General features: G+C 34.0%; 8 protein-coding genes across 9 annotated transcripts; 6 read left to right on the forward strand and 2 right to left on the reverse strand.

The window, feature by feature from the left end:
• Window positions 1–3,727: 3,727 nt before the first annotated feature.
• On the forward strand, window positions 3,728–8,031 carry LOC133315047 (rhodanese-like/PpiC domain-containing protein 12, chloroplastic). The gene is made up of 8 exons (XM_061516593.1): window positions 3,728–3,979; window positions 4,111–4,233; window positions 4,325–4,416; window positions 4,808–4,908; window positions 5,094–5,204; window positions 6,168–6,276; window positions 7,212–7,262; window positions 7,785–8,031. Exons 1-8 carry the CDS (start codon window positions 3,763–3,765, stop codon window positions 7,863–7,865), a joined length of 885 nt encoding a protein of 294 aa, XP_061372577.1. The 5' UTR covers window positions 3,728–3,762; the 3' UTR covers window positions 7,866–8,031.
• Window positions 8,032–11,951: 3,920 nt separating this feature from the next.
• Window positions 11,952–14,671, forward strand: LOC133315040 (calcium-dependent protein kinase 17). Its single transcript, XM_061516585.1, has 8 exons — window positions 11,952–12,633; window positions 13,008–13,151; window positions 13,290–13,442; window positions 13,556–13,671; window positions 13,850–14,017; window positions 14,123–14,250; window positions 14,363–14,462; window positions 14,576–14,671. The coding sequence occupies exons 1-8, from the start codon at window positions 11,952–11,954 to the stop codon at window positions 14,669–14,671; spliced, it is 1,587 nt and encodes a 528-aa protein (XP_061372569.1).
• A 600-nt stretch (window positions 14,672–15,271) lies between these two features.
• Window positions 15,272–16,066, reverse strand: LOC133315050 (splicing factor 3B subunit 6-like protein). Its single transcript, XM_061516595.1, has one exon. The coding sequence runs from the start codon at window positions 15,959–15,961 to the stop codon at window positions 15,587–15,589; it is 375 nt and encodes a 124-aa protein (XP_061372579.1). The 5' UTR covers window positions 15,962–16,066; the 3' UTR covers window positions 15,272–15,586.
• A 2,991-nt stretch (window positions 16,067–19,057) lies between these two features.
• On the forward strand, window positions 19,058–19,489 carry LOC133315034 (uncharacterized). Its single transcript, XM_061516579.1, has 2 exons — window positions 19,058–19,321; window positions 19,442–19,489. Exons 1-2 carry the CDS (start codon window positions 19,058–19,060, stop codon window positions 19,487–19,489), a joined length of 312 nt encoding a protein of 103 aa, XP_061372563.1.
• A 167-nt stretch (window positions 19,490–19,656) lies between these two features.
• Window positions 19,657–27,196, reverse strand: LOC133315035 (dihydropyrimidinase). Its single transcript, XM_061516580.1, has 13 exons — window positions 26,942–27,196; window positions 26,549–26,713; window positions 26,221–26,272; window positions 25,332–25,601; window positions 25,003–25,214; window positions 24,671–24,791; window positions 23,092–23,179; window positions 22,917–22,995; window positions 21,838–21,925; window positions 21,698–21,738; window positions 21,479–21,531; window positions 21,164–21,320; window positions 19,657–20,083 (listed from the first exon to the last, which is right to left on the reverse strand). Exons 1-13 carry the CDS (start codon window positions 27,035–27,037, stop codon window positions 19,892–19,894), a joined length of 1,614 nt encoding a protein of 537 aa, XP_061372564.1. The 5' UTR covers window positions 27,038–27,196; the 3' UTR covers window positions 19,657–19,891.
• Window positions 27,197–29,332: 2,136 nt separating this feature from the next.
• LOC133315037 (uncharacterized) lies at window positions 29,333–34,832 on the forward strand. 2 transcript variants are annotated; one of them, XM_061516582.1, is made up of 9 exons: window positions 29,333–29,572; window positions 29,664–29,755; window positions 29,851–29,922; window positions 30,017–30,123; window positions 30,264–30,319; window positions 31,309–31,483; window positions 32,687–32,770; window positions 33,294–33,584; window positions 33,712–34,832. In XM_061516582.1, exons 1-9 carry the CDS (start codon window positions 29,393–29,395, stop codon window positions 34,650–34,652), a joined length of 1,998 nt encoding a protein of 665 aa, XP_061372566.1. In that variant the 5' UTR covers window positions 29,333–29,392; the 3' UTR covers window positions 34,653–34,832. The 2 variants fall into 2 exon arrangements, with proteins under 2 accessions (XP_061372566.1, XP_061372567.1); XM_061516583.1 differs by having other exon boundaries at window positions 30,017–30,090.
• A 6,206-nt stretch (window positions 34,833–41,038) lies between these two features.
• On the forward strand, window positions 41,039–42,155 carry LOC133315052 (heat stress transcription factor B-4b-like). Its single transcript, XM_061516597.1, has 2 exons — window positions 41,039–41,290; window positions 41,616–42,155. Exons 1-2 carry the CDS (start codon window positions 41,039–41,041, stop codon window positions 42,153–42,155), a joined length of 792 nt encoding a protein of 263 aa, XP_061372581.1.
• Window positions 42,156–50,687: 8,532 nt separating this feature from the next.
• Window positions 50,688–55,337, forward strand: LOC133315036 (F-box protein At2g32560-like). The gene is made up of 5 exons (XM_061516581.1): window positions 50,688–52,188; window positions 52,330–52,409; window positions 52,591–52,769; window positions 53,074–53,148; window positions 54,843–55,337. Exons 1-5 carry the CDS (start codon window positions 51,508–51,510, stop codon window positions 55,028–55,030), a joined length of 1,203 nt encoding a protein of 400 aa, XP_061372565.1. The 5' UTR covers window positions 50,688–51,507; the 3' UTR covers window positions 55,031–55,337.
• The last annotated feature ends 62 nt before the right edge of the window (window positions 55,338–55,399 follow it).

Genomic DNA, 55,399 nt, shown 5'->3' on the forward strand with positions numbered 1-55,399 from the left:
AACATGATGGGAACATCAAATAGTTCATTTCATAACCATAATATTACATAAGCTACAAATGTAAAATAGGAAGACCGAAGTCAATTACATTACAACATACACTAGAAACGTAAAATAGAAACATAAACCCTAAATCTAATCCTCATCCTCCTCGGATGCCGTCTCCTCGTCATCCTCATCTGACACATCAGCCCCCTGCCCTGCAACATCCTCAATCTGCTGTCCTCGTCCAAGCTCTAGACGAGCAAGCCTATCTTCAACACCCTTGAACCGTCCCTGTATATGTCTAAATCTTTCATTTCCCTTCTGCATGTGACTCTTCCTCCATTTTTTGTGTTTCAGCGCCATTTTTCCTATTTTCTTCAGCGTGGCGTTTATGCCTTTCATGACATCACGTAATAAAAACCCACCCTCAGGCTCAGCTATCTCCTGCTGGTCACCCTCATCATCATCGTCATCATCATCCTCCACCTCGGGGTCAACCATGTCTACAACTGGAGCAACATCAGGAACCTCAACATCAGCCGCACCTGTGAACTGCCACACTCATGTTTGGGGGTTCTTTGTCATCTTGCACTGCTCCAGTAGACGTTTTCCAAACTTATGATTATACCCTGTGGTCTTCTTCAAGGTCACATTACCCATAGGAACATCAAAATGCTCCAATATCCTCTGAACAAGACAAGCAAATGGAAGTGCACCCTTGTTGTGTTTGGCCTTATACATCATCCAACACACGTAGTGCCTCCAGTTCACCGAAGTACCATGTCGGATAGCCCACATGATGGGAATGTCATGCTCCAACACCCTGGAATGATTGAACGCTCGCGGAAACAAAATGTGGGTGATGACATAGTGTAGTATGCGAGACTCCACAGTAAGCAACCCCACCGTATAGGCAATGTGTTGCCCACGGACTCTCTTCTGCTCCTGCACGGCATCACCGCGTGTATATCCTGGAAGTATGGTCCCGCTGTCTGCGTCATATTCCACAGTCTGCGCAGAATCAAAGTCATACCTCAGTAACTCCAACCATACCGGAGCCGTCATGATGATGTCCACCCCGCAGACCCTAGACCTCAGCTCACCGTGATGGTAGCTGAGATTATGGTAGAAGGCCCGTACATGCAGCTCAAAATATGAACACGACAGTTCAGCCAAGGTCCTAAGATGTGATTCCTCCAACCACCTCACAATGTTAAAACCTTCTTGTTCAAAAAAGGCTGTATCAAGTGATTTGGCCCCACAAATCGGTCGGTTAACAAAGTCACGGACAAAAGATTCATGAACCACCGGGTCATTCTCGAACAAGTATCCGAATGGGAGGTCCACAGCAGCGGGGTCTTCCTCTTGTGGCCTTGACGAAGACGGATGGTCTTGTCGTAGCTTTTGTTGTCTCTCATTTCCAGTGCTAGACGATCTTCTACGGCCAGCCATGAGAACAACTGTACCTACAATGCAAGTGGAAACAAAAATCAATGAACAATAACAATATCAAAAAATTTAAAATTCAATATAAAAAACAAAACCTAATCCTAAAATAAAACAGAAATCAGAAACCCAATCCCTAACCCTAAAACAGAAACAGAAACCCTAACCCTAACCCTAACCCTACCCTACACCCTAAAACAAAACACAAAAACCCATTCCTAACCCTAAACACTACAACCCAACCAAAACAGCAACGTAAACCCTAACCCTGACCCTAACCCTAACCCTAACCCTAACATAACCCTAACCCTACGCCTAAGGCACCACATCAACCCTAACCCTCACCCTCACAACACACTTAACACCCTACCCCTAACCTAAATCCACAAAACCGCAAACATAAATCAAATGCATGAAGAAAACCAAAATAAAAACTAAACTTAAAACCAAATGCAAGTCAGAATACGTTACCTAAATGTCGATTTCGCAAGTGTGAACCAAGGAAGCTTCAATCGCACCTTCAAGGGTTGAGATTCAGACTTGGTTGGAGAGAGGGGACGGAATGCAGCCTTTTAGTCGATTGGGGTTTGAAAATAACCCCCTTTGCGAAATGGGGTTTTTTTTTCTAAAAAACCTGATCTGCGACATTTAGTCGACTAAATAATGTGCTTAGTCGACTAAAAGTGCAAACAATTTAGTCGATTAAGATGAGTTGTTAGTCGACTAAAATTCGCGTTTCATAATTTCTGAGTTTAGCCCATTTAGTCGATTAAAAGTGCAACATAATCGACTAAATGGGGGCAGGATGGTGGATAGTTCTGGGGGAGGGGCAAATTGGTTATTAATTATTTAATTAGGGGCAAAAGGGTCAAAAACCCGATTTAGTTTAGTTAGGTTAATCCCTATTTATAGTTGAAGTTTTCCTTTTCAAGTTAAGCTTATGATATTGGCTTTGTTGTAAATAATTGAATTTATTTTTTTTAAAATTTGTTTCCTTACTAAATTTATATTCCTTTTTCCTTGTAGAATTTGTTTCCTTTGCTTCATGTAATTATTTGTTTTCTTTTCTTCTTAAGATTATTTGTTTCCTTTTCTTCTTACGATTTCTTTCCTTTTCTTCTTGTAATTATATTTCTTCTTCTTCTTAAGATTAAGATTATTTGCTTCCTTTTCTTCTTAGGATTTCTTTTCTTTTAGTTTTGTTACGGGGGTTATCACTTCTCATGTGACAGCAATTTTGCTCTTCTTCTGTTGCTGAAACAAAATTGTGTGGGTCCCATTTTATTACAAAGAAAAAAATATATTAAATAACATTGAACATTTCACGATGGGTCAGCTGCAAAAAACCTTCTGCTATTGTCGCAGAAGAAGTATATTTCTGTTTATTATGTGCTCATAATATTCTATCCTGATTATATTATACACAGTTCAACATACAATTCTTTTTTTTTTTTTTTTTGTCAAAATAGGATATTGCTGACTCATTTTTATATTTTTGTATTTAATATTATAATGCATATAAAAATATATACTATTATTATTTTTCCTCGATATTACATTATCATTGATGGGAATTAATTCTTTCATGTGATATGGATTGTCCGTAGACAAATAATCGGTTATGGAGTGCATTAAGATAAAGAAAGAAGAAATAATAATCAACCGAAGGGGAAAGTGTAAACTGTAAAGTTTGAATAAAGCATTTAATTTTTTTTAATAAAACTATTTACTCAATCTATATAGCATAAAAATAATTTAAATATCTTTATAATCAATTTTATTTTGGTAGATTATGCCAAACTTGATTAAATTAAAAATAAAAGATGCTCCTTAACTTATATATTTTCTTTACTTAAAAAGACAAAGAAAAAGTAAAGAGTGTTCATATTTAGGTGGTGTTTGGTTTGGAGCTTTTCAAGATATATCTATGTTTATCAAGTATGGCTTTTAGAAATACCATGTTTGTTTCAACATATTTTCACCAAAAACCCATCTATCCAATTTGTATGGATTTACGAGAAACATAGATATCTGCACTGTTTAGAAACCCAGTTTGAAGGTGAGATTTTTTGAAACGGTTATCTCACTTTTGATGCACTGTTGATTTCATAAAAGTTACCTAATTTTTCCAGTAAAGTTTTTCCCCACCAAACAACTTTTTTTTACATTTTTCTACCTATCTCACTTTCTAATCATTTTTCTATCTATTACATTTCACTTGCTATTCCAAAAAATTTTCCTCAACCAAACGCCCCTCTGAGGTTTGTTTTTATCTGAGTTGAGTTGAGTTGAGTAGTGTTGTGTTGTGAGTTTGAGAAGTGAATTGAGGCAATGGCAATGTTGAGAGTATGTCAGTTACGAATGGGAGTGTCCATTCCAAAACCCTATTCACCTTCAATCTTGTTCTCCTTCACCTCTCTTTCAACTTCTCACTCTCATTCCAGCACGAGTTTCACACACTCTCACTCTCACCCCAGAACCTTCCATTTTCACTCACCTTCTCTTCCTCTTTCTCCCTTCACTTTCTTCAACCCTCCCAAAGCAACAGGTACTCTTTTTCTCCAAACCCCACTATGTTTCTGTTGTTTTTTTATGCTCCCACTCCCAGGTTATTTCATTTCTTTGTAATTCAATGAAGAGTTTAAAAATAAATAAATAAATAAAAATCTTATTTTTCAGCTTCATATACCACTGGGAGTAGTGCTGAAGGTGGTAGGCAAAGGGAAATTATGGTGCAGCATTTGTTGGTTAAAGAAGATGATCAGAAACTGCTATTGGATCTTCAACAGAGAATCTCTGCTGGTTAGCACTTTAAGATTGTAAAACCCCAAATTATTTGTTTATACCAATGATTGACTTGAGTTCTTTTCTCATATCAATGTTTTGTGTTCAGGTGAAGATTTGAGTGATCTTGCTGTGGAATATTCAATTTGCCCATCCAAGGAAGAAGGAGGGATGCTTGGTTGGGTGAGAAAGGGACAAATGGTAAACTGTTTAGATGAAACCTTGTTTTTAGGGTTTCTTGAGTATTTATACTATGTCTTTGCATAATTTGCTACTTTTTGTGCTTCTTTTGGGAGGGGGTTACAGTTGGTATGCATCACTGCCTTATGTAAGTGAAACTGTCTTTCTCTGTTAGAGGAGGGGATAGAATTACTATAGATTTTCTTTGGGTAGGTGAGGAAGGGGAAAATTATATATTGTTTTTTTTTTTTTTCTAGCATTTTCCTTAACTGATGATAATTCTGCCATATGATTCTGTTGAGGGAAACAGATGATGAGTTAGAGATCTAGTTATATAAGTGAATTATTTTTTTCAGTACAGTTTGCTGCAATTATGTGATTGAACATATGTCTGATGATGACAATTGGATAGGTTCCTGAATTTGAGGAGGCTGCGTTTAGTGCACCTTTAAACAAAGTTGTAAGGTGCAAAACAAATTTTGGATGGCACCTGCTGCAGGTTTTATCTGAGAGGTATTACTTAATAAAATATGTTCAGTTTCAATGAAAATTATTGAATTGGTTTTTGATAGAGCCTAATGGCATTGTTTGGTCCAATTAGCCAACGCCACCTAGTGGAATAAGGCTTGGTAATTGTTGTTGTTGTTAGTTTCAATGAATGTTCTTATTCCTTGTAAATTTGGTCCTTTAACTGTCAGGGAAGAATCAATACTTCAAGATATTCAACCTGATGAGCTGCATGTGAAAATTCAAGATCCCAACTTTTTGGAGGAGGCACAGTTAATTGATGTTCGAGAACCTGGAGAAGTGTATGCGCTTATTTCCATCAACTTTAATTAGTTTCTGAAATCATTGAAAAGCATTCTTGATTCTTGTATGATTGCATTTGGTTAAATATTTGTAAGTAGGCCAAATGAGTGATTTTAAGTTGATAAGGCAATAATCTTAAACAAAAGAGAAAATATGATCTATAGTTCAATTAAAAGTTTTGAGATTATTTGATAGGATTAGGAGCTGAATTAACAGTAATAGAAATAAAAAAAAATCACTCCCCGTTAAACCCGACTAGCGAGTGTGGGATGGAGGGAATCCTTGTACGCAGACTTACCCATTGCAAAGAGGCTGTTTCCTGGATTCGAACCCATGATCTTTCACTCATGAAGGAACAGTTTTACCACTGCTCCGGTTCGTCCTCGAATTAACAGTAATAGAAATGGAAGGGAAAAACTATGAGCAAGATCCAAGTACAGTGCATGAACTGAGACGTAAAAACAAGTAAGAAAATATGACAGAAAAGGAGGAGGATATCAGAGAAGTAAAAAATGCTCTATCTTCCCTATGGCTTCAGCCACCCCCTGATTACCCAAATGATTCCTCCCTCCCTCTTTTTAAGTCCCTGATGTTCCCAGACCCTCTTCTCCATTGTCCTGCTGCTACCTGCCCATTCTGTTAGATTCCTCCCTTTCCCTCCTAACAGACTTCCTCAAACACAATTCTATTCCTGCCCCAACCTTCCCTACCTCGCGTTTTTCTTTGGTTTAGAGGCCCAGCAGCATTTCAACATTACTGCTCTTTTGACATCTTAACAGAAAACATGGTGGATCTACTTTTATTTGATTGAATGGGGTTTTCATTTAGTAGCTCTTACACTTTATGCTTCTATTTTTCTTTTGTTCTTTAGTTTCTTGAAGGTTCCTTCCATCTGGATTTTGTTTACTTTATTAGCTGATTTTAGTTTTTCTAGCTTTAAATGATACTCTCATCATACACAGGGCCAAAGCATCTTTGCCAGGATTTAAGGTTCTTCCCCTCCAACAATTTGGAAGCTGGGGGCCTGAAATAACTACCAAATTCGACCCTCAAAAGGATACATATGTTATTGTAAGTACAGTTGTTCTTCCAAAAGATTTCAATTTTATTAGAAGGTATCTGGGAAACTAGGGGTGTGTTTGAAAGTGTTCTAGTTTTTTTGTTTTCCAAAAACTGTTTTAAATATGAATTTTAAAAACTGATTTTGAGAGTAAAAAAACAAAAAAACTTGTTTGAGTGTAGTTAAATTAAAGTTATAAAGAAGTTGTAATTATTTACAAAAATGCCATTAATGAACTTTTAGAATTACAAAAATGCCATCATAAAGTAATTGTTTTGGTCCTAATTTTACGAAATTGCCATTAATGAATTCTGGTATTTACGATTTTGCCACCGCCTAAATGCAAAAAACAGAAAACAGCGCTGGAGAACATCAGAAGGATGTTTTGGTTTTCTGGTTTTTAAAACTTAAAAAGAGTCATTGTTTTGGGAAGCATTTTTCAGAACACCCATTACCAAACAAGTTTTTTTATTTTTTTGTTTTTAAAAACAAAAAACTGTTTTACAAAATAGTTATCAATCAGGCCCTAGACCTCTGATTTCTAATTTCTTACTGTTCTCGAAAATCTAAATTATATTTATAGTTCTTGTCTGGAAGATCTGTTCATGTTTCTACTTTCTATTGCCTTCTCCTGCTCCTCCCTTTATTAGTTTGAAGTTGTAAGTTGATGAAAATGGAAACTTAAATTCTTTGAATACGTTCCTGCATTAGCTGTCCAAGTTTGAATTCCTAGAGGCCTTTCTTTTCAGATGTTTAAGAAAGCGCTAATTTTTTATTCTAAATTCATTTATCTTTCATCAGAATTTGTAATTTGACCTTTAGTACTTTACTAGGATTGGCTGCTTAGTTATCCTGTTGCTGTAATGCACAATATGATTCAATTTGGATCTGGTTTTGCAATCCTATTTTTTTAGTGCATATTCAATAACTCGACTGCTGAATGCAGTGTCATCATGGCGTGCGGTCATTACAGGTTGCCAAGTGGTTGCAGTCACAGGTAAAATAATTTTTCTTATTATCTGGCTTTAAAGTGTAATTGCGTGTATGAGTGTTTTGCTTCCTGATTTATTTACTTACTGATGTCATGGTATAACTCCCAAGCCATGCAGACAATTGTTGCTATATTGTAAGATTTTTAAGCATGTAATATTTGTCTGTTGCTTATAAGATAGAGACTGATATAGACTATAGACAGCTAATGGAATAAAAAGTTTTCACTTTATCAAAGGGCAATTTCATGATAATTTTTTATACCTATTGTTCATCAAAGATCTCCTAAACAAAGTTGCACATGTTCGTTTCTGGTAGTTGATATGACCCATTTAGGGATTAATTCTCATTTTCACAAGTTGCAGTGAGATAGTGGTCATTGTTTGTAGGATGATAATAATTATTTGAAAGCCACTTGTATAATTGTTTTCTATATGATTTCCCCATTTCCCCCCTCCCCTTTCATTTTCGTATAAATTTTAGAAAACTAGGAAGGAATTGTTGACTTTGCTTTGTGTCTTTGTTTCAGGGTTTTAGGAAAGTATACAATATTTCTGGGGGTATCCATGCCTATGCTGTGCAGGTTGATCCATCAGTCCCAATATACTGATTTACATAATTCTGCCATAATAAAGTCCTTTATTTTCCCCCTCCCTCCATGCAAGCAATTTTCCATGTTTGTACATTAGACCAAAATTTTGTGTGATGCCCGTGTCACCTATAGGAATTGGGATTCTCTTTACTGAACAAACAGTAGAGAAGGAAATAAGAAATCTCTATCGCATTTTGCTTCTTGTTTATGCATTCGTTAATTCTCCTCCTTCAACATGCAGCCAATCAATTACAGCTTTTTCCTATTTATTATTAGAAACTTTGTGTAAAGATTTGATATTAAAGCTAGGGGATGCAAACCAGTAAATGTGAAAACATGAAGGGTTATATTTTAGAAAGATTAACCAGTAACATACGCCATAGCTTTAGGGCTAAGATTCAGCAAATTATATAAGATTTGACGTGAAGAACATAATCGAATGTTTTCATTCTGCTAATAGAGATGACAAAATGAGTGAACTAGTTCAATATGCCAAAAACGGGTGGGGTGGGTTGATTCACTGTTGGATGGTGGGTTGAAAATATTAGCCTATTCTATTTTGAAATGGGTTGCTGGATTGATCTGTCAACGCATCAAAAATTTATTGGATACATAGATTGGCTCGCTGACCCGTCAAAATAAAAAAATATATCATTTCTTTAGTTAATATTATAACAACTTCAACTCTAGTTCATTTCAACACTAAGAATAGTTATGGGACTCTGAAAAATGTCAAGTAAGAAGTGTGGCCTGCAAGTGCGAGAAGAAAATGACATTATCAATGCAAATGGGCACACAATTAGAACTTTATATAAAATGTTAAAAAAGTAACTTTTTGCACATAAATATAGTCTACAATAGAGGGGAATAAAATTGATCACAATAAAAGCATCTCAATTAGAATGTATTGAACCACTGTAATACAATCGAATCGAGACCAGAAGTTGATATGCGGCAGTATAAATTATCAGGTAAAATGTTAAGAGCACAATAAATGAAAATGAAAATTTGGCTTTATTGAAGAAGCCTGACCTCAAATGACTTTACTGAGTAAAGTCTTTACTCGACCTCTTGCACAGAGTGTTATTTTTCAAATAATTCTTCTGATTATCTTTATTCAAATATTTCAAGGTTTAAATAGATAATACATGACAATCTTAGAAATAACTATCCACTAGCACTAGATAAACTCCACTAATAACTATAACCTATCGTTTAGGAAAGTTGAAATAGAAATAACTACCCACTACTTGAATAACTCAACAATTCAGAAAATAATAAAATAAAAATAAAAAACCGTAACATTCCCTTCCCCTAAAAATAACTCTTGTCCTCAAGAGTATATTATCATCAAGTAATTGAATCATCTTCAATATCCGCTTCTCCTTCACTTTCGTCCATCACCGCCTCGTCGTCGCTCTCTTTTGTCACTGCTTGGATGGTGAACAATTGTTTGTAGCGATGACCTGGAGTGAATGCATCATTACATCGAACGAGACTCGAACGGGTGGAGGAGGCGCCACAGCCGAAAGATGCAGCACCGCTGGTGGAAGTGGATAAAGGTGAACCCTTGGTGTTGCTGACTTTTATCCGTCGCACATTCTGAGCAGGAAAGATGATCTTTTGATCGCGGGCCTCGTATAGTTTTTCCAGCCCAATAGTAGATGAGAGGGTGTTGGGCCTGTTAGGCGCCAAAACATCCAACTGGTTGGAGAATTGATTGAACATCTCCTTGAATTGTTCCGACAAAGATTGGACCGCGTCTTCCTATTTCTGAATATGCCTGAGCTTTGATACCAATTGTTACCACAATAAATAAAAATGAGAATTTGGCTTTATTGAGGAAGCCTGACCTTAAATGGCTTTACTGAGGAAACCCGACCTCTTGCACATAGTGCTATTTTTCAAATAATTCTTCTGATTTTCTTTATTCAAGTACTTCAAGGTTTAAATAGATAATACATGACAACCTTAGAAATAACTACCCACTAGCACTAGATAGACTCCACTAGTAACTATAACCTATCATTTAGGAAAGTTGAAATAGAAATAACTACCCACTACTTGAACAACCCAACTGTTATGGACCAGAATGAGGCCTATGGTCAGTAAGGCCCATGATCAGCACAGGCCCACATGTAAGCATTATAAATAGGAGCTAAACGCCACAGGTATGACCTAATCTCTTTTTACTTAGTTACGCAGCCTAGATAGTACACACACACACCTTTCCCAGGGCTAAGGCCATCAGATAGTGTGTGATCTGCTGTCCTCAAGATACCTAACTCATAGGTATCCAGAGAAGACACCTGAATCATAGATCAATCATCCAATCCTAATTGGACACATCTGCCTAGGGCAGAACACCAACAATTCAGAAAATAATAAAATAAAAATAAAAAACCGTACCATTTAATGTTACGATCTCATTTGAAAGGTATGGGACTTGGAGTCCCACAATAGTTGTATGGACAATTAATGTGAGATTTATAAGATCTTGGGCATTCTCACCCTTTGAGTTAGTTTTTGGGGTGGTGCACCTCAAGGTTCTTACCATAACAAAAAAATACTAGAGAAGATAAGAGTAGAGAAGTCTCACGACTACTACTTTGCTTTCGAATTCAAATGGAAAAGTTGGAAAAAGTAACCTCATACTACGTAATATATTATTTATGATTTAAAATTAAAAAATAATTCTTAACATGTGGGTTGACCAGCCTCGCCCCTAGCCCGTTTTAACCCGCCTATAGGCGGGACAGATTGAATCGGGTTGATGGGTTGATATGTATAACCAAACTTGTTCCATTTTGGTGGGTTGATGAGTTGATCCATTAGGTTCAACTCATTTTGTCATCTCTAATTATTATGATAAGTTTCACTTAAATATTTTTAAAGTAGCTAAAATTAAAACTAATCGGAGTAGTATTATTTTATGTACCCTCAACCGAGTTCACTTGTTTTATGTAAACATGTGCGCCATTTGAACAAGTTTATTTTTTAAAAAACAATTTATGCCTTCCTTATTTTAGGATTTTTTTAAAAGGTAAAATTATTTTACATTTAAATATAATACGTGAAAAATATTTTTAATTAAATATATTTAAATATTAAAATTAAGAAATTTTTATGTATAAAATTATAAAAAATGAGTAAAAGCAAATCATAGAAACAAGATTTAGTAATGGCAAATAAGTGTGGTAATAGTGATGGTAGCGATTATAGTAGTGGTGACAGCTATAGTGGTGAAAGTGATGATGATGGTGGTAACGACAATGGTGTTGGAGGAGATGGTAGTGGGGCAAATATGAATTTTGAAAAATATATTTGATTTTTAACTTCTCAAAGTTAAAAAATTTAGATTAAAAAAAGGTTTTATTAATATCATGTTAAAAGAGATAAGTTATCTCATGTTATAGAGACAAACTTGTGACTTCCACCACCTGAAAAAAAAAAAAAAGTGGCATAGTTATCGAAGGGTGTGTAGGAGAGAAAACTTATCTCATGTAACATGAGAATAGTTTTTCCCTTAAAAAAATTGCAGGTTTTTCATTTATGTTGTTATTTTTTTTTTTAAAGTAGATATCTAAACGGACAGTTTATTAAGATTACTGCTCGAGACATGTTTAGACTTGACACTTTTTTGTTACGAAAAGAAAACTATATATGCATATGATGTTAGTAACGACTTCCATCTCTCTTAACTCCCAACTCATTTGTTGAAACAAGATCCTTAATTTGACCTTAATAACAGACCAAAATTCCATTTTTATTTTCCTTGTCCGAGAATTGCTCCTCACCCTTGTCTGAAATAAACCTTATCAATACCACCTAAGAGACACGCCAAAGTCTGTTTCCCTCCTACAATCTATCACTGTCAATACCTTCAATCAACTATCATTTTTAACTAACACCCTTTAATTTTCTCCCTTAGTTTTTTTAGATTTTTTTTTTTTTCAACCAATAACTCTTTTTCTTCATTCTAGTTTCTGTCCTAACATTATACAACCCTCAAACCCCCAATTAATATTCTGATATCCATCCACATTCACCACCTTTTGCCATTCCCACATCCTTTTTTTTCTGAGTTTTCTTCTCCCTTCCACCATGGGCAACTGTTGCTCAGGTGGCTCTGATGATGAACCTGCCCCCAAGGGAGAAACCAACCAGCAGCAAGATGCAGCAGTTGCAGATTCTGGCAACACCCCATCACAACCACCACCATCATCATCATCCAAACCATCACCTCCTCCTTCTAAGCAATCAAAACCAGCACCAATTGGTCCTGTCCTTGGAAGGCCAATGGAGGATGTGAAAGCCACTTACACAATGGGGAAGGAGCTAGGGAGAGGACAATTTGGTGTGACCCATTTGTGCACACACAAGGCCACTGGTAAACAATTTGCATGCAAAACCATAGCCAAGAGAAAGCTTGTGAACAAGGAGGACATAGAGGATGTTAGGAGGGAGGTTCAAATCATGCACCACCTCACGGGGCAACCTAATATTGTGGAACTCGTTGGTGCCCATGAGGATAAGCATTCTGTTCATTTGGTCATGGAGTTGTGTGCAGGTGGTGAGCTTTTCGACCGTATCATTGCCAAGGGCCATTACACTGAGCGTGCTGCAGCTTCCTTGATGAGAACCATTGTTCAGATCGTTCATACTTGTCATTCCTTGGGTGTCATTCATAGGGATCTTAAGCCTGAGAATTTCCTTTTGTTGAACAAGGATGAGAATGCACCCCTCAAGGCCACCGATTTCGGCTTATCAGTTTTTTACAAGCAAGGTTCTAATTCTAACTCACCTCTCTTCTGTTTTTCTTTATTCATTATCAGGTTTTATTCAAGGGAATATAGTTTCTCATGTTGCATGTCACAATTTATCTCATGCAACACATAAAAAAACAGTGAGACCTACCAAGGAGAAAAGAGAAAAAAGAAAACAAATGAGTTTCATCCATGAGATAAATTATCTCATGCAACATGAGAAAATATATTTCCTTTATTTAATTATAAGGAGAGTTAATTTGCATGAGAATGCACCCCTAAAAAATATCAATATGCTCGATAGGAATAGTTTTAGTATGATAACATAATCAACAAATATAAATGAAGAATATTTTAACAGGGAATTTATGCTCTCTCTTTTTTTTTTGGACAGGAGAGATGTTTAAAGACATTGTTGGTAGTGCGTATTATATTGCACCTGAGGTCTTGAAGAGGAAATATGGGCCCGAAGCAGACATTTGGAGTATCGGTGTCATGCTATACATTCTTTTATCCGGCGTTCCTCCATTTTGGGCAGGTTTATATACCCCCCCCCATCCAAAAATAAAAAAATAAATTCCTAGTTTGCATAGCTTAATTAGAATAAATAGCATTCCTCCCAAATTGATGGTATGTCTACATAAGTTGAAACTGAAACCAAGGTTTGGTTTGACAGAATCCGAAAATGGGATATTCAATGCCATCCTAAGAGGCCACATTGACTTTACAAGCGATCCATGGCCGTCCATTTCGCCTGCTGCAAAAGATCTTGTAAGGAAAATGTTGAATTCGGATCCCAAGCAGAGGTTGACAGCCTACCAAGTTCTGAGTGAGTTATATTCATTGACATCCTTTCTATGAACTTTACAAATTAATTTTACTTTAGCCCCCACAGATTGGTTCAATGCAATTCTAACAAAGCACTTCTCTTGCCAAAAACAGATCATCCATGGATCAAGGAGGATGGAGAGGCGCCAGATAAACCTCTTGACAATGCAGTGCTGAATAGGCTCAAACAGTTCAGAGCAATGAACCAATTCAAGAGAGTTGCTCTAAGGGTAATGATGCTATTTTGGCTTAATTAAAGAGACTCACGAGTCTTTTTGGAGTAAAAATTCTATCAGGATTCTTACTAACTATTAATTTTTTTTTAGCCAGCATTTTTCTGTTCCTCTCTACATGACGATTGAAATTGTATAAATTAAGCAAAATGATGCTAAAATTTGCTAATGGCAGGTCATTGCCGGCTGCTTATCAGAGGAAGAAATCATGGGATTGAAGCAGATGTTCAAAGGGATGGACACTGACAACAGTGGAACCATCACAATTGAAGAGCTCAAGCAAGGGCTTTCAAAGCAAGGGACTAAGCTGACAGAACAAGAAGTTAAGCATTTAATGGAAGCTGTAAGTTACCTCTCCTGCATTTTTTTAATTACTACTACTTCCCAAATGTAGCTTCTCTACTACGATTACTTACACGGTTTTCTTTTTTTCTTCTGCAAATTACAGGCAGATGCTGATGGCAATGGAACCATTGATTACGACGAGTTCATCGCAGCAACAATGCACATGAACCGAATGAACAGAGAAGAACATGTTTATGCTGCCTTCCAATACTTTGATAAAGATAACAGCGGGTAATGAAAAATAAAATAAAATCAATTAGATTGAATAAATATTAGCCACTCCTTCGGAAACTAATTGGTGTTAAAGTGAAGGTTCTAATCTCATTGCTTTGCCATAAATCAGGTACATTACCATTGAAGAACTAGAGCAAGCTCTCCACGAGTATAACATGCATGATGGCAGGGACATCAAGGAAATCATTTCAGAAGTTGATGCAGATAATGTAAGTCCTGTACCAAACGAATTAAATTTATTGCACATACATACATGGTTAGTATACTGCAGATTTGAGTCTTGATTTAGAAAATTTATGAGAAAACTTGCATGATTGCGCAGGATGGCCGGATTAACTATGATGAGTTTGCTGCAATGATGACCAAAGGAAACCCAGAAGCTCATACCAAGAAGAGGCGTGATTCAACCTTGTATTAATGGGGGACTATGTAAAGACATTTAACAGGCATGATCATCATCATCATCATCATCACCATCTCTTTGTTTTTACCGTTGCAGATGCTGATGAGTGAAAGATCAAGAACTGTCATGCATGGTAGCTGTTTGGTTGGGACTAGGGAGGGAGGGGATGTAAGGGAGGAATGGGTCAAGGTTGATACAAACAAAATAGGAGAAGAAAAAGAACTTAAACTAACTTGTGAGAAAAGTGAAGATTACTAGGTGTTTGGTTTGTTGGTTGGTTTTGTTTTTTTTTTCTTTTCTACTTTTCTTTCCTGTGAAAATCTTGTATTGTAATTGCTGCTCACTTAGGAGTCAAATTAAAAGGGTGTTTATTTATGATGTATAAATATGTGCATTGTTCAGTTTATATCTTTCTTTTTCTTCAGATTATCCCCGATAATTCCATAAATTCTCAATGGACTAATCCGAAATTTGAGAAAAAAACTTTCCCCACGCTCACTTAGGAGTCAAAAATTAAAAGGGTGTTTATTCAACCCCACCTTCCCGATCAACCATCATTTGGTGTTTTGAAGTTTATATCTTTGAACACGCTTCTCATCACATGTACCTTCGGAGTTTAATTAACAGTAAACACTAAAATATTATATAAGCTTTCTACTCTTGGATTCACCTGTGACAATTTCTAGGGCTAGATGTATTAACATACAAAAATTTGCAATTAGAATTTCATTTGATAAGTTTCATCTGAATCATATCGTTGGGTACAATCATCAATAGTACCTTAAGCATCTATAGTTACTTGAATAAACGATACAATCAACCAAAGCACACAGCATAGATACAAAGAGCCAATTTTTATCGAAAACCCTAACATAACAAAGAGTCACAGGGGAAGAAGAACCCTAGAAACGAGAATCAAATTGAAAGTTGCTATTTATCTTTGGTGGAGACGCCGTACTTCTCCTGCATGCGAGCGATCTCGTCCTCCTTCTTCTTCTGATCGAACTTCTTGCTCATCTTGGCCTGCTGGTAATACAGCACGATCAGGTAACGGTTCGCCACGTTGAACCCGGAGAGGTGGTCCACGGCGGTCTTCGCGTCGTAGATATCCTCGTACACCACGAAGGCGGTTCCGCGCGTGTCCTTGTTGGTTCCGATGCGGATCTGCCGGATCGCACCGTACTTTCCGAATATGTCGTACATCTCCTCGCTGGTTATGTTGAACGGAAGGTTCCGCACGTACAGCACTCGGTTCACTTCCGGCGGCAACCGCGTGTTCCCCTTCCGGAGGCTGATCGTTGCCATCACTCACCGCTGTGCTGTTTGGATAGACAGAAAGTGAAGGAAAATTCACCAATAATCTAATCTGAGTATCAATTTAAAATCGAGTGACAAGTCCTTTTAGGTCAGTTCTTGAGTTGGGCTCGGGTTTATAAAGACAGTGATTTACTTGATTCATCCCATCTGAGTTAAAAGATTTTAAAAGATTACGATTTACTTGATTCTCCAAATTGGATTAGGATTTTAAATTATTTTTTTTGATAAATAATTATATAGATTTTAAAAAATTATTTAAAATTAGAAGGATTTTAAAGACTTTTTAAAAAAATTTATTTTACAATTAAAATTTTATAAGATTAGATTTTAAAGTATTTTAATAGAATTTATAAAATTTGAAAGGATAATATGAATTTATAAAATTTCAAAAAATCATATGAATTTTTAACAAATATTAAAAATTACAAGAGTCAATAAAAAAAAATAACAAAGAAATGCAATGAAATTGATAAAAAAGGAGTAAAACCTAATATAATTTTCTCAATTAGTAAAACATAATAAATTTTTAACAAACATTTAAAATTACTCAGCAACAACTTTTCACATATCTAAAGTTATACTAGTCCTCCACGGAGTCCACACATTAACATTTTCTCATTCCTGCTCTTGGATTTGACCAATAAGTTGAAAATCATCTTATTCATTTGATATGAAAGCTATGCATATATGATTATAAGACCTAAATTTTTTTAGTTATTAAAATAATTCTAAATTTGCATATTGAACCTAAAATTCATGATAAAATTTCATTTGAAATTTTTTACAATTGATCTTGAAAACCATGGGATTTTTGTTCTACGTGATGAGAGTTTTCTAACAATATATCATATGCATATTTTCACTGAATATTCTACGAAAATTTTGAATCTTAATTTCTGGATTTTATTATATGAAAATTTCTCAAATTTTTTTCAATCAATACGTTGAAACCTTAAATTGCTTTGCGCCTTTTGAAAAATAAGTTTTTAGTTATCTATTGACACAAATATTTTTTGAAATCGTTTCCTATAGTGTAGGAATTTCGTTTATGAATGTATTGTTACGAAATATAGAGTTCATATTATGAAAATTTCAATTTTTCTTTAAATTGATATTGTGTCATTGATGTAGAACAAAAATTGGTTTGAGGAGTTTAGTTCCCTTATTATTTTCTCACTATTTTATGTGTTATTTTTAATACAAAAATCAAACATTTTTGTGCCAAGAAAAACCGCGACCAATAGCGTGAAATACCATTTTTTAAACTTCCAAAATTTCTCAAAAACGGCTAAAAAATATGCTATTTTTGAGATAGTTTATTGTTTCTGGGTTATTTTGTAACAAAAATCGCTCAAAAATATGCTATTTTTGAGTTTTGATGAAGCTCTCATGGCGGAACCTGATTTCGAGTGGGTTAACCTACCAAAGGAAGAAGAAAGTACTGCAATAGAGAAATCTCAAGAAATCCTAGGGGTTAGGATGAGATTGTAAGAGAAGTATCTCATTTATATTTCTTATTAAAAAGTCTCACGAAATCCACACCAATAGAAAATCCATTAAAATCGTTAGATTTTTGAATACCACAAGATTGGTTTTTTATTGTTTAAAATCTTGATTGAATAACAACGGATGTGGACGAACTCTAAAATAATATTTTAAAATTCTAATCGAAAACCACATGACTTTTTTTCAATCTATTAAAATCCTAATTGAATACGAATGAATTTTTTTGTCAAAAAATAATTCATTAAAATCATTTGAAATTCCAATCCAATACACTCCTTTAAACCCAATGCCAATATGCATTATATTCTTATCACTGACCCTTTTCATTACGAGTCATTTGGTTTATAAAGAGAATATAAATAGGATTAAAAATCCTAAGCTACCTATTCATGTGCCAAGCCCAAACTACTAAGAAAATATCAAAAATAAAATAAGTCAAAGGCCCACAATAATACCAGGTCTCTGCGATCCTAGGACGTTATCCCCACACCCTCGCAGGAGCAGCTTTTTCGGATACCTGCCAGCTCATCAGGAGCGGGACCTCGTTTCTCTATTCCGCCAACAAAAGTGTCATCTCATCTAAATGCGAAACATAAGTCCAATCCAACAATATGTGCATTTTAATATAATTTCATTATACTATGATTGTTATCTAGTTATATATTTTTAAATTATTAAAAAAAGTAAGTAAGTAAATATTCTTTTTTAAAGTGAGGATAAAAAAAAAAGTGAGGATATTTCTAAAGTAAATAAGTAAAAATAAATACATTCTTAATTACTAAATTTAAAAATTAAACTATATTTTAAAGCAACCAAAGGTAAAATACTGACATATGCATGGTGCATGCCAGAAATTAGTTTGGGGAGTAAGTTATTTTAAATTTTGTTTCTTGAGAAGTTACATTTTTATTTTTTTTGTTGAGAAGTTACATTTCTTTGGTGCAAAAGCTGTGTGCAAGTATCTTTTCTGGCATTGAATAATATAACCATATGTACCCTAAACTTGGACAATCTTATGTTCTAATATGCACAAGTTCGTAACAGAAGGAAAGCCGTAAGTGGACAACCATATTTTTTTGTCCTACTTTTACTCTTAACACAAGATTTCATATCTACAAATACGTCAATTCCGTTGATTCCTCCTCGAAGCTGGGATATTTTGGATACTTAGCGTAACAAAATGTTCATTTTCAATCAGGCATATATATGTTGAAAAAGTAGCAGTAATGCTTTACAAAAAAAAAAGAAAAAGAAAAGTAGCAGTGATAAACACCTTAATTGGTACAGTAGTCGCAGCTCCAGATTCCAGGGGTCCCTTGCCTCTAATTTAACCATAGAAAGAAAGGAGGTAAAAGGTAAGCAAGCTTAAATCTACATAAAAGACAGAGATGTATTGGAACATTGAAATTGTTGATGTGCATTGTTCAAACTTCAAAGGGGTATTAACAAATACAAGTTCAGGATGAAACTTCCAATTATCCCTCCAAACAAACTTTTCTTTTTGCATGTCCAAGAATGAGCAACAAAGGTTTAGATTAAACATTATTAATATCCAATTTATGCAGAAAAAACCTTGCTATGACGTCCGTGCCTCAATTTGGAGGGTGGGACCAAAAGGCTCCCGGAGCTACTGACTATTCAATGGTGTTCACCCAAGCTCGTGTAAACAAAAAACATCAGAAGACCGACCTAACTGAAATCAAGCATAACAGCCTTGGAAATGAACGGGACTTCGTCAATGCCAAGCATGCTCATCATGCTCACGGTCATCACGGTCATCACGGTCACGGTCATGCCCATGCCCATGTTGATGCTCATGCTCATGAAGATCCTGTAGTCGTGGTGAGACAATTTTCTGCACTTCCTATTTCAGTCGCATAATTATTTCATGTTGGCCTAATGACAGTAGAGTGGAATCAGTCAATACAATTTCTGATTCATTTGTTGTTTATTATCATGCAGGGGAAAAAGAGGATTCTGACCTACATAAATTGCTGCATTAGGCCTTAATATGATAAGAACCAAAGCCATTCCTTTATTTTCAAATCAATGGCATGTTATTAAACGTACGAGGGATCTATGACTTTGTAGAATATGTATATAGACGAGACAGGATCAATGGAAACCTGACCAGCAGCTTCCATAATATAAGTATGCTAAATATTGTACAGTATCTTATTGGAGCTATTGTCTCTTTTTCCCCAATTGCTTTTCATTCAATCTAAGTAATGTACATTACATTAGTGGAAAAGGTAACACGAAATATATATATATAATAATATAATGCGATGCTCTTCGGTACAATATTATACATATTTTTCTTTATTTGAAAGGAAAACTGGATTAACATACTTCTTTGTTTTTTCCCTAGTAAAATGTTGAAATTTTACTAAAGAAGGAACCCAAAAAATTTTAAGTGGTAGATTTGGCTCGCTTTACTGGGGCTTGAAGAGAGCTTAGATAATCGGCATCCTTCTTGTCCATTCCATCAAACAGATAACTAAAAGGTGGCATTTGTATGTATCTCCCAGTACCAGGAGCAACCTTCAGTTGATTATTTTCCCAAACAACTCTTCCTCCTGCTATGGTCACTTCAATTTTTCCCTGCAAAATAAATAAATAAATGAACTTTGAATCTTGATATTACATGAGAATGCTTCAATTATTGAAAAATATACAAAGAAGCACAAGTTGAATGGAGCCATAGGACACCAAGTAAAAGAACACAACATGAACAAATCAAGTGAAAAGTGGTGAGAGACTCAGCCCAGAGAGGGATGAATAGAGAGAGAGAGAAATCCAAAGCCCAGAGATATGCTTTAGGAAAAGAAGTCACAATTAGCCCACTCAAAAGTTATTTGTAGTGCAGTGCATCTGCAATTCCAAAGGCAGTGCTAGTTTTTAAGAATAACTTATTCTTCTCATTGATGGGAATTGTTTCACTCATGTGAGACGATCTTGATTATCCGTAGACATATCAACGGTTATGGAGAGCACATTAGGAAAAAGAAAGAAGAAATAGTAATCATTGATTTGTCTATGGATGACAAAGATTGTCTCACATAACCTCATGTTACCATGAGATGATCCACATTAATAACCCATAGAATAAGACAGAAATTAAAAAGGAATTGGTGTTTGTCCTTTTAAAGGATATTAAATTGTGTCATTTTAAGTGAAAGAAAGAGATACACAATAGAAATCATGGGGGGAAGAAAGCGGGAGATTTTTTTTTTAATTTAGATTTTAAATAAAAAAACTAGTTTTAACTAAAATGACCATCCTTTAAAAGGACTAACATTTTTCCCAATTATAAGGCTGGAAGCCTGGAATGACTTCTAGCAGTCTAATGTTAAGCCACTAACCCTAGTGTTGGGCCAAATGCAAAACCAATGTGCCCTACCAAATTCAGAACTCAATATAATAACATCAATGAAAAGCATTTTAAGTGAATAGGACTATATCTCCAATTCTTATTTTACAATATACCACTTCTATGTAGCTACCTATGAGCATGGAGGCCTTGTAATACCCAAAAATTTGTTCAGGAAAAACAAAAACAAAAAAAAACCCTTAAGTGAAAGTCCATACCAAAACAAGGAGATTCGTGCAAGACTAATTTTGCGCGTTAGCAGTTAATTAACTTCAATCCCTAGATGGACCAGATTATAGTTAAATCAGTACCTTTCCTCTCCTTCCCTCGTAGACATTTGTATCCAGTCTGGAGTGGTGGGACTTTGCAGTTATCTCAAAGCTTGAATTTGGATTGAGGATGATAATATCTGCATCAGATCCTGGAAGAATTGCTCCTTTCCTTGGATATATATTGAAGATTCTAGCACTGAAGTGGTTGTAGAAATAAAAAAACATCATTAATACTTTTTGCATCTTTAGCAACAGCTTTGTCAAATTAAAATAAAAATAATAAAATATTCTGAATTCCCCTTATTGCCGTAAGTACTGGATGCCAATTTTTACTTTGATTAACAGAAAACATACCATTCAGTGCTTGTCAACCGGACATAGTCAGTGACAGAGATTTGGCCAGATTCCTGTGAGATATAAAATCACTCCCCATTAAATCCTGAATAACAAGAGTGGGGCGAGGACAATTCTTATATGCAGTCTTACCCTTGCATAATAGCAAGGAGGCTGTTTCATGGATTTACCCCAACCTAACAAGAAAGGGAGGGCTAAGTGGGAAATTGATTATCTTACCACCATGGTATCCCATACCACATGCATCCTTTCTTCAATACCTAAAGATTTCAGGTTGCAATGCACATTAGTAACGAAACATTTCAAAATCAACCAGAATATATTTAGGCCGCAAATATACAGGACCATCATGTGATTACCATTGACACCGTTAGGAATTTTCCGGAAGTCATCAATTCCACGAGCTTTCTGGGTGGAATTATAGGAACAATGATCGGTTCCTACCAGCTGCAAATTAATAAAAGGTATCTTTTGGTCAAATGAACGATCTAGTAAAGAGAATAAAATTGGGCTCAGGGCATAGACAATTCAGAGATCAGAAATAATCAAAAGTGCTAGGATGCATATATGCCTGAGAGTCTGAGACCATCCAAACTACTTCCTTAAACCAGGGATGGATGGAGGGACGCCAAGCAGGAGCCTTGTTCCCCCAACCATGGTTCCATTTTCTATCATAGACAGTATAATTTTCAAGTAAAGTTAAAATAGCCTCTACAATCACTATTTAAGCTTTGTTAGCTCGTAAAAGGACAACGTGGTGCACTATAGCTCCCGCCACACACACAGTCTAGGGAGGAGTCAGATCAATTGTGTAGGTTTATAGTAGGTAACCTTCCCTGACATTTGAAAGAGGTTGATTACATGATTCAAATCTGTGACCTCGGGTCACATGGTGACAACACCAACTGTTGTGCCAAGACAGCAAGGCTCCCCTTCGTTTTGTTAGCTCATATTGTACAAAAATCAAAATACTAACTGGGTTGATAAGTTTGTATTTTATAGGCCAACAAATTTAGAGCAGAATTTTTATTCTCAAAGAGACACAGATTAGTAAAAAGAGAAAATTAAAAAAAGGAAGCTTCAATATATTCACATCAATGAAATGGAAAAAAGTTTAGTGTAAACCTGGATGTGTATATAGCATATTAAACAATCCAAGGCAAAAGACTAGGAGGAATTAACAACCATGGTACAAAATTATCTTTCATTTCTTTGCTGAAAAACTTGAGATTATTTCAATCATAGATGGAATTTATCATATTAAATAACATTGTGCTCACTTCACTAAACGTATGATATATTTAATACTGGAACTAAGATTTTTTCATTTAAATATCTTATACGATTTTGGACCCTTCAATGGTCAATTCCTGGATTCGTCCCTGCCTCAAACCCTCATCTTTAAAACTGAACCTAAGTCTGACTTATAATGTGAAACCTGCAATACTCCTGTTGAAAGGGCAGCTTGAAGGGCCTTATCATGTCCTCGTCTCCTAATAGGGGGACTCATGACATACCTGAATCATGAGAATGAATATGGCTTACATTCTTAAAACTGAAGACAGCAAAGAATAACAAGTACAAAAAACAATGCAACAAGTGAAGGCACTTGCTTTGCTGCAGTCTCAAAGTCAGGATGCCAAAGCCAAGATTCATCAAGGGCTAACCCAGAGACGATAGGTTCTCCAATTACCCTTTGTCCTGCAGTATGAAAACACACAGGTGACCTCGCTAAATCTATCAGGGAACAGAAAAACTCCAAATGTCACAGTGGAAACACATAAACTTATCCTCTGTTCTGCAGTTTCAAAACGAGGAGAGATCACTACAGCTAAATTATGAATAAAACTTAAAATGTCACACTTGAAACACATGAACCAGAAAAACAAAAAGGATCTTCCATCCAAATCTCTTTTTTATTGTGTTTGGTTTATTGCACTCCAGTTCCGAACATAAGCTAATGTGAACAAGTGTAAAAACTTGAAAGTAAGAATGAAACATGATTGGAAAACTGATGGGCCTTTAATAAAATATCCAAGCCCATTAGTTAGGAATTAGTCATATATAGATGCTAAGGGTGTGATTTCTTTAGGCATGAGTTGAGTATTGGTTTAGTGGGGAAATTGGGGATCTCTTGGGAACTCCGTAGGTATGTTGGCTTTGAGAGGGAGTTGAGGTCTTTTGGGTTTATATTTCTGCTTTTAGTCTTCTTAAGGAGCTTGTCTCCATTTATGATTTCATCAATTTACAGTAAATAAAATCAGGTTCCATCAAAAACTCAATCCATCTTTATGGCCATAAAGAATTTACTTTCCATCATAAAGGATGCTTTGATTCATCATGGAGAGGTGAAAAACGAATATAAATGGGGGCACTGGTCATAGAACAAAACAAGCATGATTGTCATACCTAAATAGTATTCTAAAGAGACTAGAGAGTACTCCACTAATAGCAATTGCTGCAGTAAGTTCAAACTTATATGGTCATCACCTATCCACATTCAGAAGAAAAATAGATATAAAAATAAATATCAAATTCTCATCCTAAATTCTTATATCCTTTCAATTGCATAAGATCTGGGATTAGGCTAGGGAAACTGTTTTATCTTTTTTCAGGGTAGAATGAAAAGAGGGAAAGTACAACTAGGGAGAGGATAAGTAATCCTCTGAATCAGAAAAGTACAGAACAATGAAATAGGAAAGAAAAAATCATCAAGGCAACCCAGTCTTCTCCATATCAGAAATGCAATCTTCCTTGGGAAGCACTTGCCTCTTGTATACATAAATACAGAGGAAAAGGGAACACAAGCAACCTTAAACGGTATCCCCCCAAAATAATCTCATCACAAGCAGCAATTAAGTCTCAGACTCTCAATTAAGTTCAAGTGATTTTAGTTGCCCTGAGTTTCCGCACTTACGGCAGAAAAGATAAAATAGTATAGTACAGCACGAGTGGAATTATAATTGTTCTCAAGTTAACCTATTTTTGGCTGTTATCAATTCAAGAACAAGTCTTCTTTTAGCATATTTTCCCCATAAAATAAGAATGTTGTTATGCAAAAGTATTAGCTTTTCTTCAAAGGATTTCTTATTTTATATGTTGCAATTGTCTACTTCTCTCAACGAATGCATTGTTACTGTGGAACACATTAATGAAAATTAAGAATAAAACTAAAGGATTAAAGTTAAGAACCTGATTTCCGGGCCTTTGCAATTTCTTCCATTGCATCAATGCTCATTACATGAACCACATATAAAGGAGTGTTAATAAAATCTGCTAAGCGAATAGCACGAGCAGTTGCCTCTCCTTCCAACTACACAGGTACACAAGTCAAATAGGGAAATGTTCTATAAATCACACACAGACAGATATTTAGACTTTACAGTAATCACACAATATACGAATACAAAACAAGAAATCAATCCAATTACATACCAACTAAATGTGGTTCATCGAAAAAGATCAAAAACTGAACACAACAAATGTCAAACTAGGGTGGTTACACTTTTTAATTGAGAATTTACCACTGCAGGCCTTGAAAGAGCATGCCCCTCAGGACCAGTTATTCCAAGTTCTATCATTTTTTTTTGCCCTTCATACACAGCATCTCCATTTTCTGCATGGACCATGGCTAAGGCACCAAGGGACTTGCACTTTTTAAATCCTTCCAGAAGAAGCTCATCATTGATCATAAGAGCTCCTTTGTATGCCATGAAAAACTTAAAAGAGTTGATACCTGCAATTAGAAAACATAGAAGTATTACCCCAAATAAATTCCTCAGAACTCATCCAAAGGGTTATTGCTGCATGATCAACCAAATTACCAAAACGCAATAAGTAAAAAAAGTATAACCTTTCTCCTTGACCATGAGCTCCATTTCTCTTGAAACAGTTTCGTCCCATTTGGTAATAGCCATATGGAAACCATAATCCATGCAAGCCTTCTTCGACTTCTTTTCATAGGCTTCAAAACCAGCTGTTAAACTCCCATCAACTGGTATAACAAAGTCAATGTGCATTGTTGTCCCACCAGCTAATGCTGCAGCCTGACCACTGAAGAAGTCATCTATCGATACAAAATCCATAAACCCCATCTCTAGGTGGGTATGAGGATCAATGCCTCCTGCCAGTTAACGAAAAGATGCATTCATAGTCTGTCAGGTAAGATTAAAAAACAAAAAAATGGTTGATGCCAAAGCAGGTTGAAAGAAATTTAACAATGAGTCTCAGTACACCAAACAGGACTAGTCTCACACCCAAATACTGTGAAAATATCCAGGCCAGGACTAGAGGAGACTAAAACAACAACATTGACAGTGGATCAAACAAGAGCAAAGGGCATAAGTAGGAATTCCACCAATCTGGTCACACTACATTAAAAAAAAAAAGAAAAAAAGAAGAAGCTTGGAACTCAACATGATGGAATTTAATATAACTCACTTCCATGCATACAGCAAGTGATATCATCAAGGTGATTTTCCAACTTCCTATGGTGTAGGCGTGTAACAGAATCATCCAGTGCATCAAGTGCCTAATTTAGGACCGAAATTTCGTTTTACACAAGATTTTGCAGTAGATTGAAAAAGACTATATAGATCTGTATCTTCCCATGATCTTTTGTGTATTGATCTTTCACCTATCGCATTCATTATAGCAGGACCTGATTCATCTGTGCAGTTTACGTGTAGATATTAACTAGTGAACTATTTTATAGGTGTTAGATTGAAATTTTAAGGCCCAACCTGGCATGACAAACTTCCCAGTGGCATCTATCACAGTCACATCATCTCCAACCTGCCAGTGGAAATTACACAAGGAACAGATCATACATTAGAAAGCAGAAAGTAACAAAAATTTTAAGGTGTTAAAAAGCACTGCTCTAGAGGCGCCAAAAAGAGCAACCTCACCGAAAAAAGGCAATTAACATGAAATATTATAACGTTAAGTATAAAGCATATATATAAATGCTATCAAAAGCATGTCTACAGCAGCACACATATCATCTTGTAAACAACAGCAGCAAAAACAGAAAACAATGAAGAAAAATGAAAAAATTAATAAAAAAAATACCCTAATATCAGGATTGACAGCAACAATAATACCATCCTCAACATAAACATCAGCAATCTGTTGGTGGTGAGAATTGACGACCGTGCCCCCCTTGATCAACAGCTTCGATGATGGAATTCCAGTTCCACACGTGGAGTCTCCATATCCAATTCCAGCATCACAAAACTGAATCGTTCAAAAACGAAAAAAATGAATTCCAGAAGACAAAGATGAAATAAAAATATCAGTTCAGTAATGATCATCACTAGTTAAATGCTTAAAATAATCGAAAATCTAACTCTAAGAAAACCTAGAACAAGTAAAGCAAATGAATTCAGTGAAAGTCAACTCAAAAAGAGAGAGAGAGAGAGAGAGAGAGAGAGAGAGAGAGAGAGAGAGGGAGAGGGAAGTGACCTGGTTAGACTGAGAAAGTGAAGAGGGAGTGATGATGAAGAAGATGAGAAACAAGATACGAAGGACTTGTGATCTGAACCCCATCACTACACTCATACTCACTCACTATTCAGTTCACCACTGCACTCAAATGCTTCTTCTATCTCTATCTTCTTGCCTATTGTTATATTCCGTTTTTCAAACCAGTCACTGTAACTGAACGGGGACAGGTTGCTACCTCAGCCAACGTGGCTAACTCACTATTCGAGCATAATTATCTGTTTTAGTTAAAATAATTCCGGCATGACTTAGGAAATAGTATTAATTAATGAATATGTACTAACAATTAGTATGAAAATAAAAAGCATTAATTAAATATAATCATAACCCTCTTACTGATATTTATATTTCGTCATCGGAACATATGACTTATTAATGTGCAGAAATGGAAAACAAGAAAATTCAGCTCAAAATTGAATGTGTGAAAGACAACCAGAAAAATGACACTTGGGCATCTCCTCCTCCTGGTTAACCACAAAGATCCTACGTATGAAATAATATATATAGATATTAAAATAAAAAAACTTGAAATTCCCCACAAAAGAAAATTGCGGAAGGGTAACTATCAACAAGCAGGACCACGTCTAAAAGATACATGTAGCGAGAAGATAAGACTGAAAAACACACCACTTATCAAAATTTGGGTGGAAGAACAAATGCATCGAATGAGAGACTGACACAGCCTCTTCGTTATTTTCTACACATCACAGTAAAACAGAAATACGCAGAATAAAGCCACATAATATGAGAAACAAAAAAAAGAAAGAAAGAAAAAAGCCACATGATATGTTGAATAAGGCCAATCTACGAAAGAATTCAACAGAACATACAACTAAACCCGCACTAGGGAAGAGGGACGAACAGAAGGTGTCACCAATTTGATAGTAAATTTTTTATACAAATGTGTAACACCCATACAGAACAAGTGATCAAAGTGCCACTGACAAATTTTTTATACAAATGTTAACAGAATAATATTTTTTATCAGCCACTTGTTGAAATTCATTATGATTGATAGTATATTTTTTTGTCAATATTTTTTTTGAGAATAATAGTTAATTAATAAATGTGACCCAATAATTTTCAATAAATTAAAACTGTTAGATTGACGGAAATTAACGATGATTAAATTAGTCGTAAATGTTGTAAATTTTTTTGGTGGTAAGTATATCATTTCTCTTATTCATATGTCATATAGTTAAATTTTTTCAGAAAAATACCACATGTCATAAAATTATTGACAACGAAGTTCGTTACCAATCATAATAAACTTTGACGCTTCACAATCTAATAAAAAATACTATTTATATAACATTTGATAAAAAATTTGACTTTGCTCGATGTTGCCATAAAATTTTAATTTGTCGAGTTATAACTGAATTTCTACAAAATTCTCTTTTACAAGTATCAATAATCCACCAAAGTAGCATTTTTTTTAAAGGAAAAACACAATTTCATCTAATGCCTGATATTATTAAATTATTTTTATTTTAATAATATTTTTTAATTACTTTTTTTACTATCGTCTTTTGCACCCCCTCCCCCCCGCCCCCCCAAAAAAAAACCCTACCAATATCACTTGAATAAAATAAACAGTCCCTTCTAACTTAATGATATTAAATATTTGTTTGGTTGTTTTTTCCTCTAAACAATTATTAATATCAAAATAAAAGTATATTTTACATATTTATATTTGGATGAATTTTTTTTTAAAAGTTCAATTAAAATATCTTTATTTATTTAAAAAATAAAAAAATATTTATCAAAGATACATTTTCTATCATTTTAAATGAAACTATTTTATTTTGGTAATTCTTTATCTTCTTTTTCCTCTAAAATACTTTTTTTTCTCTCTTTTTTGTTTTGTAGAGAAGAAAAAGAAATTATAAAAAAAATAGTAATTTCACTTAAAATAATATAAAATTACGTATTTTTCAATTAAAATATTACTTTTTATTTTAATTTTTTATAGATATTTATAAGAATGATAAATAGCTTTAATTTGGAAAAAAATCCTTCTAACGATTATATATATATAAAGGGTTCGTTTTTTCTGTAATTACTATAAATAAGTTATCTGCAGTAAGTCAATACGACATCATTTTGAGACAAAAACCAGGGTGTTTTTATAATTTTAATTTATTTTAGGGTTATAATATTCTTTATATTTATAATTTTTTAATATTTCAATACCAAAAAGATGTGGTTTTCAGAATAAATACAGTTGATAATTTATCTCCGTAAACATTTTTCCCATATATAAAAGTCCATCCAATTAGATCACTCTATTGTTTTATGATTTGATTCCTTTTGAATTTTGTTTTACAAAACCAATTTATTTGATACCAAAAGGGAAACACAGCGAAGCCCTAGCTTGGAAGCAATTTGCTGAAGGTAAAACCGACGTTAGCGATGGAGTTGATATTATCAGGGTTCAAAGAAGAGCACAATGTGGAAGAAGAGGATACAAAATCATCATCATCATCAAGTGGACGAAGGTTAGTTCCTTGGTTGAACTGGGATGAATGGATTTTCGTCAAAGACGCTCTCTTCTCTAATTCTCCTCACTCTGTTTCGTCTGCTCTCAACAGAGTAAGTTCTATACTTTCTTCTTTCTCTAATACTACTGCAACTCCTAACTAACCTAACCTAACCTAACCTAGCCGCTATTTTTGTACTTCAGATTTCGGCATGGCGAAGTCGAGGTTCCTTGCCAGTTCTCATCGAAGTCACTGCTTCCATCATCGAAATTCACCACAAAGACCCCTATTTTCGGTAACTCTAATCAAAATTTTGCATCGATATATATTTTATTTATTAGAAAAAAAATTGTTCAAAGCAATTTTTTTTTTTTTTTTAATTCATTGTAGACCAGATCAATCGAATGGCGCATCGCTATCGGAGGAGATGCTCGCTTTGCTGTATTGCATGGCAATCATAAGGTCTCCTCGCCTTTTCTTTATTTATTTTTTCGACTAATTAATTTTTATTTATTTCTCTTGTAAAATTTGATCGTGTTATGTTTTGTTTTTCCAGGCTTGTGAATTGTGTTGTTGAGAAGACACGCAAAAAAGAATTGGTGTCAATAGCTGTGGCAGCTGATGCAATTGGTATTCCACGCATGCTGATTGATGTTCGCCATGGTAAACAAGTCTTCTTCTGTAACTCTTTGTTTATTCTTGTTAATATTGTGCTAATGGGAGGTGAAAGAACTTCAAATACTTTCTTGTTTATTATGTTTATAAAAGCCTTGTTTTGGTCTTACTTAGTGGTGCAATTGCAGAGGGATCACATCGTGAGCTTCCATCACTTAAGGTTGTTCGTAGTGCCTCCATTAAGGTATGGCTCATTTTAACGATCTGTCTTATCAGTCTCTTTACTTCTTGGATTAAATTCTAAGCAAGCGTGTGTGGTCTATGGTTGGGGTTACATTGTTAGCATTTAGGAATTAATGAGACCAAATTTTATTTCCCAAGGTCGGTGTTCTCTAACACAGTTCTTTGAATATATGAAATAAAAATCATGTTTGTTACGGGGAATTGGCGATGGCATAGAAAGACTGCCTACATGCATGTTAGTCCCAAAAATTTATGCTATCTTTCGAACAGAGAGAATTGTTATTTTCTGTGTATAACGACTGTTAAATTACTTTCATATTTTCATTTTTCACCTTCTATATTCATTTCTGTTTTATCTCATGGTTTAGTTATTTAGCATTATGGTGACACAGTTCGAATGACAGCCTGCATCATTAATCATATCATGGGACCCTTGGTAACATCTATTTAGTTTAGACTTTGAAGGACTGTAAGTAAGAAACTAGATAATAGTTTTATCATTTTCAATGTGCCAGCTTAACTATATTGTGTGAGCAAGCAGCATTTTGAACCTAGCTTGTGAAGTTATTACCCTTTACAACATTGCATACAGATTTTCTTAAAAAAATTAAATTTATTTGGGGTTGAAATGGGAGAGTACCTATAGTTCTTAATCTTTAAGCCTTGAACTGTATAATGTTCTTTTATTGGAGTAATGAGACTGATTATGCTTTCACATTTGACAGTAACATACACAGGAATTAGGAGCATTCAAGCAAATGTCTTTTGCTGATCTATGCATAAATACTCAGTATTAATGGAACTTCCGCTTGTTGTCAGCATGAAACTGAAAAGAAAAATGAAAAGCTTCCTTGTTTTCTTTTATGAATTCACCTATTTGGATTTGGAGAGTTTGTTGCCAAGTGCTTAGCATATGAAGTTATTCCCTTCATACTGAGTATGTTTACCCCACTGCCTCAAACTCATTTCATGTTTTGCTAATAATTTCAGGCACTTGATTGGTTAAAATCTTATTATTGGGAGCCTCAGAGCAAAGCAATTCCTTTTCAAGGTGAAGGAAATGCGACAGTCAAAAAAGAAATCAAGTCTAAGATTCGTGAGTTAGCTATCTGCTTGAAAGTCAATGGGAATCCTCAGTCTAGTACTTCACTGCACAAGGGAAAACGTGTGTAAGCTTTGTTCGTTTTCATCTTATTGTTACTTTAATCAATATCTTACTATGGTTTGTTTTTTCTATCTTCTGTTTCATTTATGCACATGGAACTTGTGCTCATTGGAAAATATGTGATTTATTTAATGTTGAAAGCCCAATTTGAAATTATGATGGTTGGAAGTTCTTTGCCCCATTGTTATGGGGGCGGCCTGTATTCTATGTTAAGGTAACATACTATTGGCCTTTTGGCTATAAATTTTTTTCTTGATAAACTAAACTGACTTCCTTCCATCCTGGTCTCCAAAATGCTGACCTAATTCCCCCCGCCAAAAAATAAATAACTAGGGGTGTTCATGCTTCATTATTTTCTCTTTTCTTTTTCAGAATTTGATATGCTTTCTACATAATTGGTGATTAAATTGAACTTTTTGTTTGTTTATCATTCTATACCCACACCACGCTTTGTCCCCCCCCCCCCCCCCCCCCCTTCTCTTCTTTTTTCTATACCAACATATATTTCTATTAGTGGCTTCTTTCAACTTTCCTATCCACCCTCCCTAAGAAGAAGAACGCCATGCTTTCACCCTGAATGTAAGGATGAGTTTTTCTAGTGTGGACTAACACATGTGAAGGCATTTTCTTCTTATTATATTTTTCTTTTTTGGTACAGTTCTTATTATATTTTTCAATTATTAATGTATGTAAAATTAGTGATTTATAGTATCTTATTCAAATAACGTGCAAGTCAGGACAGTCGGGGTTATTTTTTCAGGCGGTCTAAGGGTTTATTTATTTATTATTAACGGAAAATTGTATCTCTTCATGAAACAAATCATATTTTTACTGTTTTCATAATTTTCAAAACTGAAGATTGCAAAGAATCATTATCTTTTTAATTTAAGCCCTCAGTTTCTAATGTATTATACTATTATTTCATTTCTGAGTTCTAACACCTATGGACTTGTGTCCAACATGTGAAGTAGCCAAGTAGGTATCAAATACTTGCCAGTGCACTATAAGTACATAATACATGATACAGGATTTTTTTGCAAGTTATGGAGTTTTTCTGCTGCATAAGTGGCATATTACATTTGTGGCTTCATATGCTCACGGCTGAGTGAAAATATTTGGTCCATATATCAATCTATAAAAAATGATTGTACTTGTCATTGTTTTGACTGCTTTAGAATATTCTGATGTTGAATATTTTTAAAGGGGTCAAGCATGGTGAATTGCTTTTTGGGCGTAATAAGCTTTTGTCTCTTATGATTGGCAAGGGCCAAACATCACGACCAGGAGGTATCATAATCTTCTTAATCGGATAGCTCTTATTTACTTTCTTTGTTCAGTATTCCTTTACATGTTTTTGTCTAAGATAGAGAAAGTATGCAGAGAGTTTGGGGGAAAGGCATCTTCTAAAAGAAGTAAATTGTGTCTAAGACCACTTGTTGGGTGTTTTGTTTTTGTTTTTTGGGGTGGGGTGGGGTGGGGTGGGGAGGGGAGGGGAGGGGAGCGGGGGTTGCATGAAGAACATTTTGCATGGCCATAAATGGTGCCATCGAAATAAATGGTTGAGAAAAAGAAAACCTGGAATATTTTGTAGGCCCACTAGCTTTAGTACATTTATCATAGCTGTTTGAGTACTTGTTTAATCAAACATAACATGAACAAAGTATACTTCAGTAAACCTGTTTCTATCTTTTGATAAATAAAATTGGATAATTTTATTTTATTCTGAAAACTAAGTGAAGCTGATGTAATTTGTTAGTGTCTTCCATTATGTTCAGGGTATTCATGGGCTAATAACTCGCGATATTTTCAGGATCTAAGAAACAGATTACAAAGATCTTGAAATCTGTTCTTCGGTTATATTCATCATACTCCTCAGAGATAGTATCTGTGTTGTTGGAGTATTTGTTGAAAGCTTTAAGTTCCTTAGAGTTAGAGGAGAATGCAGATGATGCTTATGTTGGTATAACCATGCAGAATGCTTTGGCTGATTGGAAGAATGTCATACTCAAATTGTGGAATAAGGAGCCAGAATTACTTCTGAACCTTCTTAAAGAAGTTCTCGATATGATTGAGAGTCAGGAAGATATGAAGTGTGAAGAAGGTAGGTAGTAATTGAGTTTTAAGATTCTTTTGTCCTTCATTTTGGTTTAGGAATATTTTTCTGATAGCACATGCTTTTTAGTTTCTTCTTTATTGTTGTTCTTATACTGTTTTTTTTTTTTTGGTAGATAATCCATGTGTTGGGATTTCACACTTGAGGGCAGAGTCACGCAGAACTGATTATCTTTCTTCTTTGTTTACATGGCTTGTTGGAATTCTCAGCAAAGTTCCCTCTGCAGCAGCAAATATGCCAAAGAGAGTTTTGCTTGAATTTCTTCGTAAATGTCTTCTAATATCACAACTTTGCAACAAGCAGCTCATGGAGTCAGCCCTTCATCTTGCAAAACTGATGGATGACAGTTCCTTGTTGGAGAGAGTTAAAAAGCTCTCTCTTGTTGGTTTGTCCAATTTTGACATTGCAGATGATGGAAGCTCTTCATTATTAACTTCAAAGAGTATTTTACAATATGAGGAATCCATACATGCAGCAGCTAAAAAGCTGGAGTTAGTTAAACAACAGATAATGAAAAATAAAAAACCAACGGCAATGGATTGTGAGACTAAAAGATCACAGGCATGGACTTTGGCAAAATCATGGAACCCATGTCCCATTGGCATGTTGCCCCGAGCTGTTGGTTCGACTGGTTGTCTTCCCGTTCTTGACAATATTGATAATGGAAATGGTTCATCTGGTTGTCTTCCTGTTCTTGACAATATTGATAATGAAAACCATTCAACTGGTTGTCTTCCTGCTCTTGACAATATTGACAACGAAAATGGTTCATCTGGTTGTCTTCCTATTCTTGACAATATTGATAATGAAAAACAGAATCAACTATCAGAAAGGAAAGAGAATGGGAAATTGATCCAACATGGTGCCAAGAGAGATGCCACTTTAGACCTTCCGCTACTTGATAACACAACTGTTAAGAAGATGAGGGAGACCAAAGAAGTTGGCGAATTAAACCATGTATTGCCAATGGATGGGGAGATAGGATGCCTCATTGCAGGCGGAGTTAGGAACAGAGTTATGAAGGAAGATCTGCTAGCCATGCGTCGTGTTTGGTAGGCCAAATTTTTTTTCGGGAATGTTAGGTTTAATTTTACTGATGTTATGTTTGGTTGATTATAAAATATTGATGAGAATTTGAACCGAAATGATAAAATTATCCATCATTTTGAATATTGAATCTCTTTTTAGTCATCAAATGTTCATTTTACTGTGGCATTTTTGTCTCAAAATGTTGTTATGCGTTTTCCGAAAAAATAATACCATGGGTGGGATGATATTATTTTTAGGGAATATAGTTAAAAATAAAATTATGGAAAAAAAAGTATCCTGAGATTAATTTTACTTTTATTTATAACAAATATGAGGAAAAAAATTTCCACCCCATTTTCTTAGCATTTTAACCAAAAAACTTATACCAAACATTTCCTTAGAGCATTCACTGAAACTTTGGTTTAGAAGGGCTGCAGTATGAATCTTTTTTTTTTCCCTTTCAATTTATAAAAAGAAAAATAAATATGCAATTACACGAACATAAAACAATTCTATAGTTTAATTACCCGTGTTACATTTCATGTAGTCGGAATTAGCACATGCTACTTATTTTTAATCCTTACTCCTTTTTCATTTGTGCTGACTGCGTCGACCAATGCTGTATCAGTGGTAGAGGAAAGTCCAGCAGGGGCGACCTGAGAACACATGATCTGAGTAGAAAGAGGCACATATAAGCATTGCATATATGCATGCTTGTTATATTCTGAACCTCAGCAAGCTTCGTGTGGTCTCAGGACGACCCTGTAGAACCCCTCTACCTCCATATCTTTTGGAATGTCTTTGCCTAAATTGTAACATTGAACTTTCAATCATGTTTTTGTCAATGTAATGTACTGATTTTACACAACTTGATTCAATTGATATATAGCCTCAAATTTGGTACTCGTAGGCTTGGATGTAGTACACCAAGTACTTGTCACAGAAATGAAGGAATCTGTCTGTTCCTTGAGAGTACAACTTTGTACTACTAATTTTAACACAAATCAAAGACGCTTAGTAGTGTGTACTACGCAGCTTCCCGTTACCAACACGGCAGTACAAATATCGTGGACTTTGTCAAAATTAAATAAAATAAAAAATCGTAAATGCATCTGCACTGCACTGTATGGACTAAAAATACAAAAATTGTTTCTTACAGAGGTAGAGTTGTGAGAAAAATTATTTTAAAAAAAGTGTAGATTACTCAAAAGAAAAAAAAAAACATGTACAATTTATCATACGTGTTTATGTATTTTATTAAAATATGAACGATTGATTTTTTTTTTATTATATTTAGTTAAGATTTTTTACTTTTCTCTGTAATGTATTTTTTTTAGAAAATTGAAAAAAAAAAAGTTCAGTTTTTAATCCACTTTCCAAATATGTAGCCAATAAATTCTTTATATTTTCAACAATTAAAAATCAAACAAAATTAAAAACCAACATATTACCAAAAATAAAAATAATTGAAACCTTGGCATCAGAGAGTGAAAGGTTAGAAAAGCATATGACATTGCCCTTTCCATTTACTTTTATGTACACGACCATGGTTGAATCTCTCTAATGCTCTGACCTAAGTTGTTGTCTTTCCTAGGTAGAAAGAAGACCATGCTCCTATCTCTTGTATTTTGTCTTTCAACCCCTCTCCTCCACTATCCATCACTTTTTCACCTTTTCATCCCTCTAAATAACAAAGTTCTTCCGAAAAAAGAGAAAGGAAAATGCTTGGTATGGTGACTACTGCTTCTTACTTCTGACAATTCTTTGGTGCTATTCTAAAACAATCAAACACCCTTTCAAAGTAGAACAATAATGTATAGATATGTTGTTGATTCCATCATATTTTTGTACTTTACCTTAAACCAATTTATTATTATATAAAGAACGTATAGATGCGTTGATTTTGCATAAAAATTAATCTATGTGCATCCGTTGTAATTAAAAAATAATGAAAAGAAAGTTATGCACAATAGAATATTTTATACTAAATGGGACCATCGAGAGAGAGAGAGAGAGATAATGTGAACGTAACCACACTGAAGAGACAAATGCATGAGAGGTAATGATGCAAAAGTCCAACGAAGAAATCCATTACTTTAGGGATAAATTGATGACAGACTAAAGCTTCCTCACATTGTCTTTTGCATGTGATTTTTCATCATTTGTCTTAGATGCGGTGGTGAATTTTTCATGTACTGATGAGGCACTCCTCCTTAGGAAGCACATATCATTTATATACTTTACTAAGGTAGAGAAACATCAACTCAGAACCCCACCACCAATAATTTTTAGGGTGAGCAAGCCTTGAAACATTATAGATATAGGATTTAGGATACTTTTATGCCGGTATCAAATTAAATTTTTTCACACTAAATTTTAACAGTTGATTCCATCAATTTTGACGACAGTTATGATATGATATTAAAGAATCTTATCCCATATATATATATATATATATATATATATATATAGAGAGGTAGGATCTTTTCACATCGGTGTCAAATTTAAAGTTTGACACCTCATCTGAGAGCCGTTAGATAAAAAAAGATCAATGGTGTCACATGCTTATAAATCAGAGTCGTTGATTTTTTTTATCTAACGGCTTATGTCAAACTTTAAATTTGACACCGGTGTCAAAGAATTTACCCCATATATATATATATATATATATATATATATATATATATATTCATGGCAAAACAAGGAAGCATGGACACTTGTAAAAACAGGAAGAGTCGGGTCCGACGCGCTCCGACACGGTGTCGGACACGCGGTTGACTTTTTCCGACACGTTGACTATTCCGACACGCGAATTTGACCGTATCCGACACGGTTAAATGTCATTTTCGTAATTTTTTTTTAAAGTTAAAATATATTAATAAAGCTTCAACCTGATCATATCAATTTTATCTTTTTGTCTTTTTTTCCCTTAAGTAGATAAGAGATCATCTCAGCATCATTGTTGTCAATTCCTATCACGCTCTTGTTGTATCTTCTTCTCTCTGATCTCTCTCTCTAATATGATTTGATCTCTCTACCTGATATTATATATCTATCTCATCCCAGTTCTTATTTTTTTTATTAAAGTTTTCATCTTTATAACATGTTGATGGGTATTATTAATTTAGTTTCATTTTTTTGTTAAATTATTAAATATTAAATGAAATATACACTATATAAATTAAAAATATTATTTAATATTAAAACGTGTCCCAACGTGTCGAAATCCATAAATTTTTAGGATTGACGTGTCGGAGTGTCGTGTCGTGTCGTGTCGCGTGTCGCGTGTCGTGTCGGTGCTACATAGTGGCAAAATGATTTGTAATGTGACTGCATATAAGCATTAGTACAGTCACTTAAAAACTACGTCGTTTTGGGTGGGATAAAGGAAGTTCGCGTTCAAAATCAATTATATAAAATAGAAATATTATATTTATTTCTATTCCCTATAATTAATGCTTTATATTTATTTTCACTTTTGTATGGTTATATTCCCTATATTTAATGCTTTCACACTATAAAACGACGTAGTTTTATATGACTGCACCAATCTTTAGGTGCATTCACTTTACATCCGCTAAACCCTATATATATATATATATATATATATATATATATATGAGACATGATATTTTTACACCGGTGTAAGAGTTAGAAGTCTTACGCTCAATCTTGACCATTGGTTCACTTGTATCCAATGACTCTCATTACTAAAAAATTAGAACCCTTAGATATAAGTGGATCAACAGACAAAATTGAGAGTGTAATTTACACTGGTGTAAAATGATTCTGACCCTATATATATATATATATATATATATATATATATATATATATATATATATAACCATGAGACAAGATATACTTATTACTAATTAATTTTAACACTTCTTACCACCAAATCTTAACCGTTGATTTCTGCCAACTTAACGGTTATAATTTATTGAGAATTAATATTTAATTAATAAATATCATCCAATAAATTATAATCATCAGATTAACGGAAATTAATTGTTAAAATTAAATGATAAAATTAATTGGTAGTAAGTAGATCCCTTCCCTAAAACCATTAACTAACAAAACCTTTGAGCTTTTAAACCTTCCCTTTTTGTTAATTATTCCAATAACAGTCGCTTTTGGAAGCATTTTCTCTAAATTTAGTTGCCACATGCTGATCTTCACATGTTTTGCATTTAGATTTGTGCTGTTCCATAAAAGACAAAACACACTCTCTTTATCTAACAAGGCATGCAGGGGGTCACATGGAGATGGAGAGAGATCATGTGCTGCTACATATATTGCCTATTTTTACTCTCTCTATATACTTGAACATGAAGATGTTGGTAATACTAACTTGGAATAGAATCTTCTCCTTATTGAAATATCTATTTGGACCTTTTGGATTCTTAGCAGTGATGCAGGGTATTTTAGAGGCTTCTTATACTTTGACCACCAAACAGTGTGCAACAAATCAATATTCAGGAGTCAAGAGAGATGCTTGGATTTGTAGAAGGAATTAAAGTATGTCACTTTCCACATAATTTTCAAAGTTAAAGTGAGATAGAAGAGAGGGGTTAGGAAGCAAAGAAAGAAAGAAAGAAAGAAAGAAAGAAAGAAAGAAAGAAATCAGAAAGAGAGTGATGAATGTGACCCCTCTAGCTAGCAATGGAATCTAGAACTAGAAGGTCGTGCATGAGTTCATTTTCTTTCTTTGAGAATTGAAATATACTCCCTATATGTTCAAATGACAGAAGGTTCACTTACAATTATGCAGCATATGAATACATTATTCTATGATTAAAGACTAGAAGGAGCTACTACTTCTATCATGTCGAGGTCACGGGTGTGCTTTGGATTGTACAAAAATGAATCAAGGTCAGAATGTTCTACCTTGGTAACTAGCTAGGTACAAACTACAAAGCATTTGAGTATTTACAATTATATAATAGTTAATTTTATTTCTATTATATATGTTCTAGTTATGTACAAAAGGCAAGTTTGAAGTAGGTAGCTATAGTGGGAAAAGATTTAAAATGGTGATCCCCACAAGAAGAAAAGGTATGTTTTCAGGAAATAAAGGAAGGTTTGGATATGATAGAGGAAAAAAGAAAATTACAACCACATAATTCATGAACAGTGTTATCTTTTGAGACCCTTTTCTTAAGCTGGAAATCAAAAAGCCATGATTTGGGTGATCTAAGAATGTTTCTATCCCATCCATCCTTAGTACTTTATTAGCATAAGTTTGTTGATGGATGCAAAGATCAATGTATATCAAATGCTAGATGTACAAACATCAATCTATATTAATTTGTACTGCTGAGTTGATCTATTTTTTTGAATACTTGTATATCAAATGCATTCATTTTTTATAGAAAATTTTACATGAGTTTTGTCAGTTAAGAACTTACATGATTTAAGTTCTATACGAAGCAAACCAGGGCCAATTAAGAAGTTAACTTGCCAAAAAACTTGAGATTATCTCATCTCATATTGGAAAATAATAATTAAAAATATTGAAGCAGGCTTTGGTTCTAGTTTCCAGGTAAAGACAAGGATGGAGGGACCAATAAATTAAACAATTTCTGACAGTGATAATAGAGTGGGCCAAATGGATATACATAAAAGTAAATATTATTGGAAGGACTATCGCTACCTTCCAAGTTTCAGTTCCATACAATAGTATGTGTCTTACAGGAAGAAATAAATTAAAATATTATCTTTCAACTAAATTAATTATTAGTCTAGGAATTTGCACAAGACATGAGATTTTTGTATCTGTCAATAAAAAATTGCTTAATTAAGTCTTTAAATTTATTTTTTTTCTAACTTCATACCTTAAAGTTTTGATTAATAAACACCCTCCACCTTCTTCTGAACTGCCATGAAAGAAATTAAGTTGCTAGCTAGTATACCCATTTTGCTGCCAAGAACAACAAAGGATTGAGTAGGGACAAAACAGTGATTACATCCATGGGTGCTGTACAGCAACAAAATTTGGAGTATCCTATATAAAAATATGTCCCACTGTTTTTCTCTCCAAAATATAAATAGAAAGTAGCTCATCTTTCAAGAGGCATCAACCCACCACCACTGCAAAGGAGAGAACAATCAATAGCTAATTAATTGTTCATTGGATCTATTATAGTTATCCTAGAAAAACTCATTGTTTTTACTGACATGGTCTTATGCTTCTTAAAGTTAGTAAACAACAAAGAACCATATAGGGGGAGGGGCAAAGAAGTAGTTATTTAAGTGATATGTCATATGTTTCTGTTTCATAAAGTTGTAAAATTATAATATGAGAGAGAGAGAGAGAGAGAGTGAGGGGTTCTTTTTAAACTTGCTTGTGTAAAGGTGAATGAAAGAGGAGAGTAACAGAACATAAAGAAGTAACACTCTTTGGTTCAGTGATGGCTTTCACACTAGATAAGTGTGAAGATAATATAGTGTTCACTATGGAGTCTCAGAAGCCAGTGCCTGCTCCATTCTTAACAAAGACATACCAGCTTGTTGATGATCCTCGCACTAACCACATTGTGTCTTGGAGTGATGATGAAACTACATTTATTGTGTGGAGGCCCCCTGAATTTGCTAGAGATCTTCTTCCAAACTATTTCAAGCACAACAACTTCTCAAGCTTTGTTAGGCAGCTAAATACCTATGTGAGAATCCATATGTTCTAACTTCTTTTTTCTCTACCTTCATTATTGTTTTTGTACTATCTTCAGAGTGAAAAGCATAAATGACTATGATTAAGATTCGTGTAAAACAATTTTTCATCTCATTGACTTACATTTTTCCATCTGCACAACTTGACAAATTGACCTAATCATATTACTAACTGAAAAGAATTTGAAACATTAGGCTAACTTATGATTACCTACCTACCTATCTGATTTCATTTACAGTTCATTATATATTTGCTACAGAAGCTTCATGATTGACTGTGTTAGTAAAACAGCATATATACTTTTCTTCTTCTTGCAGGGTTTCAAGAAGGTAGTTGCTGATAGGTGGGAGTTTGCAAATGAATACTTCAGAAAAGGAGCTCAGCACCTTTTATGTGAAATCCAAAGGAGAAAAACCCCTCAGCAACATTACCATGATCAACAACAACAACATCTTCAGCCAGATGAAAGTCTCTGTTGGATTGATACCCCATCACCATCTCCAAAATCAGGCACAGATATATTAACAGCACTTTCTGAGGATAATCAAAGACTAAGGAGAAAGAACTTCATGCTCTTATCAGAACTCACTCACATGAAGAATCTGTACAATGACATTATATATTTCATCCAAAACCATGTAAACCCTGCTTCCTTTGAACAAAGAAACAGCAGTGCTATCCTGAAGCTTGTAGAATTGGATTCATCACCTCAAGCACCAAATGTTATTAGACCAGCTAAGAGTTGTATTATGGAGAAGTCTTTGATAACTTCTTATGAGGAGTCTAATAGTACTCTGAAGCTTTTTGGGGTTCCTCTTTGTGGCAAAAAGAGATTACATCCAGATCAACAAGAATAATTCAGTGAGAGATGTACTTGCACATGGACTAGTAGAATCCATAAGCATGTAAAATTACAAGAAAATCTACATTATTTTTTGTCTGTTAATCACCCTTCTAATTAGTTTAGGTTTTGACGAGTGGAGCCATAAATGGGATATCAAAATTATATTCCTTTCTTGTGCACCAAAACATATATTATATCTTTGCCCTATATTTTTTTCTTTTATTTTTTTTCCAAATATATGTGCTTATTTTTTGGTGAATCTACTATGAATGCGGTATAATAAAGAGGCTCCCTGTTATATTTTTCTAGATATTTCTCTTTACCCTTGAAATAATTAATATCAAGGATTAATGTTTCTCATTGGAAATAATTTTATCTCTTATACATAAATAAAAAAATGGATGAAGTCTATATGAGACTATGTGAGAAGAAGAGAGAGCAAAAAAATAAATATAAGCTCTATATATTTTTATATATGTGTAGAAAATAAATTTATCTCCTATAACGTAAGAAATATTAAACCTACTAATATTAATGGGAGTTTTTCTCTATATTTTCCCCCTACAAGAGATATATGTATGTAGTTATTTTATCACAAAGAAAGGAACCAAAGCAAGATGACAACTATTCCTGCCAATACTTGAATGTTGATTTCAAAGTACGCTCTTCTGAAGAAAAGACATTATTGAACCCACGAAGCAAACTCCAAAGCAAAACTTGATGCATCTGTATCTTAGAATCTTAATGGAGGCAATTATTCTTTCCACCATTCCAAACTATAGAGGGCCTTCTCAAGATCTCAAAAGTAGTGCTTCTTGTAACACATTTTCATAATTTCCCGAACAATCCACAAGTAGTGTTTTCTATGACTAACTAGAATCTTTATATATAATTATACTGAAAGTGAGTTTGGCTTGGCATTGCTAGTAGTTTTCAGTTCAAGTAATATGCATTTCATTCCTCAAAAGAACCATCATCATTCATCAGGCAAGCTAATCATTATGTATATAGAAAAGAAAATTAGAAGAGGTTGACATATGACACACACACAAAATAAAAAATAAAATAATAATTATATGTTAAAATTTCACAATCTTCGTTAATATTAACTATATCCCACTTATTTAATGTCCAAGAAGAGATAAATAAACACAAATTTTTTACACCATTAAATCATAGAAAATTTTAATGAGAGGATCCATCGATCAGATAAATCTTTGGTATCACTGTTATACCTAAGTGGATACAACATTTTTTCACTTTTGAAAAAATCTTCTAACACTTTTAATTTTTTTTTTCCGCCACATTGCACTTTTTTACAAAAATAAAAAAATATTGTATTCACTTAAGTATAACAATAATATCAAAAATTTATCAATACAAGACAACATGAGAGGTTGTAATTGGGCAAAAACACATCATGTTTTCTTTTTCTTTTTCTTCAAAACTCCTATGGACTCAGCCTGATAAAGCCAGCGGAACCAAACTCATCCTTCAAGCCCAATTTCAACCCAACTCATCCTCCTATTATTACTGATTTTTATAGGGCAGAAGCATTGGGCCTTAATAGGCCTGGATTTCAGTAGTCAATTGGAGGCTCATTTAAAATCACAAGGACCAACCAAAAGAGCCAATAATGATAATTTAGGAATGAAGTTGACTGTTTTAGCATCTGGCTCACATACACTTCACATTCACAGAGAGAGAGAGAGAGAGAATTTTGTATGGACAAAATAGGTGGGGTAGGGGACTTTAAAGTTAGTGGGGCTTGATGGATGAAATGTTCAAACTTTAGGGGACAAGCACCAAAAGATTGTATGCATTAGTGGAAATATCAAAGTAACCTAAGAGGATATACTTAAATCATATACTTTCAATTTCAATTTCATGCTCCATAACCCATGGAGAGGGAAAAAAAAAAAAAAACACAAGAAAGAAACAATAAGTTCCTCGAAAATAGGATGTGCCGACTTATGTTTAATTAGTGACACTGCGAAGAATTAAATTGGCCATTTGTGTCTAACCATGCATATGCATTTGGATAAGATTCCCGGATTTCACTTGCAAATGTCATGATGCTCAAATGGCAACACCACCAACCCAATACTTGTCCTTCATATAAATGGCCATTGGCTGATGAAAGATTGAATCCAAATATTATTATTAGTAATATCACAATCCACTCAATGCCTTAACTTTAAAGAATATCACAAAAAATGTGAAACATATCCTATCCCAAGGGAACCACTTTTGTAGTAAAATTCATTCCCTATTCTGCTAAGTGATCGCCCATTGTTGGGGCCTTTTTTTCCCATAATGCTTTCCTTGAGCCACGTTGCCCACTTCACAGACCAAAGAAAATGTTCCTTTTTTCAATATATCTCAATCTTGGAGGACTCCTCTTTGTGCAAACAGGTGAGGTGGGGCTTCCTTTAGCCTCATCCACCATTGAATTTCAACAGATAAAAGGCTTTTCTCCAACCCCAATTGTTGACCACATTCATAGGACAGAAACTGAATTGCTTTTATCACAAACAAAGATGAAGGAAACAGAATAAAGTGACCAGTGTTTGACATTTTTGGAATTCCCTAAATTAATAATACAATCTCGGTACTTACTTGACTCTAACTGAATGTGGTAAACTACTAGCTAGCTTGAGTACAACTTTGTACCAACTCCTCCCTTTTAATTCCCCATTGCAGTACAAACGTTATCCAAATTAATAGTGCTAAGCACTACTATCAGCACAAAAAACAAAAAATCCAAGTCAAAGAAAGAACCATAAAAAAAGGGCCTGTAATTTACTAGTTAAAGGATTAAGAGCACTTGTTAGGAAGAATCCTATTATTACTATAGGCTTTTACTAACATATAGTTTAAGGATTAGTAGGATACCGATGAATAAATAACTAATATCTTCGTGACATGCATAGTCACATGAGTTTGCTAACAAATACTAGTTATCATTATTATAAGGAAAAAATATATGTTCTTTTTAAAGGATATAAATTTAAATTTTTTTAAAAAAGAAATAGACACAGAGATGAGACCCATTTCTTTATTTTTTTTCAGTGAGACTTATACTTCTTTGTGTATATGTCTCTTTTAAAAGGACTTAAATTTGTGTTCCTTAAAAGGACACACATTTTTCCTTTATTATAATATGGGCAATGTACCTATCCTTGGTGCAGGAGAAGAAGGGAACTTCCAGCAGACACATGATCATGGTGGGCTTCACATTTTTTATAAAAATAAAAAAGAAGTCAAGTTCAAAATTTGAATTCTCAACGGCATAAGAAAACACTTCTCCCGCAATAGAAGAAATATTTTATTATATATTTGGCTTATCATTTCTCAAGTTCCTTGAGATAATTTTATCTCCAGCTACTAAATCATAACCATACAAAGATGAATCAATGATAATAAAGGAAGAGAGAGAAAAAAAGAAATCATAATTATTCAAAGGTGAATAAATTAATATAAGGAAATAAATAAGCAAAACGACGTAATTTTTGAGTAAACAGAGATAAATATATCTCAAGTTGTTTGAGAAATTTTTTTCTCATATATATATATATATATAATATATATGTATGGAAAAATATTTGTCCTTTTAAAGGATATAACTTTGTGTCATTTTAGATTCTAACCATTGATTTCCGTCAATCAACGGTTAGGATTTATTGGGTCAAACTTATTAATTTATTAGTAATTCATAATAAAACTCAATAAATCCTAACCGTTGATCGATGGAAATCAACAGTTAGGATAAAAAATAACACAAAATTATATTCTTTAAAAGAACAAACATTTTCCCATATATATATATATGTGTGTACGCGAATTTGTTTATGCAAGAATTGCATCTCCACTTTTCTTTTGGCCATATAAAAATGGATTCGTTTTTTCTGTAGTTACTGCAAATAAGTTATCTGCAGTAAGTCCAATACGACGTAGCTTTGGGGTAGAAATCATTGTGTTTTTGTAATTTTAATTTATTTCAGGGTGAGGATATCCTTGAGTCTCTACTCAGAAAAAAAAAAAAAAATTGACAAATTGCCAAAGGCCCTTTCAGATATTTCATACTCTTGATACCGTGATATGATGGATAAGAGATTGACAAATAAAAATAGCTGATGTGTTTGTAGAATTCTTTTTTTATTAGTAACCAGTCTTAAGTGAAAAATAAAAAAGAATTAAATATATAAAAATATATTTTTCATGTTACATTAAAAAATCGATACAAAAAAAAAATAGATGAGATCTTTTTTTTTCTCTTTCTTTTTCTTAGTAAATCTCACCTACTTCTTTTTTTATATTATATGAGATAATTTATTTAGTGCAATATAAAAAACATATTCCACTTAAATATAATGTTGAGCGAGTCACACTCTTAAGAAACATATCAAACTTTAGTAAAGGAAAACCTTGAGTCAGTTTAAAAGCATTTTGAATGATTGAAAAAATAAACATTTAAAGGTTAAATTTCAGTGGGTAAATTGAGCTGTATCACTGTATGTGTTCATGGAGAAACAAGTAAATAGAATGAAAAGGAGGAAATTTCTTTAATACGACAGGAGTATCGAATTGGATATTTTTTTATTAAAAAAGGAATTTTTTTCTATTTTAACCCATATTTTTTTTTGTTATTTTATTTAAGTCCCAATTTTTTTTTTTTAATATGAATGTACCTACAATGAAAATAAATAAATGAAATTCAAAATCTGGAGACTTTTGTAGGATGTGTCTCAACTCTCAACTCTCGATTCTAGAAGGTATTGAAAGATAAAGAAGGGTCCAGAAATCATCAAATTTTCAAAGCTAAAAGAATTATTATTTAATAAATTCAAAATAAAAAATAAAGAGTAAATAAAATTGGTAAGATGCTGTATGATCTCCACCATGGACCCAAAACATAGCGAATCATGCTTAAAATCATGATTCATGGCTATGGCTATGCCTATACCACCTACGTCTAGCTAAGTGCTTAATAATTATACATTGTTTAATAATGGGGTGTTGTGGTCTTTTTGACAATGATATCGATTTGTTATTCTATATAACAACCATATTATTTGAGCCTGGAAAATAAATCATATATGTACGTCAGCACATCTCTCATATCAAGAATTAATGATATAATTATAATTAAAATTATATCGTATAAATAATAAAATAAAACTAATTATAATTAAATAATTAAAAATTTAAATATAATTAATAGATTTGCAATATCTTTGAAATTAGATCAATTCAGGACAATCTCTGCTTTTCTCTTCTCTTGTTCTTAAATACACTCTTGACGATTGACACTTCAAGAATATGGGTAAAAGGAACATTTTATTTAGGTAAAAAAATTAATGGAACTAGTATGTATTTATAATTTAATTTAATAAAACATAAAAATGATGTTACAATTTATTTTATGATGTATAATATTATTTTAAAATAACCATATGATTACAATATAGTTAAAACTACCTTTTTCGTCACTTGTAAAAACTGATTGACAAGAGTTTCATAAACATTATATCTTTCTATTTTTTATTTTATTTTCTGGCTTTAACCAATTCAACTGAAACTGAAAACATAAACTATATTCAGTCATGACTTATATATGTCTCTTATGTGGTGTTTGGTTGGGAGCTTTTCAGCGGATATCTATCTTTCTCAAGTATGGCTTTTAGAAATACCATGTTTGTTTCAATATTTTTCACCAAAAATCCATCTATCCAATTTGTCTGGATTTATGAGAAACATAGATATTCGCACTGTTTAGAAACCCAATTTGAAGGTGAGATTTTTTGGAAAACCGATTATCTGACTTTTAATGCACTGTTGATTTCATAAAGTTACCTAATTTTTTCAGTAAAGTTTTTTCTCACCAAACAACTTTTTTTTATATTTTTCTACCTATTTCACTTTATCTATCTTTCTAATCATTTCTTTATCTATTTCATTTCCTTACTATTCCAAAAAAATTTCCTGAACCAAACGCCCCTTATGATTGTAGATACGAAATACATTTTAAAATTAAAAAAATAAAATAAAATAAAACTAATTAACAAGAGGTAGTTTAATATAATGTCTCATTGTATTTTATGAGGCCAAGTTGTAGCTAGCTAGATGGGTGTCGTTTTCAGCGCAAAGGCAAGTAGGTTGCATGATATTGATGGTATGTTGGGCAGTGTAAGAAGCTGCATAATGCATTGGTCTCTGTAAAGAATATGAAGCAATTAAGAAGGATGACAACTCAAGCAAGCGATTCCTTATGGGATATGGTGAGGTGATGGACCACCCATTACATCTTTCACTAAATCAATATCACCACACTTTGACAGTGAGGGGGCAATAATTTAATATCTTACATATATTAAAAACAATTTAATATGTATACACAAGTGGAAGGATCCGTTTATAAATTTTTTTTGAAAATTTTTACAAATTACACTATGTTCTTCCGGGAGAACACAATGTAATGAGTGTTCTCCCGAGAGAACATAGTTTAGTTTGTAAACAAAAAAATTTGTAAATATAACCTACTCATAAAAATATGTGAAAATTATATGGAGTCATGTGAAAAAAAAAGAAGAAAAAATTATAGATGTCCTCTAATATGAGAAATTTTAAACTCATAAACTATTAGTACTTTTTTTAAAGAAAAATTTGTGTGTATAAAACATGTGAATTAATTATGTTATTGACTATGGATATATTTGTTTGTAACTTGAGAAATAGAAAGTGAAGATGGGAGTAACACGCAAATTCACGTTAAAAGACCCTGGACTGTTGTGGAGCTATTGGTGGATCTGCTATTTGCACCGTCCAATTCTTAACCTCAGGGCACTTTTTCTTTTCTTTGTTACTCATGTTGCACTATCATTCGATCGTGTTCTCTACGCGTCTAGTAGATTGCACACTTTGTGAATAATTGGACAAAACTAGACGTTGATCAGCATATACAATTTTGAGTGCACTAGGGCCTTTGTAACATGGATTTTTTTTATTTTAAGTTGCATGACACAAATTGTCTTATACAATACACAAAAAAATGAGTGTGGTTCACTTTTTTTATTTTTTCTTCTCTTTTTTAGTGAATTCTATTTATTTTTTTATGTGTTGTCTCATGCAACATGAAAAAAATAAAATCTTTATAATATACATGTGAATGCATATCTCTTAAGTTATTGTTATACAATGTGTAGGGTGATTTTCTTCATATTTATGTCGGCAGGTATTAGAATGTTTATAATTATTGGGATTAATAAAAACGAGAAACGAGTTAAGTCATAATTCATGTGAGTTATGTTATATATGTTTGTTTAATTAAGATAATCTTTTTTTATCAGGTTTAAATATGTATAACAGTAAATAACACTAATTTAACTAGGCTCTATATTATAAAATAATAGCTCCATAAATTATTCCATCAATAATTGTAATTAAGAAATGATGTGAATCTAAATGCTAATTGTAATTAAGAACTGGAATCTAGTTAGGCCTAAAAGGAAAACCATTCTGATGTATGTTTACAATTTCTTGTAAAGCAAACACAATGGTAACTAAATTACTCTCTGTATTTGCGGCTAGCCTATTTGCGCCGTAACATGAGGATCAGGTAATCGAAGGAGGTTGAATGAGGATAACTTTCAGGTTATATTAAAAAAAAATTACTCTCTCTATTTCTTTTTATCTGTTTTTTTTAATAAAAATATAAATAAATATACTTATTTTTACTTAAGATGAAAACTATTTAATAATTTTTTTAATTCGTGTATAGATAAAAAAGGAAGAGTAAACACTATTTTTGGTTCCTGGCAATATCTACGAAATTCGTTTTAGTCCCTGACAATAAAAAAATGATCAAATTGGTCCTTAAAATTATGAAAAAAGGACCACTTTAGTCCTTATGTCAACTCCTCCGTCGCTAACGTGACCCTTTTTACATACTTTTAGAGACCAATTTGATCTTTTTTTATTGTCAGAGACTAAAAATGGTGTTTACTCAAAAAAGAAAAAAGATGGTTCAGTAGATGCACATGCAGGCGATCAGAACCCTTACTTCTAATCTCCAAATTTAATATTAACGAATCTTGTCCTATATACGTTATCCAACGTTGTTGCCTTTTCTGGTCAGACGGATTTCCCTCCAACTTGAACTTGTTACATGATTTTCTAGAGAGATAAAATATTATTCATAGAGAAAAAAAAAAACTTAAATAAATAATTTGAAATTTATGATTTAATTATTTAATTTATCAATACTATTTTATGGGAATCAATCCTTGGAGTTGGATGGTTGGATCATAAAGTGTTGACATGGATATTTGTTTGATATCCACAAATATATAATATAACCTCAGCCTCCCATTCATTTTTTGCATAAATAGCACTGTCTTTTCTATTCATTGTCCACCAATTATTTGCTATATTGCTCCACACATTGATAGAACAACTTCAAGAGGAAGAAGAAAAAGAAAAGAGAGAATAATTCTGTGATTATCAGAGAAGAGGATAATAATTGAGGTGTGGTGAGGAATTTGTTGGAGTGAAGGGAGGACCCACCTACCCTTTCACATTCATCATACTTCTTCATCAATCTCTTTTAATCTTGTGCACCACCCCAACCAAGGATTGTCCTTTAGCTTGTTTCCATTGTTTTTGTAGATCTTGAGGTGTTGGGGTGGGCCTAAACTGTTTCAGTTTCAACTAGCTATAGATCTATTCTATTCTAGCTAGACACACATTATTTCCACAGGATTTTTTTGTTTTCACTTATCTTCATATTTTTATATAGATTCATCTTCAACTGCTATATCTTTTTCATTGCCAATTCCATTTCCAGGTGTTATAAAACCTGATATCAGATCTTGGGGCCCCCACTTGCATTACTTTGCTGGGTTCATCTCCCCCTAAGGACCATTTCTACAGGTTCATTCTGCATTGAATGACAGCTGTTTAGGTTGTTTGTACGGTTGTGTTGTGTCTTTATTGAAAGGCAATAGGAGAGAGAATCGGTGTTAAGCTACTACATAAGCTTTGTTTGTCATCCAACAATATCCATAACAGTGGTTCAAGGCAATTTCCCAAGTTCATTCGTGTGGTTTTGTCCACCTAATTTATTCTGATCTAGCTTTGGTCTAGGAGGCCCACCATTGGGTTTTGGTGGGCTTTCATCAAACCATAAAAAAAAAAAAAACCCATCTTTAAAAGGTGTTTTGAAGGTTCCAAATTGCTCTGGTGTTGGGGGAGAGGGTGTGTCAATTGTGTCAAATAAACCATTGATGTTCAAGAATTGGCTTTAAGGCTCTTTCACATACCCCCAAACTCAAAACTTGATCCTTGAAAGACATCCCAATCTACTAATGCTACTTTACTTTATCACCTGTATCTCCTTCTTGCTGTTTTTAAAGCCTCTCCTCATTCTCAAACCACTCCCATCATGGGCAAGTGAGGCCAGGTTGATCTCCCTTTTGTTTTGCAAAGAGTTGTCTGTAAAATCCATCTCCAAGTTGTTTAGGAATCGCCTTTGGCTTGGTTTTCTTTGTCAAATTCCCACAGGAATGTCTCTTGTGAAGAAGAATCTTACTTCAAAAGTAGAGAACATTGAGGACACACAAGACATGTCAGTGTTGGACTTGCCAGAGCTGGCATTGGAATGCATTCTTGAAAAGCTCCCTCCTGCTTCACTTTGTCAAATGGCTGGGGTTTGCCGTTCCTTGAGGGAGAGATGTGTGAGTGATCACCTTTGGGAGAGGCACATGAAACAGAAATGGGGTAGAGTTATTGGTTCAGTTGCTTACAGGGAGTGGAAATGGCATGTTGCTTCCAAAAGCAATAATGTTGGCAATCTTAGACATGGCAAGCAAAGGAGCTTGTTTAGGTTTGTATCCCTTCGTTGGCCTTTTTCATGGATGAGAATGAAGGTTGATGCAAATAATAGCGCAAAGCAAAGGAATTATTTGCCTGCTGATTCCTTCATGTCATGTTATCTTGCTCTTGAAACTGGCAACTTCTGGTTTCCTGCTCAGGTCTATAACCGTGAGGTATTATGGTATCTATGAACCCCTTTGTGCTTTCTCTATTGAAAACTTATATTCTAACACGCTACCCTCAAAAGTGAAACAAATTAGTGTGTAAAAGATTCTGTTTTCTCATTAGTTGCGTTTTTGCTGTTGGTGGTGCAGAATGGCCATGTTGGATTTATGTTATCATGCTATGATGCTGAGCTTAGCTATGATCCACGCACTGACACATTCCAAGCCAGGTAATAGGGCATGAATCTTGGTGATCATATGCTTCTATATGTATGTTCCCATCGGTCATAAAAAAAAAAAAAAAGAAATTTTTTTTTGAAGAGTTTCAATATGGAAAATAGAGGACTAAAAGGAAGAGAAATTTTGATCTGGTGGCTTAATTACTAATTAGTGGTCTATTACAATTTACAGGTATCCACCCCATGGAAGAAGGCCAGTTGCAACAGAGCATGGCATCCAATGGGATAGGCTAAGAGCACCTCCTGTTGATACTCCTCCACATGATCTTCATATCTCTGATTGTCTATATGATTTGCATCCGGGTGATCACATAGAGATTCAGTGGAGGAGAAACAAAGAATTTCCTTATGGTTTGTTCCTTTATTCAACATGTTCTCATACTTTTACTATTTGCTTTGGCTGGTAAAAGGTCTATTTTTACAAACTTAAATCAAGAATGGGTATGGGCAGAAAAGGAATAGCTAAGATGGCTACAGAACTGCAGGACCACCTTTATATCTTGGAAGAGTAAATAGAAAGGGGGGCAGTGGGATCCAATTGAGTCTTTGATGATAATGATTACTTATCCAATCTTAATTATGCATTTCCATTTACATATACCCTTGTTGTGATAAGATCCTGATAGTAGCATGACCATATGCACCTTTATGGCAGGTTGGTGGTATGGTGTTGTAGGCCACTTGGAGCCATGCGATGGGAATGAAAATTACTGCCGCTGTCACAATAGTGGTGAGTTGATGCATTTTCCTTTTGAATGACTGTGTTTATCATTCATTATCTTTTCTTGGCTCTAGTTATTATCATTCATTTAATCCATGTTCTGTTCCTCCCATAGAGTTGAACTATGTTCTGGTTGAAAAAATTACTGTATGATCCACAGATGAATTCTGTTTTCTTAGGCTCAACTGAATATAGTGTGAAAAGATGCTAAAATGGAGAGGAGAGAAAAAAAAGATAATGCTCCGGAATTTTAAAAACTGAGGAATGGAGTGAAGGTTAAAGTCTACTGTGTTATGGATTAAATATTATTTAGTTTTATAATTTACTATTATTATATTGTGCATTGTGGAGGCTATGAAGTGAAAAAAATTACATAAATGTGAAGTTCACTTTGACAGACCAGACCACAATACGGAGTAGGTTCCTTCCCTGATATTATACCAAAACTTGGACCACCAGTTATGCTATATGATTATTGGTCCCCTAGACATATCGTGGTCCGCATGTCACAATTCCACCAACACTTTGATAACTAGTGTCTCAGTGGATACATTTATAGCCAACTATGTTAAAAAAAAAAAACTTCAATTTCTCCTATAGGCTGTGTTTTCTTTTTGCTATGTAATGAGGGGATACCATGGTCATTATAAGCTTCGAAAGTCTACTTCCATTTTTCTGCTACTAGTAGTTATGACCAGAATGATTCATAATCTCGCGTAGCTACCTGGTTTGACATTCATTTAACATTCTCTTCGCCGCAGATGACAGTAACAACCGAAGAATAATAATGCAAAACACTAATTTGTGCCTCAGAAATAAAAATCAAGCTTGCATATCTTCCTGGCCATGAGTGCATATTGTTTTTGCCTGCTATCTTTCTGACAGGAAATTTCTTTTGTGATAAACTCTGTTGTCATATTCCTTCTTCACTCTGTATAAGCAGGGTAACAGTTTTTACACATTTCACATGTTCTTATCAATTTGTTATCGTGTTTATACAAGTTCTTCAAAATGGTCTTATCTTTTCATCATAGTAATTAATTGCACCGCAATAGCACCGCAAGCCGCGCGCCGTATGGGCGTTGTGGTGCCTCTCTGCAAGAAACTATGCCGCGCCGCACCGCACCGGAACCCAATAGCGGCCATTGCGATCGCATTTGCGGCCAAATTGCGACCATATTGCGACCATAAAGCAAAATGTCAATTTTGTTCTAAATTTAAATGTGTAATAGAAAAAATTTAAGGGTTTTTTAGTTTATCCGCGTGTCTCTCTATCACTTCTGCTATCTCTGCCTTTAAAAAATATTTCTTTTTGTCATTATTTCTGCCATATATCTATTCCATTATTTCCATAACCGCAATCTGCTATAACGCTATAGCGTTTTTCGGGATTGGCCGCGACATGCCGCAATCCGCATTTGATAACTATGTTTTTCATCCCTTGGAATGTACTCTATGGAGTTTTAAGCTGGCCTCTGATGTTATGGACATGCAGTCGTACCATCAAAAGCTTTTTTTCTATAAATATGGGAAAGTTATAAATGCTGCCAACATCAAAACTGGCAGCACTAATAATAAATTGATAGTGATGGATAGCTCAACTTTTTGAGTCATGTCATTAGTCTTTCTTATCTTTACATTCCCAAAATGCGTTTGTTAGGATTCAAACATAGTTTATTTGACACTGTATATCTTGCTTGCAGACACAGTGGTGCTAGAGTTCAATCAGTATACTCCTGACTCACGATGGAGGAGGACAACTATCAGTAGGAAAGATCACAGGGAGGAAGGAAATGAAGCTGATGGATTTTATGGGGGAATCAGAAAGATTAAGAGTGAGAATGAGATTTCCATTTGGAGAAACCTTTGGCCAACTGAAGTCTTGGACTAATCAGACCAAATTTTCCACGTAGACTTATGTCAAACACTAGAGAATGGGGTATAGGATTCTCATCCAGCCAAATGAACATTGAGGCTGTCCTGTTTACTTTCCCCCCTTTTATTATCACATTTTTTTCATGTGAAAGTTTAGAGGCTTATTCACGTGATCTCAATCAATGTAAATTACTCATTTATGCACTGATGGCTAGTATTCATTTCACAATATATAGAATCTATCTGATATTCTCAAATTAGTAAGCTTTGTACAGTTTCCCTACCAAGGGATGGAAGATGTAGTTCATTATTTATGTGCAATCAATAGCAAAATTCCTAAAGAATACTCTCTCTCTTTCTCTCTTCGCTAACTGATTATTCTTTT

The sequence above is a fragment of the Gastrolobium bilobum genome, unplaced genomic scaffold, assembly GCF_033153095.1.
Source record: "Gastrolobium bilobum isolate Gb01-03AN ecotype WA unplaced genomic scaffold, APGP_CSIRO_Gbil_v1 utg9008, whole genome shotgun sequence".
NCBI lineage: Eukaryota > Viridiplantae > Streptophyta > Magnoliopsida > Fabales > Fabaceae > Gastrolobium > Gastrolobium bilobum.

What these genes read in the sequence shown, in the direction of transcription:
- LOC133315047 (XM_061516593.1), top strand. Translation starts at nt 3,763, where the DNA reads ATGGCAATGTTGAGAGTATGTCAGTTACGAATGGGAGTGTCCATTCCA. An exon ending in CAACCCTCCCAAAGCAACAG is followed by an intron (nt 3,980 to 4,110) that starts GTACTCTTTTTC and finishes CTTATTTTTCAG; the next exon opens with CTTCATATACCACTGGGAGT. An exon ending in AAAAGGATACATATGTTATT is followed by an intron (nt 6,277 to 7,211) that starts GTAAGTACAGTT and finishes TGCTGAATGCAG; the next exon opens with TGTCATCATGGCGTGCGGTC.
- LOC133315040 (XM_061516585.1), top strand. Translation starts at nt 11,952, where the DNA reads ATGGGCAACTGTTGCTCAGGTGGCTCTGATGATGAACCTGCCCCCAAG. An exon ending in TTTGATAAAGATAACAGCGG is followed by an intron (nt 14,251 to 14,362) that starts GTAATGAAAAAT and finishes GCCATAAATCAG; the next exon opens with GTACATTACCATTGAAGAAC. An exon ending in CAGAAGTTGATGCAGATAAT is followed by an intron (nt 14,463 to 14,575) that starts GTAAGTCCTGTA and finishes ATGATTGCGCAG; the next exon opens with GATGGCCGGATTAACTATGA.
- LOC133315050 (XM_061516595.1), bottom strand. Translation starts at nt 15,961, where the DNA reads ATGGCAACGATCAGCCTCCGGAAGGGGAACACGCGGTTGCCGCCGGAA.
- LOC133315034 (XM_061516579.1), top strand. Translation starts at nt 19,058, where the DNA reads ATGACGTCCGTGCCTCAATTTGGAGGGTGGGACCAAAAGGCTCCCGGA. An exon ending in ATGAAGATCCTGTAGTCGTG is followed by an intron (nt 19,322 to 19,441) that starts GTGAGACAATTT and finishes ATTATCATGCAG; the next exon opens with GGGAAAAAGAGGATTCTGAC.
- LOC133315035 (XM_061516580.1), bottom strand. Translation starts at nt 27,037, where the DNA reads ATGAGTGTAGTGATGGGGTTCAGATCACAAGTCCTTCGTATCTTGTTT. An exon ending in TGGGAAGTTTGTCATGCCAG is followed by an intron (nt 25,602 to 26,220) that starts GTTGGGCCTTAA and finishes GTTAACTGGCAG; the next exon opens with GAGGCATTGATCCTCATACC. An exon ending in CGGTTGACAAGCACTGAATG is followed by an intron (nt 21,321 to 21,478) that starts GTATGTTTTCTG and finishes CAACCACTTCAG; the next exon opens with TGCTAGAATCTTCAATATAT.
- LOC133315037 (XM_061516582.1), top strand. Translation starts at nt 29,393, where the DNA reads ATGGAGTTGATATTATCAGGGTTCAAAGAAGAGCACAATGTGGAAGAA. An exon ending in GCTGATTGATGTTCGCCATG is followed by an intron (nt 30,124 to 30,263) that starts GTAAACAAGTCT and finishes GTGCAATTGCAG; the next exon opens with AGGGATCACATCGTGAGCTT. An exon ending in CCAAACATCACGACCAGGAG is followed by an intron (nt 32,771 to 33,293) that starts GTATCATAATCT and finishes CGATATTTTCAG; the next exon opens with GATCTAAGAAACAGATTACA.
- LOC133315052 (XM_061516597.1), top strand. Translation starts at nt 41,039, where the DNA reads ATGGCTTTCACACTAGATAAGTGTGAAGATAATATAGTGTTCACTATG. An exon ending in TTAGGCAGCTAAATACCTAT is followed by an intron (nt 41,291 to 41,615) that starts GTGAGAATCCAT and finishes TTCTTCTTGCAG; the next exon opens with GGTTTCAAGAAGGTAGTTGC.
- LOC133315036 (XM_061516581.1), top strand. Translation starts at nt 51,508, where the DNA reads ATGCTACTTTACTTTATCACCTGTATCTCCTTCTTGCTGTTTTTAAAG. An exon ending in AAACAAAGAATTTCCTTATG is followed by an intron (nt 52,770 to 53,073) that starts GTTTGTTCCTTT and finishes CCTTTATGGCAG; the next exon opens with GTTGGTGGTATGGTGTTGTA. An exon ending in CTGCCGCTGTCACAATAGTG is followed by an intron (nt 53,149 to 54,842) that starts GTGAGTTGATGC and finishes TCTTGCTTGCAG; the next exon opens with ACACAGTGGTGCTAGAGTTC.